Here is a 72,089-nt window from a genome sequence, read left to right on the forward strand (position 1 = left end):
GGATTACAGAAGATTGAACCAAGTGACGGTTCGGAACAAATACCCGTTGCTCAGAATCAATGATTTATTCGACTAATTGAGGGGTGCTCAATATTTCTCAAAGATCAATCTACAATCAGGGTACCATCAGCTACGAGTTAGGGACGAGGATATACAGAAAACGGCCTTCAAGACCTGTTTTGGCCATTATGAGTTCCTGGTTATGTCGTTCGGGGTCATCAATGCCCCAACGGTATTCATGGACCTCATGAATAGAATCTGTAGGCCATTCTGATACAGATTCGTCATCATGTTCATCAACGACATATTAATTTATTCAAAAAGCTGTGAAGAGCATGGAGAATATTTAAGGGCAATCTTCGAGACCCTAGAGAAAAATCAACTGTTTGCACAATTTAGGAAATGCGCCTTCTGGAAGGAGGAGGTCAAATTTTTGGGACTTGTAGTGTCCAAGGAAGGAATATCTGTGGATCTCACCAAGGTGGCTGCAGTACAAGATTAGAAGCAACCGAAGCGGTTATGGAAGTGTAAAGTTTTCTCGGTCTCGCCGGCTATTATCGAAGATTCATTAAAGACTTTTCGAAGATAGCCTGACCGCTATCCCAGCTTACGCGGAAGGATCTCAAATTTGCATGGAATGAGAAGGCGGAGGCGGCCTTCCAAGAGTTGAAGGACAAACTGACTTAGGCACCTATGCTTGTACTACCTGAGCAAGGGGTCAAGTACACAGTCTATACTGATGCTTCTTGTGTGGGTTTAAGATGTGTACTCATGCAAAAGGACAGGGCAATTGCTTATCCGTCTCGGCAGTTATGGAAACATGAGGATAACTACTCTACACATAACCTCGAGCTTGCGGCGGTAGTTTTTGTATTGAAGATATGGAGACATTATCTTTATGATGAGGAGTTTGAGCTCTTTTTTTATCATAAGAGTCTCAAATACATCTTCACCCAGAAGACATGAATATGAGATAGTATCGCATGATGGAAATGTTGAAGGACTTCAAGTTCAATGTCTCATATCACCCTGACAAGGCCAATTTGGTGGCAGACGCCTTGAGTCGCAAGAAGACAATCGACTTTACGGCCCCGCTAATGGTGAGAGAGTGGGATATGGTGGAATTCGTTCGAGACTTCAACATGAAGCTAACTGTGGAAGAACCGTATGAAGTCGTAGCCCACATTCAGGCCCAGCCGCTAATTAACGATAAAATCATTGAAGCCCACGAGAGCAATGAGTTATCGAAGAAGATGAGGAAAAGAGCAAGGAATGATGGGAAGTCTGAGTGGAGGATCAGTACCGATGGAGGGTTACGGTACCGAGGCCGCCTTTGTGTTTCAAACCTTCAGGGACTACGAGAAGGAGTCCTAAATAACGCTCACAACTCTAAGTTAGCGATACATCCTAGTAGTACCAATATGTAGCAGGACCGGAAGCGAAATTATTGGTGGGACAACATGAAGAAGGAAATAGCAGAGTATGTGTCCCGATGCCTTACGTGTCAATAAGTTAAGGCCGAGCACCGCTGACCCCCGGGCCTATTGCAGCCCATGCCTATTGCCGAGTGGAAGTGGGCCTTCATATCTATGGACTTCATTGTTGGCTTGCCCAAGACAAGAAAGGGGCATGACTCGATATGGGTGATTGTGGACAGGCTAACCAAATCAGCCCATTTTCTGCCGATTAAGACATCTAGCTTCACCGATGATTTGGCCAAGCTGTATATCAAGAAAATCGTGCGATTCCATGGCGTCCCATTAGAAATTGTGTCAGACTGGGACACACGATTCACGTCGATCTTCTGGACCTGCATCCAAGAGGCCATGGGAGTGAAGTTGAAGTTTAGCATTGCCTTCCACCCGCAGACAGATGGGCAAACCGAGCGGGTGAACCAGATTTTGGAAGACATGTTGCGGGCTTGTGTTTTGGACTTTCAGGAGAGTTGAGACGATTGTTTTCCATATGTCGAGTTCGCCTACAACAATAGTTTCCAGGCTAGCATCGGTATGGCACCTTACGAGGCTTTTGTATGGGCGTCCGTGCCGAGCCCCGCATTGTTGGGAGGAAATTGGCGAGAAGAGTTTACTAGGACAAGATTTGGTGTGGATCACGACCGAGAAGAATGGAATTATCCGGCGCCACCTCTTGATGGCTCAAAGCAGGCAGAAAAGCTATGCCGACACAAGGTGGAGAGACTTAGAATTTGAAGCTGGGGACCACGTGTTTCTCAAGATTTTCCCAATGAAGGGCGTTTTACGCTTCAGCAAGAAGGGAAAGCTCGCGCCACAGTTCATAGGGCCCTTCCAGATTTTGGACCATGTGGGTATGGTTGCCTATCGCTTGGTCCTACCCACGCCTCTCGCCGGAGTGCATAACGTCTTCCACGTATCGATGTTGAAGAAGTACGTCCCCGATCCTTCGCATATCATCAAGTGGGAGCACGTGGAGATTAAGGAAAATGCCACATACATTCTCCGACCCACTCGAATACTGGATAGGAAGGAGCAGGTCCTACGCAATAAGGTCATCCCATTAGTCAAGGTACTATGGACCCATCATGATGAAGAAGAGGCCACTTGGAAGACAAGCAGAAGTCCGCAAGCATTACCCAAGCCTGCTTTAGCAATACGAACAGGTACAAATTTTGATGATAAAATTTATTTATAAGGGGGATATTGTAACGTCCCGTCCAACCATCACAGTGTCATGGGGCATCCACGTAGGATTTGCTACAGGACCGTTCGTTTACATTACCCGTGATGAGGTACCGCAAGTAAATTAATCTAGGATTAACCGAACTGAGTGGACCAGACGGGTCATGATAGGACCTAATGCGGGTCGTCAAGCCAGATAGCTAGGTTGCACTCAACATCAGCCCGTACGGGGCGTATTGCGATGCAGGAAGGTCAGAAATTATAAAACTTTAGGGAACCATAAATCTCACTGGGCTTGTGGTCCATCATGGGCCATAGACCCATTGGACACCCAGAAGTTAAATATATGAGCCATTCCTACATCATTGGTCAACCCACCCAAGGCCAGAGTTAAAATCTGGCACCGGTAAATGAAACTGAGACTCTGGGCTTTTCAGTCATCGGATTTCTTCTAAATTTATGGTGAAGGTCTAAGGTATTGTCCTGCATCCGTCCACCAAATTTGGGACCCGATCGTGGCACGGTAACCGTCGATTACAAATCGGACCCGTGCGACCAAACCCTATATCCGATCGTTCCCAAATTTTGCATAGCCCTTCATCGGGCCATGGACCACCTACCCTATAAGTTTCATGGCCGGGGGCCATCAGAACTGCCCCAACAACAGAAATGGACCCGCAAAGCCATTTAAAGATCGGGAACATATGGTTAAACTCCATATTCGTTTATCTGTTTAATCCCAAACTTTGCATGAACCCTTGTTGGGCCATGAGACACTTACACACCCAATTTGGTGGCTAAAGGAGTGTTAGGGCTACCCCCAACACCAATGGGGAGTCCTAGGGGTCTATTTGGAAAAATTGTGGAAACTTAGGGCTAATGGGCCCAACTCTAGGAAATAAACCCTAGCCCTTTCCCTCATATCTCCCACCATTTCTCAACAACAACAAATCCCCCTTATAAACTCCCACCATCCACCAACAACCAACCTCTCTTATCTCATAACTCCCACCACATCTACCACCCCAAGAGAGTAAAGAGAGAGCAAGGAGAGAGAGAGAGAGAGAGAGTATGTGAAAGAGATCCAAGGTGGACCTTAGATCGAGGTGGGACCCTAGGGAATCAACCCTTTCAGCTCCCTACCTCTCCTATAAGAGGAAACTCTCCACCACAACCTCAACAATCGTCCGTGGGTCGTCTAGGTGAGATCCTTCACCCCTTATTCCTTGAAACCCTTGTATTAAGATAGGATTGGCTTGGAATTCTAACATGCAAGAGCTTGTTTTAGGGATTCCGGCCGGTCAACACCAAAACCCTCATTTCTAGGTCATCTTCCAAGCCTCCAACAATTCGAAGGTGCGGACTATTGTTCTTAGGTGGCCTAGCACCAATTTTAGTATGAGATTAATGATTTTGATTGCTTGGATGTCATATTTGGAGAATCTAGAGAAACCCTAGGAATTGTATGTTTGTTAAAATTGTATGGAATTGTAGGTTTGGCTCTTATGATGATTGTTCTTGCCTCTCACATGATTTTGTGTATGGATGATTACATGTTCATGCCTTGTTTGATTTTCCCATGTGTTGTTGCTTCTTAGGGTGTATGATTCATTACCCTTGTGCATATGATTTCTTAAGATGGAGGAAGTGCTTAACTTCCTCATAAACCCACACTCTCACACGCACTTTGTTTCTTGATAATGTTTGCTTGCTTGCAGGAGTATCCATTTTTGTATGGTTGAGATGCTTGAGAATATGATATTGTTATGCTTGTTGATAACCTGGATAGTTGACATGTTATGGATCACCCTCACCCTCTTGGGTTGGTCAGGAACATGAGCAGAGACGGTAGTCCCATCTGTAGGACTATGGTATGGCTAGACCCGTGGGTTTGGGTGGGTGTGTTCGGGTGGTTGTAGTTCGACTACATGGGTCCCTTATGCTCGATGTCACTCGTCTCCCACTCACCTAACTCGTGCGGTCTAGCCTACTGTCTGACCAACCTTGTTTGTTAACCTTGTTGCTCAGACATGTATGGAACCTGGGACATCCTACAACCGTAAGTGGCCCACTAATAACCGATTGTAATTGGTCCACAGCCTCGTAAGCCGGGCATGGTGGAATGAGACAATGTGTCCGATCTGTCGGCCTGCGCTGGGGTGCCGCGCCTCCCCGTAGTGACTGCGAGTGATCCCTTTCTCTCGACACTCCTCATGTGCTTGAAGTCGGGGATGAGGAACCCGACGGGATCACGGACCGCGGGGTCTCAGCCCCATGTGTTGGGGGGTCTTGGCCTCACAACCAGTTTAGGGCATTGATACATGAGGTGTATCAAATTCCCCAACCTGCTGGATGAATGGACTTAACTAATACTCGCTTAACATGATCACATCGCATTAGTTAGGGTGGCAACTCGGAAGTCAAGGTCGCTCTGAGGGAGTGTGGTCATACGCGATCGTTAGATAGAGTCGCTCAAGGGAGCGTTGTGGCGAGGGCATGCATCATATCACCCCGCATACATGCATTTTAATAAGTATTGCTAGGTGTTGATGATTGGCTGCTTTTCATTAAGTTCATATTATAATTGATGTCTGTTATAACTTGAGACTAATAGCACCCACTGAGTTGATCACTCACTCCCACTTTAGGACGATGTTTTAAAACACCAACCAGACTCTTCAATAGCTATAGGTAGTGATGAGTTCGAGGAGCCTAACGATGAGAGTCTTGATGAGGAGGATGAGCTGTCTTGCTTCCAGCTGATGGGCAACTCTCCGTCGGCTTGATAGGCAGGATTTAGATCGCTGAGCAGTGGGCTCAGTTCTATTCTTTTTGGGCATATCATTCTTTTTGTGGTTTTGTTGGGCAACGCCTTGTGCGACCCATTTATATTCTTTTGGACCTGTATATACATGATCTCTTTTATTTCAGTAGACATGTGTGGTTGTGCTTCATGTTCCAAGAAATTTCAGGCTGTGCATTTAAATCTGATTAATTGCATATTAATGAAGATCGATTATAAGTGACACTTAGGAACTCAGGAATCAGGTGTATGCACGACCCCCGATTTTCAGAGCGTTACAATGGTGTATAGTGCGAGCAGCAATGAAGAAGGATGAGTTTTTTTAGAACTCTTAATGAATCTATAGCCATATATTTGGTGGTGTAGACAGTTGTTGCGTACACTTGATGAAATTCACTTATATGGGTGTGGAGCTGGATGCCACTGCTTATAACAATCTAAGCGAATTCTTTAGAGCACTCATGAAATCCATGTAATTGTGTATAGCTGAAAAGCACCAAACTGCAAAATCACTTGCAGAGAAAGAGTTGTGTGAGTGGCATGTACTTATGATTTACACTAAAAGGATTCAGGTTCAATACTATGGTGTCACCCGATTCCTGTAGATTTGTCTTACTTACTCAAATGTCGGTTCAAGTCTATGGTGACACCTGCATCATTTCACAACCATTACACTTTAACCTGAAAGACTTTTTATTTTGAAACATATGGGGGATTGTTGTATTTTGTTTCAAAATTTATATTAAAAATGAAATTTCAAATATTTCAATTTCCCTCCACATTTAAAATTTATGGTGCTTTTGAGTTATGGGTTTGGTCCCACATCGGATTTAACAAAGAAAAACATCTTCTATATAAGATAGGCTTTTTGCCTTAGGGCTTGAGCCTCATTTTGGGGGCATGTGAATTTGGTCTTTAGGGCCAATAGCTCTAATCTATACTATTGATCACACACGCATACACGCCGAGCTGAGTCCAAGTCCGAGTTTGAGTCCGTGTCCGTGTCCGTGTCCGCATGCACATGCGTGTGTGCGTGCGTGACGGGCTGGGTTGGGCGCGGGTGCGAGTGCACTCGTGTGGGTGTGTATATGGGTACTCACGGAAATTTATTTGCGAGAGTGTACTCACACTTATGCCTTTTCGTTTTAAACCGGAGAGATGTGATTGTTCAGTTGGTCGCACCTATTGGGTTTAAACCCAACAGACCAAACCCTTTCAAAATGGTGCTTAATCCACCACTTCAGAGTTTATATAAGAACTTCTATTCCAGTTTTAAAAATACGAAAAAATAAATAAATTCTATTTTGAAAACTCTGTCTTCTGAATTACAAGTTTTGGTTGTTGAGTTTGTCGCTCAGTCAACTCTAGCACTTTCGGGTTAAACCGCAAGTGGTTCGAGCCCGCGTACAGTAAGTGCACTGCCGGAACCGGGTCATAGTCGTTGTATCCTAGAGGTTGATTGCTCTGGAAACCTGTTGTACTTGGGACGTTGTCTAAATGGAACAAATTCGATTTCAAGCCGAGTGACTCACGTCATGCATCAACTCAATTCAACAAGTCTTCTGTCTTAATTTTATTTTCTTTTTTGGTTCTCGGTTCTAATAGTCTATTTTATTTAACCAAATATTCCAACATCCATAACTTTGTGGGCCCACATCATATACAACATTTGAGAGTGGATGCACACCCATTAAAATCTATTGATTGTTTATAGGGCCCACTTAAATTTAGTTCAGGCATCCGGCTCATCCATTGTTTGTGTCCAACTCGGATGAGAAGTTGTATTAAATTTCTTGCCATTCCCAAACTTAGGTTGACCGCTTTAACAAGGTTTCAAATGAACGTATCCTACCCAAGTTCCACGAACGTCCCGTAACTCAACAAGAACCAATAAATAATGCAAATGTCGACAAGCTCGACCTTCATCAGGTCAACTTCACGTTACCCTTTCGATTGAGTAAGAGAACGGTGAACCACAAGATCCAAAAGACGCAACCCACCAGCCCAGCTCGGTACCGAAGTTTTCCTGAGGAATTTATTCCAAGGAAGTTTCTTGGAAGGTGCAGCAATCATGGGATGTTCTCCATCCTCAGCTTGTAGACCTTCCACGTGCCTTCATTTGACATGGATAAGTTCATGGATTCCCTATATTTACGATAGCCTGCCGCCTCGATGGTACCCTGTGGACTCGGATTACAGGTTAACTCCAGCACGACTCTGTATGTGCTTTATCCATGCCATTCATCTATTCTACCAACTCATTTCAGTGCGTGAACCTAAAATCTAAGGATATTCATAGCTCAAGTCGACCACACCAGAAGAATGAGTGTGGATAATGATATCCACCACTGAAATCTTTCTAAGGTTTATAGTGATATTTAGTTGTCATTTGGATGAAGGGAAGACATTATATTGGCTTGATCGAAAACTTTTGTGACCTTAAAGAAATTTTCAACCGTAGGGATTCAATCCACAATGTGGTGTGGATCATTTGAGCTTTTTATATACTTATATTTTAAGCTAATCCTCTAAAATGAGCTGGAGATAAAGCCCGTACATCACCGTAGGCTCATCAAAGAGTTCACCATCCAATCTGCGTCACTTTTTGTCGCCGTAGGAAACCCGGTCCAATTGGAAGAAAGTGGCGTGGAGCGCGGATTCCCTCGGACGCGTGTTTCCTGCGGAAGCCTTTGCAAGAAGTTCCTTTCAGGGATGTTAAGTGAGGCCTTGCTAATATCTTTGTGAGAAATTCATTTGTCCATACGTATTTTGAGCTCATTTTAGGATATGATGAAAAAAGATGTAAATCCAAAACTCAAGTGGGCCGAACGATGAAATATTAAATTTCCACCGTTGAAAACATTCATGGGGCTCATTAGTTTTGGATGAGGCTGATTTTAAATCATATTAATGGCATATTAACATCACGGCCGACATTAGAAAGGTTTCATCAGTTGGTATTTACCTATCCACGCAATTCGATTCCTATCCACGTTATGGTGACGTTTTGGTGTCTAATTGAGTTTTTGATTTGCATGTTTTAAAATAAGCTAAAAAAACACCGTTTAAAGCGGAAGCGGATTCGCTGATGTACCACACACCAGCGATATAGCTGATGTGGGTACCTGTCGTGCGAAGACGTTCAGCTCTGAGTTGTAAGAACGGTTCAGAGGAGATGATGTGTGTACCTGTCGTGCGAAGACGTCCAGCTCTGAGTTGTAAGAACGGTTCAGAGGAGATCAAAGTTACATGGCGTTAAAATGATGTACTTATTATATTTACGCGGTTCATCCATTTGTGGAGGTCATTTTAAAGCATCATTCAAAAAAAAAATATATGAATTATATTGAAATCTCAGCTGGACCACACCACAAATTGGGAATAATAGGGGCCAATCATAATGTTTATTTTTCTTCCAATCTGTTCATAGGGTCACAAAGACCTTGATGAAGAAGAAAAACAAATATCATATTGATCCAAAATTTCTTTAACATTCAAAAGGATTTTAATGGTAGACGTTCAATCCCCCACTACCTTTTTCAGTGTGGTCCATTTGATTTTAAATCTGTCTTATTTTTCAGTTTAAGACTTAAGACAAGCACACCAACTGGATGGACGGTTTGGATATAACACATACCTCATGAAGGGACCCACAAATTTTACCGACGTCAACGCACGAGCTATATCAACAGAAACCGCTTACAATTACCCGAATGATGTACCCGCGGAAGATAGTAGGACCCACTATAAAGTTTACGAAGAATATAGTACATCCATTTTTCCGGCTCATGTAACGACGAAAAGTGAAGAGGGCTATGTCTACCGTTGAAACATTTCTGACGTCTACCGTGATTTTTATATACCATCAAAACCGTTCACAAGGTAATAACCACTGGGATGAATTGAAAATACAAACCGTTCAAAAGGTAATAACCACTGGGATGAATTGAAAATACAAACCGTTCACAAGGTAATAACCACTGGGATGAATTGAAAATACAAATATTAGCATGATTCAAACCTTTATGACCCCGTAAATGTTTCAATGATGGGCATTCAATCCCCGTTGTTTTTGCTGTGCTGTTTACTTGAGTTTTGAATCTGCTTCATTTTTTGAAGTTCACTTTCTTTACAAGAGTTGGTAAATGGATGGACCGATGAATTTCTCAAAAACATCATAACGGGCCTTTAGATTAGGGTTTTGCAGTCGCCCACTTGTGTCCTCGCCTATGTTTATTGTATACACAAAATTGCGTATCACATTGAAGCTGGCTAATTGGATACGCCAATCTGTCAGTTGGCCACGTACAGAGCCGAAAAGAAATATACGGTTCCATTGGCACAGTTCATAAGGGACAGATTCCCCCGCAAGGGAGTGGATTAGGTACGAACCGGCCTCATCCCACAGGGTGCAGCCCTGACGACTAGGGTTCATTTTGATGCATGTATTGTATACCTATGCTATCTATCCGTTTTTCAGCTCAGTTTAGAACATGACCGTAAAACATGAAGTAGATCCAAATTCCAGGTGTACCACACCACATGAAACAGTGATGATTGGCCATTAAAAACTTCATTTGAGGTGCAAAAGTTTTAAATAAGGCTGTTATTTGTTTGTTTTTTTTTTTTTTTTTTTGTGTTTGTTTTTTTGCCTTCATCCACGCTTATGTGAGCTTACCAATATCTTGGATGAAAAATAAACATTATTGTGGGCTTTACGAATTTTTAAATGGTGGGTGTTCAATCACTGATTGTTTCCTATGGTGTAGTCTACTTGAGAACCACTTTAATTTTGGAGTCATGTCCGAAAATGATCCGGCAAAACGGATGGACAGCATGAATATACAATATATGCATCAAGGCGGCCCCATTGTCAAGGCTGCACCTATAGTGATAGATTTTAGGGGTTATTAATTGAAATGGCCTCAACTATGACGTAATAAAGGTGTTGGCATTGGAATTTGATTCCATATCTTTTTATGCTTCTATGCACTATTTGACCTTTTTCAAGATGAAAATGCCCCTATGCTAGGTGTCCTCTCATATTATATTGTAGTAGCTTTTTACAGAAGCCAAGATGATCTTTTGAGAATGGTGTGTGGGTCCCACTAAATCAATAACTGGGCCCAGCCCTTGGCCGATCTGATTCGTTCACTTTAATCAGGGTCATTAAAAAAATAATTAGAGTTGTCCGTGGCCCACAACTGCATTAATGTTGTGAGTTTATTTTAAAATATTTCCTCTGATATGATCCATTTGTGATGAGTTTTAGCCTCAAACTTGTACTAGTGGAATGAAGTTAAAATCTCTTTTAAGTCGATGGCTTGGATCTAGTACAAAATGATCTAGTGGGACTCACATAAGATGTGGGATGGGTTCAATATGTGGGCCCCTTAAATGGAAATGTCACTTAACATTTTCTTTCTCTTTCTTCTTCATTTTCTTTTCATGGAAGCAGACTATTTTGGACTTTAAGATCGTTGTCACCTCCGTGCACCAACTCCAACGAGTTTCTAAGTGTTTTTTTTTTTTTTTTTGAAGATTTCTGGTCACAGTGTCCGACGTAGAAGCCGTGATGACCAAATGTACATGTAGGTTATGATACTAGTGGCTTACACACACACACACACACACACACACACACACACACACACACCAGGAGCATGAGGTGACATGTTGGGTTGCCCAAAATGTTTTAAGTAGATGTTGTGAATACTGCCATATATCTCATCAATAGAAGTCCTTCAACACCATTGGATGGTGGGCTACTAGAAGAAACGCGGACTAGGAAAGAAGTGAACCTTACACATCTCAAAGTGTTTGGTTGCACTTCATATGTTTACATTGATGTAGAGCACAAAAATAAGCTAGATGAGAAGTCCAATAAGTGCACATTTATAAGCTATGAGCAACATAATTTTGGCTACCGGTTTTGGCATACAGAGAACTGAAAAATCATCAGAAGCAAAGATGTACTCTTCAATGAAAAAGTGATGCATAAAGACAGTGTACAGCAAAAACAAAATAAGGCTGATGCGAAAGAACTCGTAGAGTTGGAAGAGTTACCGGACACGGGTGTTATAGTGCCACAGGATGATCATGCACAGGAGCATAATGAGGCAGAGCTGCAGACAGTGGTTGTGAGGAGGTCTACTCGAGACAGGAGACCCAAGGTCCGATACTCACCGTTCTTACATTATTTACTGCTGACAGATAATGGTGAATCAGAGTGTTTTGAAGAGGCATTACAGTTAGATATACAGGTTAAGTGGGAGTAGGCCATGGATGATGAGATGGACTCTCTTGAGTCCAATCGAACATGGGAGCTAGTCACTCTACTTAAGGGTAAGAAAGCTCTTCATAACAAGCGGGTTTACAAACTAAAGGAGGAGCACGATGGTTTGAAACGGTATAAGTCCAGATTGGTTGTGAAAGGGTTCCAACAAAAGGCATGTATCGACTTCACTGAAATATTTTCACCAGTGGTGAAAATGTCTATGATTCGCATGGTTTTGAATATAGTGGCTACAGATGACTTACATTTATAGCAGTTAGATGTTAAGACAACCTTTCTTCATGGGGACCTTGAAGAAGAGATATACATGCGTCGCCGATAAGATACGTGGCACCAGAAAAGGAAAACAAAGTGTGTAAACTGAAAAAGAGTCTATATGGCCTGAAGAAGGTTCTGAGGCAATGGTACAAGAAGTTCGACAGTTTCATGTCAGGAAATAGTTTTAGGAGATATCATGCAGACTACTGTTACTATTTGAAGAAGTTTGATATGTCGTATATCATCCTTCTTCTGTATGTTGATGATATGCTTGTGATCGGATCAAGTATGAAGGATATCTCAGATCTCAAAAGACAACTGTCTAGAGAATTTTCCATGAAGGATTTAAGAGCTGCAAAACAAATTCTAGGCATGAGGATAAAGCGTGACAGGGAAAACAAGAAACTACTTTTATCACAGGTAGAGTACATAGCCAAGGTACTTGATCGATTCAGTATGGGAAGTGCTAAGCCGATTAGCACTCCATTAGCTAACCACTTCAAGTTTTCTAAGGAGCAAGATACAAAGATGCAGGAGGAATGGGACTACATGACTAAAGTCTCATACATGTCAAATATTGGGAGCCTCATGTATGTTATGGTGAGCACGAGGCCAGATATTGCTCAAGCAATGAGATTTATTAGCAGGTTCATGAATAACCTCGGGAAGGAACATTGAGAAGCTATGAAGTAGATTCTTAGACACCTAGTAGGTACTGTGGATGTAAGGTTGTGTTATGGATAGAGGTGGGCAAAATGGACCCGATCCGCCCCGATTCGAACAGAACCGAAGGCCTGAATCGTTTAGGTTCAGGTAGGATCGGTCAAATCCGAATGACAGTCGGATCGGATTCGGGTAAGTAACAAATCCGACCAACCAGAACCGAAATCCGATCCGTTTGGATCCGATCCGATTTGATCCAGACCGCATCGGGTGTGGTAATTATAAAATTATAAGTTTATCCCTCCCTACATCTCATATTAGTAGGTGGATCCTACAAATTTTTTAACGGTGAAAAAATCATTATCTCTGCTTCTATTTATGGTGTGGTCTAGATGATCTCTGGATATGACTCATTTTTTAGATAATGCTTTAAAATGATCTCTGGAAATAGATGAACGATGTAGATATAATAAATACATCACTATAAGGCCCATGTAACTTTGATCTCCTTTAAACCATTCGTACAACTCAGAGCTCGAGGAGGGTCAGTTCTTGTCTTCGAGTGACACGTACCAACTACAGCTGGTGTTAGCTGCAAGCGGATTGCGACAGATTGCGTACTGAGTAACTCAGTAGGCTAAGCGTACTGATTAAACTCTATGGGGTCCACCGTGATTTATGTATTTCATCCACTCCGTCCATCCATTTTAACAGATAATTTTAAGGTTTGAGCCTAAAAATTAAGTATATCCAAGCCTAAACTGGACCACACCATAGGAAACAGTGTGAATTGAACAAATACCGTTGAAATTTTCTTGGGGGCCACTGAAGTTTGGATCAAGCTTGTATTTGTGTTTTCCCTTCATCCATATCTGTGTGATCTTATAAACAGGTTGGATGAGAAATAAATATCACTATGGGCCTTAGAAAGGTTTCAACGGTGGAAGTCATTATTCCAACTGTTTCTAATGGTATGGTCCACTTGATCTTTGGGTATGCTTAAATTTTGGTCTCAACGTCTAAAATAAGATGGAAAAATGGATGGATGGTGTGGATAGACCAAATACGTTCACGATGGGCCCAACAGAGTTTAGTCATGATGACAACCTAGAGGCTAGAGAGTTTACAGCTGGGTTACTGTTAGCCTGTACTTGAAGCTTCTTCATGAAGCAACAGGCATAAGCTTCTTCAAGAAGCTATGTACGTCCAATGCCTAGCTTCGAAAGGGCAGTTCTGTGGGTGGGCCCACCGTTATGTATCTGTACATCTAAACCGTCCATCCCTTTTCTCAGATTATTTTAAGGTATGAACACAAAAATGAAGCATATCCAACGCTAAAGTGGACCACACAAAATAATAATCTTATTCTTGGTTGCATTAAAATGCACAAAGCATTGAAGGTCAGTTGAATTAAATGCAAGAGTCATCTTTGGTGTGGTCCATTTGATCGTTGGATCTGCCTCATTTTTTATTTTAATGCCTTAGAATAATATGAGAAAAGGGATAGATAGTTTGGATGTATAGATACATCATGGTGGGCCCGCCCACAGAACTGCCCATTTGGAGCTGGGGACTGGCGGGGGTAGTACACAATCCGCGTCCCTAAGCCTACAACTGTAGGCACGTGTCGTGCGAAGATGAGCACTGACGCTCCTCGAGCTCCGAGTTGTACGAACGGTTCAAAGGAGATCAAAGTTATATGGACCCCACAGTGATGTATTTATTATATCTAAACCGTTCATATAGTTTTAGAGATCATTATAGAGTATTATCTAAAAAATAAATCATATCCAAAGATCATATGGACCACACCACAAATAGCAGCTGAGAATGCTTTGTCAAGTGTGGTCCACTTAATAGTCAGATCTATCTTATTTTTCATCTCAAGCCTTAAAACAAGATTGCTAAATGGATGGATGGTTTGGATATAACAAATATCCTACTAAATGTACAGAACATGCTAACGTGAAAGCCATTTCACGTTGCAACTGTTGTGACTGTGACGTTCACAGGCACAGCTGTAACACCTCGAGTTGCGAGTTGTACGAACGGCTCAAATGATATCAATGTTACATGGGCCCACAATGATGTATTTTTTATATCCATACCGTTTATTCATTTTTCGTGATCATTTTAAATCATTTGGAAAAAAATAAATCATATCTAAAGCTCAAATGGACCACACTGAAAATAATAACGAGGATAATGATTTTCACTATTAAAAACAATTAATCCGAGTTGCACCCAATCCGATCCGACTCGGTTTCCCTGGCCGAGTCGGACTCGGTTCAGGTCAGGCCAACAGGGTGTCGGATTTGATCGGATCGCATGTCTCGGATTTGGCCCCGAATCGAATCGAGTTCGGGTTAGCGTATCAAGATTTCGGACAGGATTGGGTTAGGCCCAATCCGATCTGACTCAGTCCAATGCCCACCTCTAGTTATGGAGGATCGGAAATCAAGCTACAAGGCTACGTAGATTCAGATTTGGTAGGAGATATCAACAACAGAAGAAGTATTATAGGGTATGTCTTTACTCTGGGTAGTGCTAGAGTCAGTTGGGTCTCTCAGTTACAGAAGATAGTATCCATCGGTACAACAAAAGCAGAATATGTTGCAGCTACAGAGCGTGTAAGGAGATGGTGAGGATGTAAGGTTTCATGGAAGAGTTAGGAAAGAAGCAAGAAAATTGCAAACCATACAGTGATAGTCAGAGTGCAATACACTTAGCTAAGAATTTAGCTTTTTATTTAAGGACCAAGCATATTGACATCAGATATCACTTCATACGTTCATTACTGGAAGATCGATCGATTGCTCTGGACAAGATCCATATAAGTGAGAACCTTGCAGATATGTTGACCAAGGAGATCACACGGGAGAAGCTGAAGCTCTATTCAGCTTTGATTAGTCTTCAGGCTTGAAGACGGGGAGGTGGTGCACTCTGGATGTAGAAGACGAAAGATTATGGTGATGTGTCTCCAAGTGGGAGATTGTTGAGGTGTGAAGCGAGCACACCAATGCCATCATTGATGGGGTTTTCCTCCTCTGTTCAGAGGAAAGGTAGTGTAACCAGTTGTAAAAAGGATGTTTTTCACCACGCTGCTCGACTGGTCGAGTGGGCTTCTCGACCAGTCGAAGGGAGCTGCTTGACCAGTCGAGGCTCGCTTGACTCGAAGTCCAGCGAGCTGGATTTTTTGGGCTTGACCAGTCGAGGGCCTGGCTCGACCAGTCGAGGGTCCGCTCGACCAATCGAGGACTTGGCTCGACTAGTCGAGGGTTACGCAGATTGTGCGCGGATTTGATGCGGACTGCATAATTTTGAGGCAGTTTCGCAGAGGTACGAAACACGAGTTGCTTAAACTATAAATAGGGGTCCTTAGGGCTATTCTAGTGTAATTCTAATGTAATGGGATTAGGGTTTCTATGCGTCCAAGAGGAGAAAGAGAGAAGAGGTTAGAGAAAAGGGCTATCTCTGTGCATGGGAGCATTGGAGAAGGTGAGTATATTGATTGTAAGTTCGTTTTCTTCATAGTGGAAGTTTGCACCCGTGGTTTTTTACCCTTGTTGGGGTTTTTCCACGTAAATTCGTTCTTGTGGTCTGTTGGTATGCTTGGATTCTACTTCTAGATTATATTTCTTCCTGTTTATCGTTTGTGGGTGAGACTGGAGATTGGATCTTGGTTCACTTGCGTTGTTGGCGTGCTGCGCAACACAAGCTACATGAGGATACTTTGTTAGTCTAATGTGTGCCACACCACATAGACATTTATATTTCTTGTGGGGCTTGCCATTTAGGTCCTGCTCTCTCTCTCTATATATGATGTGTTAATTAATGCTGATTATCACCTGATATGTTTGATAACATGCTAGTGTACTTGGCTTGATAAGACACACTAATAACATGCTTAGCGTAGTGATATCGTGCCCAAGTATATGCCCATAAGCATCATTTATATGCCTGTTGTGGATGACGATTGTTCATAGCATATGTCATTTGACTTGAGACACTTAGGGGACATTATATGAGATAGGGTTACCTTACATGGTCGTGCGATATGCGCAATTTTGGTGCATGACTTGGATAGTATGACTCATGCATTTCGCATCCTATATGTCACAATCACTTTACACCTTAGCAACATCGGGGTTGTGGCTTCCACAGGTATACCATGGATAACCGGATTGAATACCAAAAATATGTATTCAAACACTTGGGCATTATGGATATCTTTGGGTGAAAGTCCCTAAATTCATATAGAACTAGTAGGATGCTTCAACGTCAAGATCGAGTGGATAACAAGAGTGCCCGAGTGTCAAATACCAGTAGGCCGCGTCTCCCATTGTATCGAGGTTGGTTAAAAAGGGGTGTGACCTTATCTACCTGAGAGTTAGGGGGTGTAAGCTAGGTTGAGTCTGACCAGCTCGTGAAATGGGTCCGTTATCGATGTGTGAGGTGGGCATTGGCATATCATTGGTAAGGAGGATAGTGAGGTCTTTTCCACTCACTTTGTCATGCGCACGACGGGGTGGAAGCCAGTTTTATTTTGTAGTAGACCCCGATGATGTTTCCAGTAAATGATCTGTTCTGATATGTGGACTAGTTGAGGATTGACATGTTTGCATTGCATCTCTAACATATGACATTCGGGCACCTAGGCCTTGCATTGCATAACTTTGGAATGGCTAACAACATTCATGGACTTGGTAGCTTCGCCCTCCGTTATCTTTCGCATACTCTGATATTTGTATTCTTGTTATATGTATTGTGCATGCACACACACACTCTACTAAGATTTATAGGAGGCTTATGCGCGTTTGTTTATGCTACAAGTGATGCTAAGGTTTATTAGCAACATTGAGTCCAAAGCATAAGCTTTTGAGTTCTTGTTTATATTTTGTATTTCTTTTTCCAGAAATGTATTCGAAGATTATATTAGGGCCTGTTTGGCCGGACCGATCCCACGGTATTAGGAGGGATGAGATCACGATATCCCGGGATATGCATGACGAGCCAAACAAACCCGGTGAACTTGTCCTGGGATATAAGTAATCCCATGGATCTGAAAACAATCCACTGACATCACCATCATTACCTTAAAATTGATCTCATCCCTTGGTTGGACGGATTAGAAGGTAAAATCCAGGGATATGCCGGGCGTGCAAAACAGATACAGTGAACTTATCCCTGGATATAGCAATCCCATAGATATTAAACCAATCCACTAACACCACCATCATTACCTTAAAATCCATCCCATCCCTCCTAATCCCACGGGATTCGCCCAGCCAAACAGGCCCTTAGTGGATATGTGATGGTGATGATGTTTTATGACCTTGTTACACTAATGGTTATTGTTGATGTAAAAATCTGGTCCACCCTTTTTAAACCTTCGAGTACCTACACAAGAGGAAGATAAAGGAGACCTTAGCTCGAGCAGGGGACCCTCTGATGCCAAAGTCAGCTTAGGAATCTGGGTCTAATAGTATCGAGGGGTTTTTGGGTGAGAGATTCTGCATACTTTTCACCATTAGGGATGCTCATATTTATAGGTAGGAGAGGGCGGTGGAGTAGGAGGCAGTCTCCTTATTTGATAGGTGTGTATTATAGAAGGATTTGGATCCCATACATATCGTAAGGATCTCTCGAGATCCTTGGCGAAAATCTCAGGATCCCGAGCGTATCGCGGATGTCCTCGGGAGAATCTCTCTTAGATAAGATCTAATTGTTCAGAATCATCAGAGATGTGCAGTAGGAGGCCAAGGCCGAGGTTGAGGTGGTCTTGGCCGACCTGACCTAGGGGTAGTATACTGTCACGCCCCAAACCCAGAAATCGAATTCTCAGGAATCCCGATTGTAGAATCCGGCGTCGATAGCCTCCATAGTACCCCATTCTTGGCTCCCAGTGCCCAAATGCCAGGTTTCGATCCTGAGATCTTACAAGGAGGATTTTTTTTTCCAACGTGCATTTATCTCGTAAGAGGCATAACTACAAGTTTACCCAAATCACAAAGGCAACATCATCATCACATATCCACTAATATAGTCATTTAAGTACAATACTGAAAAGGAAATACATGCATATAATAAGCTCTCCAGAAGCTCTGCCGCATGTTCCTGCCCTAGCTCGACTGCGTCCTATCATTACCTACATGCATCTATCGTGCATAAGCTTATAGAAAGCTTAGAGGGTGGTGTAAGTGTGTGCACAAGATAAGTGTCAAGCATTTAATACAATGCCTTAATCATACAATATCGAAATTACTGGCATGAATCATACGATATCAGAGTAAGTGAAAATACTGCAAGTCCATAAGAATATCATCAACCTCATCTACGATATGCGATGAAAAGACATAGCAAGTCAATATCATATACTGAGAAAGTAATGTATATCGGCTATGTAATGCGGAAACACAATGAATTAGATATCAAATATCGAGGATGTAATGAAATATGCAATTTGGGAGAGCTACGAATACCATCAGCCTTATCTAAGTCATATAAATGCAGACATAGAGTAACCCAAAATGCCATATGCTATGAATATAATGCAATATGCGGTGCAAATGGAATGACTTTGCTGGAGTGTAAACTCGGGATGATAGTATGTAGTATCGCAGGCTATCACTACCAAAAAAACGGGTAAAGGCTACGGACTTAATCCGTAGCCATAGACCTAAGGCTACGGATTAAGTCCGTAGCTAGTCCGTAACACGACCGTCGTCGTAGGTGCCATAACAATAGGTCTGGAACCTATGGCTACGGATTTAATCCGTAGCCATAGACCTAAGGCTACGGATTTAATCCGTAGCCATAGACCTAAGGCTACGGATTTAATCCATAGCCTTTTCCCCTGTAGCAAAAAAAAAAAAAAAACAGCTATAGATATATTTGTAGCTGAAAGTCCGTAGCAATAGGGCAAAATTTAAAAGGCTATACCTATCTGATTATTGGCTACGGATTTAATCCATAGCTATATTGTAAATAGCTACAGATATAATCCATAGCAATTATATCCGTAGCAAAAACTTCAAACAGCTACGGATATTATTTGTAGCTGAAAGTCCGTAGCAATATGCCAAAATTAAAAAGTCTCCACCTGTTTGACTAGTGGCTACGGTCAATATCCGTAGTTATTTTGTACATTGAAAAATTAAATCACCTGTTCATTCAATTACCACCTGTTCATTCAAATACCACCTGTACAATCATTCATTCATTCATCACCTGTTCATTCAATTACCACCTGTTCATTCAAATACCACCTGTACAATCATTCATTCATTCAATTACAATCATTCATTCATTCAATTACAATTACAATCCTTCATTCATTCAATTACAATTACAATCCTTCATTCAATTAATTACAATTACAATCCTTCATTCAATTAATTACAATTACAATCAAATACAGTTACAAATACAATAATGCTGAAAATACAAATCTTTAGCTTCATTAGAGAAATGTGCTCGACTTCACCGAATTTCAGCAGCTTCGTATATTCCATCATCCTACAAACAGTCATGTCATTCATAAATTAGAATGCCCATTAGAGAAAAGAAAGACAGTAAAAGAAGTGCATCACGTATAACCACTTTTTTTCTTAATGAATTAAAAAAAAAACTCAAAGAGGAATGAAATTGACACAAAAGAAATGGTCTCACCATATGATTATAGGTTTAGGTTTGGTTTAGGTTTAGGTTATAGGTTTAGGTTAAGGTTAGGCTATAGGTTATAATTAAGTTTAGGTTATAGGTTAAGGTTTAGGTTATAGATTTTGGTTTAGGTTTAGGTTATAGGTTATAGCTTTTGGGAACTTGATTACAGGTTAAGGTTTAGGTTTAGGAAATCGGGTTCGGGTTCGGGATCGGGTTTAGGTTTGGGCTTTCAAGTTTAGGTTTAGGTTAGGGAGTTGAGATTAGGATTACGTGTAGGTTTGGGTTTAAGAATTGAGAATACATTTAGGTTTTAAGTTTAGGTTTAAGTTAAAGGTTTTAGGAAAGGTTATAAGTTTAGGTTAGGTTTATGTTTAGGTTTAGGTTTAGGTTATAGGTTATAGCTTTAGGGAATTGAGAATGGGTTATGGTTTAGGGAAAGGTTAGGTTTAGGTAATAGGTTTTGGGATTTGGGAATAGTTTTAGGTTATAAGTATAGGTTTAGGTTAGGTTATAAGTTAAGGTTTAGGGATTTGAGTTTAGGTTTAGGTTTAGGATTAGGTCTAGGTTGAGGTTTAGGGAATTGAGTTTAGGCTATAGGTTTAGGGAATTGAGTTTAGGTCTAGGTTAAGGTTTAGGGAATTGAGTTTATGCTATAGGTTTAGGTTTAGGTTTAGGTTGAGGTTTAGGGAATTGAGTTTAGGCTATAGGTTTAGGTTTAGGTCTAGATCTAGGTTAAGGTTTAGGGAATTGAGTTTAGGTTTAGGTTTAGGATTAGGTCTAGGTTGAGGTTTAGGGAATTGAGTTTAGGTTATAGGTTTAGGTTTAGGTTTAGGTTGGGGTTTAGGGAATTGAGTTTAGGCTATAGGTTTAGGTTTAGGTCTAGGTCTAGGTTAAGGTTTAGCGAATTGAGTTTAGGCTATAGGTTTAGGTTTAGGTCTAGGTTGAGGTTAGGTTATAGGTTTAGGTTTAGGTTTAGGTTTAGGTGTCGGTTTGGGTTTTGGTTATAGGTTTAGGATTAGGTCTAGGTTGAGGTTTAGGGAATTGAGTTTAGGCTATAGGTTTAGGTTTAGGTCTAGGTCAGCGGTTAAGGTTTAGGAATTTGAGTTTAGGCTATAGGTTTAAGTTTAGGTGTAGGTTATAGGTTTAGGTTTAGGTTTAGGTTTAGGTGTCGGTTTGGGTTTTGGTTATAGATTTAGGTTAGGTTATAGGTTAAGGTTTAGGGATTTGAGTTTAGGTTTAGGTTTAGGTTTAGGATTAGGTCTAGGTTGAGGTTTAGGGAATTGAGTTTAGGTTATAGGTTTAGGTTTAGGTTTAGGTTGAGGTTTAGGGAATTGAGTTTAGGCTATAGGTTTAGGTTTAGGTCTAGGTCTAGGTTAAGGTTTAGGGATTTGAGTTTAGGTTTAGGTTTAGGATTAGGTCTAGGTTGAAGATTAGGGAATTGAGTTTAGGTCATAGGTTTAGGTTTAGGTTTAGGTTGAGGTTTAGGGAATTGAGTTTAGGCTATATGTTTAGGTTTAAGTCTAGGTCTAGGTTAAGGTTTAGGGATTTGAGTTTAGGCTATATGTTTAGGTTTAGCTTTAGGTTGAGGTTTAGGGAATTGAGTTTAGGCTATAGGTTTAAGTTTAGGTTTAGGTTGAGGTTTAGGGAATTGAGTTTAGGCTATAGGTTTAGGTTTAGGTCTAGGTCTAGGTTAAGGTTTACGGATTTGAGTTTAGGCTATAGGTTTAAGTTTAGGTCTAGGTTGAGGTTAGGTTATAGGTTTAGGTTTAGGTTTAGGTTTAGGTGTCGGTTTGGGTTTTGGTTATAGGTTTAGGATTAGGTCTAGGTTGAGGTTTAGGGAATTGAGTTTAGGTTTTAGGTTTAGGTTTAGGTTTAGGTTGAGGTTTAGGGAATTGAGTTTAGGCTATAGGTTTAGGTTTAGGTCTAGGTCTAGGTTAAGGTTTAGGGATTTGAGTTTAGGCTATAGGTTTAGGTTTAGGTCTAGGTCTAGGTTAAGGTTTAGGGATTTGAGTTTAGGCTATAGGTTTAAGTTTAAGTCTAGGTCTAAGTTAAGGTTTAGGGAATTGAGTTTAGGCTATAGGTTTAGGTTTAGGTTTAGGTTGAGGTTTAGGGAATTGAGTTTAGGCTATAGGTTTAGGTTTAAGTCTAGGTCTAGGTTTAGGTTTAGGGATTTGAGTTTAGGCTATAGGTTTAAGCTTAGGTCTAGGTTGAGGTTAGGTTATAGGTTTAGGTTTAGGTTTAGGTTTAGGAGTCGGTTTGGGTTTTGGTTATAGGTTTAGGATTAGGTCTAGGTTGAGGTTTAGGGAATTGAGTTTAGGTTATAGGTTTAGGTTTAGGTTTAGGTTGAGGTTTAGGGAATTGAGTTTAGGCTATAGGTTTAGGTTTAGGTCTAGGTCTAGGTCTAGGTTAAGGTTTAGGGAATTGAGTTTGGGCTATAGGTTTAGGTTTAGGTTTAGGTCTAGGTCTAGGTTAAGGTTTAGGGATTTGAGTTTAGGCTATAGGTTTAAGTTTAGGTCTAGGTTGAGGTTAGGTTATAGGTTTAGGTTTAGGTTTAGGCTTAGGTGTCGGTTTGGGTTTTAGTTATAGGTTTAGGTTAGGTTATAGGTTAAGGTTTAGGGATTTGAGTTTAGGTTTAGGTTTAGGATTAGGTCTACGTTAAGGTTTAGGGAATTGAGTTTAGGCTATAGGTTTAGGTTTAAGTCTAGGTCTAGGTTAAGGTTTTGGGAATTGAGTTTAGGCTATAGGTTTAGGTTTAGGTCTAGGTCTAGGTTAAGGTTTAGGGAATTGAGTTTGGGCTATAGGTTTAGGTTTAGGTTTAGGTCTAGGTCTAGGTTAAGGTTTAGGGATTTGAGTTTAGGCTATAGGTTTAAGTTTAGGTTTAGGTTGAGGTTTAGGGAATTGAGTTTAGGTATAGGTTTAAGTTTAAGTCTAGGTCTAGGTTAAGGTTTAGGGATTTGAGTTTAGGCTATAGGTTTAAGCTTAGGTCTAGGTTGAGGTTAGGTTATAGGTTTAGGTTTAGGTTTAGGTTTAGGTGTCGGTATGGGTTTTGGTTATAGGTTTAGGATTAGGTCTAGGTTGAGGTTTAGGGAATTGAGTTTAGGTTATAGGTTTAGGTTTAGGTTTAGGTTGAGGTTTAGGGAATTGAGTTTAGGCTATAGGTTTAGGTTTAGGTCTAGGTCTAGGTTAAGGTTTAGGGAATTGAGTTTGGGCTATAGGTTTAGGTTTAGGTTTAGGTCTAGATCTAGGTTAAGGTTTAGGGATTTGAGTTTAGGCTATAGGTTTTAGTTTAGGTCTAGGTTGAGGTTAGGTTATAGGTTTAGGTTTAGGTTTAGGCTTAGGTGTCGGTTTGGGTTTTAGTTATAGGTTTAGGTTAGGTTATAGGTTAAGGTTTAGGGATTTGAGTTTAGGTTTAGGTTTAGGATTAGCTCTAGGTTGAGGTTTAGGGAATTGAGTTTAGGCTATAGGTTTAGGTTTAAGTCTAGGTCTAGGTTAAGGTTTGGGGAATTGAGTTTAGGCTATAGGTTTAGGTTTAGGTCTAGGTCTAGGTTAAGGTTTAGGGAATTGAGTTTGGGCTATAGGTTTAGGTTTAGGTTTAGGTCTAGGTCTAGGTTAAGGTTTAGGGATTTGAGTTTAGGCTATAGGTTTAAGTTTAGGTTTAGGCTGAGGTTTAGGGAATTGAGTTTAGGTATAGGTTTAAGTTTAAGTCTAGGTCTTGGTTAAGGTTTAGGGATTTGAGTTTAGGCTATAGGTTTAAGCTTAGGTCTAGGTTGAGGTTAGGTTATAGGTTTAGGTTTAGGTTTAGGTTTAGGTGTCGGTTTCGGTTTTGGTTATAGGTTTAGGATTAGGTCTAGGTTGAGGTTTAGGGAATTGAGTTTAGGTTATAGGTTTAGGTTTAGGTTTAGGTTGAGGTTTAGGGAATTGAGTTTAGGCTGTAGGTTTAGTTTAGGTCTAGGTCTAGGTTAAGGTTTAAGGAATTGAGTTTGGGCTATAGGTTTAGGTTTAGGTTTAGGTCTAGGTCTAGGTTGAGGTTTAGGGAATTGAGTTTAGGTTATAGGTTTAGGTTTAGGTTTAGGTTGAGGTTTAGGGAATTGAGTTTAGGCTATAGGTTTAGGTTTAGGTCTAGGTCTAGGTTAAGGTTTAGGGATTTGAGTTTAGGTTTAGGTTTAGGATTAGGTCTAGGTTGAAGATTAGGGAATTGAGTTTAGGTTATAGGTTTAGGTTTAGGTTTAGGTTGAGGTTTAGGGAATTGAGTTTAGGCTATATGTTTAGGTTTAAGTCTAGGTCTAGGTTAAGGTTTAGGGATTTGAGTTTAGGCTATATGTTTAGGTTTAGCTTTAGGTTGAGGTTTAGGGAATTGAGTTTAGGCTATAGGTTTAAGTTTAGGTTTAGGTTGAGGTTTAGGGAATTGAGTTTAGGCTATAGGTTTAGGTTTAGGTCTAGGTCTAGGTTAAGGTTTACGGATTTGAGTTTAGGCTATATGTTTAAGTTTAGGTCTAGGTTGAGGTTAGGTTATAGGTTTAGGTTTAGGTTTAGGTTTCGGTGTCGGTTTGGGTTTTGGTTATAGGTTTAGGATTAGGTCTAGGTTGAGGTTTAGGGAATTGAGTTTAGGTTTTAGGTTTAGGTTTAGGTTTAGGTTGAGGTTTAGGGAATGGAGTTTAGGCTATAGGTTTAGGTTTAGGTCTAGGTCTAGGTTAAGGTTTAGGGATTTGAGTTTAGGCTATAGGTTTAGGTTTAGGTCTAGGTCTAGGTTAAGGTTTAGGGATTTGAGTTTAGGCTATAGGTTTAGGTTTAAGTCTAGGTCTAAGTTAAGGTTTAGGGAATTGAGTTTAGGCTATAGGTTTAGGTTTAGGTTTAAGTTGAGGTTTAGGGAATTGAGTTTAGGCTATAGGTTTAGGTTTAAGTCTAGGTCTAGGTTAAGGTTTAGGGATTTGAGTTTAGGCTATAGGTTTAAGCTTAGGTCTAGGTTGAGGTTAGGTTATAGGTTTAGGTTTAGGTTTAGGTTTAGGAGTCGGTTTGGGTTTTGGTTATAGGTTTAGGATTAGGTCTAGGTTGAGGTTTAGGGAATTGAGTTTAGGTTATAGGTTTAGGTTTAGGTTTAGGTTGAGGTTTAGGGAATTGAGTTTAGGCTATAGGTTTAGGTTTAGGTCTAGGTCTAGGTTAAGGTTTAGGGAATTGAGTTTGGGCTATAGGTTTAGGTTTAGGTTTAAGTCTAGGTCTAGGTTAAGGTTTAGGGATTTGAGTTTAGGCTATAGGTTTAAGTTTAGGTCTAGGTTGAGGTTAGGTTATAGGTTTAGGTTTAGGTTTAGGCTTAGGTGTCGGTTTGGGTTTTAGTTATAGGTTTAGGTTAGGTTATAGGTTAAGGTTTAGGGATTTGAGTTTAGGTTTAGGTTTAGGATTAGGTCTAGGTTAAGGTTTAGGGAATTGAGTTTAGGCTATTGGTTTAGGTTTAAGTCTAGGTCTAGGTTAAGGTTTAGGGAATTGAGTTTAGGCTATAGGTTTAGGTTTAGGTCTAGGTCTAGGTTAAGGTTTAGGGAATTGAGTTTGGGCTATAGGTTTAGGTTTAGGTTTAGGTCTAGGTCTAGGTTAAGGTTTAGGGATTTGAGTTTAGGCTATAGGTTTAAGTTTAGGTTTAGGTTGAGGTTTAGGGAATTGAGTTTAGGTATAGGTTTAAGTTTAAGTCTAGGTCTAGGTTAAGGTTTAGGGATTTGAGTTTAGGCTATAGGTTTAAGCTTAGGTCTAGGTTGAGGTTAGGTTATAGGTTTAGGTTTAGGTTTAGGTTTAGGTGTCGGTATGGGTTTTGGTTATAGGTTTAGGATTAGGTCTAGGTTGAGGTTTAGGGAATTGAGTTTTGGTTATAGGTTTAGGTTTAGGTTTAGGTTGAGGTTTAGGGAATTGAGTTTAGGCTATAGGTTTAGGTTTAGGTCTAGGTCTAGGTTAAGGTTTAGGGAATTGAGTTTGGGCTATAGGTTTAGGTTTAGGTTTAGGTCTAGATCTAGGTTAAGGTTTAGGGATTTGAGTTTAGGCTATAGGTTTTAGTTTAGGTCTAGGTTGAGGTTAGGTTATAGGTTTAGGTTTAGGTTTAGGCTTAGGTGTCGGTTTGGGTTTTAGTTATAGGTTTAGGTTAGGTTATAGGTTAAGGTTTAGGGATTTGAGTTTAGGTTTAGGTTTAGGATTAGCTCTAGGTTGAGGTTTAGGGAATTGAGTTTAGGCTATAGGTTTAGGTTTAAGTCTAGGTCTAGGTTAATGTTTAGGGAATTGAGTTTAGGCTATAGGTTTAGGTTTAGGTCTAGGTCTAGGTTAAGGTTTAGGGAATTGAGTTTGGGCTATAGGTTTAGGTTTAGGTTTAGGTCTAGGTCTAGGTTAAGGTTTAGGGATTTGAGTTTAGGCTATAGGTTTAAGTTTAGGTTTAGGCTGAGGTTTAGGGAATTGAGTTTAGGTATAGGTTTAAGTTTAAGTCTAGGTCTTGGTTAAGGTTTAGGGATTTGAGTTTAGGCTATAGGTTTAAGCTTAGGTCTAGGTTGAGGTTAGGTTATAGGTTTAGGTTTAGGTTTAGGTTTAGGTGTCGGTTTGGGTTTTGGTTATAGGTTTAGGATTAGGTCTAGGTTGAGGTTTAGGAAATTGAGTTTAGGTTATAGGTTTAGGTTTAGGTTTAGGTTGAGGTTTAGGGAATTGAGTTTAGGCTGTAGGTTTAGGTTTAGGTCTAGGTCTAGGTTAAGGTTTAAGGAATAGAGTTTGGGCTATAGGTTTAGGTTTAGGTTTAGGTCTAGGTCTAGGTTAAGGTTTAGGGATTTGAGTTTAGGCTATAGGTTTAAGTTTATGTCTAGGTTGAGGTTAGTTTATAGGTTTAGGTTTAGGTTTAGGTTTAGGTGTCGGTTTGGGTTTTGGTTATAGGTTTAGGATTAGGTATAGGTTGAGGTTTAGGGAATTGAGTGTAGGTTTTAGGTTTAGGTTTAGGTTTAGGTTGAGGTTTAGGGAATTGAGTTTAGGCTATAGGTTTAGGTTTAGGTCTAGGTCAGCGGTTAAGGTTTAGGGATTTGAGTTTAGGCTATAGGTTTAAGTTTAGGTGTAGGTTATAGGTTTAGGTTTCGGTTTAGGTTTAGGTGTCGGTTTGGGTTTTGGTTATAGATTTAGGTTAGGTTATATGTTAAGGTTTAGAGATTTGAGTTTAGCTTTAGGTTTATGTTTAGATTAGGTCTAGGTTGAGGTTTAGGGAATTGAGTTTAGGTTATAGGTTTAGGTTTAGGTTTACGTTGAGGTTTAGGGAATTGAGTTTAGGCTATAGGTTTAGGTTTAGGTCTAGGTCTAGGTTAAGGTTTAGGGATTTGAGTTTAGGTTTAGGTTTAGGATTAGGTCTAGGTTGAGGATTAGGGAATTGAGTTTAGGTTATAGGTTTAGGTTTAGGTTTAGGTTGAGGTTTAGGGAATTGAGTTTAGGCTATATGTTTAGGTTTAAGTCTAGGTCTAGAAAAAGGTTTAGGGATTTGAGTTTAGGCTATATGTTTAGGTTTAGGTTTAGGTTGAGGTTTAGGGAATTGAGTTTAGGCTATAGGTTTAAGTTTAGGTTTTGGTTGAGGTTTAGGGAATTGAGTTTAGGCTATAGGTTTAGGTTTAGGTCTAGGTCTAGGTTAAGGTTTACGGATTTGAGTTTAGGCTATAGGTTTAAGTTTAGGTCTAGGTTGAGGTTAGGTTATAGGTTTAGGTTTAGGTTTAGGTTTAGGTGTCGGTTTGGGTTTTGGTTATAGGTTTAGGATTAGGTCTAGGTTGAGATTTAGGGAATTGAGTTTAGGTTTTAGGTTTAGGTTTAGGTTTAGGTTGAGGTTTTGGGAATTGAGTTTAGGCTATAGGTTTAGGTTTTGGGCTAGGTCTAGGTTAAGGTTTAGGGATTTGAGTTTAGGCTATAGGTTTAGGTTTAGGTCTAGGTCTAGGTTAAGGTTTAGGGATTTGAGTTTAGGCTATAGGTTTAGGTTTAAGTCTAGGTCTAAGTTAAGGTTTAGGGAATTGAGTTTAGGCTATAGGTTTAGGTTTAGGTTTAGGTTAAGGTTTAGGGAATTGAGTTTAGGCTATAGGTTTAGGTTTAAGTCTAGGTCTAGGTTAAGGTTTAGGGATTTGAGTTTAGGCTATAGGTTTAAGCTTAGGTCTAGGTTGAGGTTAGGTTATAGGTTTAGGTTTAGGTTTAGGTTTAGGTGTCGGTTTGGGTTTTGGTTATAGGTTTTGGATTAGGTCTAGGTTGAGGTTTAGGGAATTGAGTTTAGGTTATAGGTTTAGGCTTAGGTTTAGGTTGAGGTTTAGGGAATTGAGTTTAGGCTATAGGTTTAGGTTATGAGACATAGGTTTAGGTTTAGGTTAAGGTTTAGGTTATAGGTTATAGCTTTTGGGAACTTGATTACAGGTTAAGGTTTAGGTTTAGGAAATCAGGTTCGGGTTCGGGTTCGGGTTTAGGTTTGGGCTTTCAAGTTTAAGTTTAGGTTAGGGAGTTGAGATTAGGATTAGGTGTAGGTTTGGGTTTAAAAATTTGAGAATAAATTTAGGTTTTAAGTTTATGTTTAAGTTAAAGGTTTTAGGAAAGGTTATAAGTTTAGGTTAGGTTTATGTTTATGTTTAGGTTTAGGTTTAGGTTATAGGTTATAGCTTTAGGGAATTGAGAATGGGTTATGGTTTAGGGAAAGGTTAGGTTTAGGTAATAGGTTTTGGGATTTGGGAATAGTTTTAGGTTATAAGTATAGGTTTAGGTTAGGTTATAGGTTAAGGTTTAGGGATTTGAGTTTAGGTTTAGGTTTAGGATTAGGTCTAGGTTGAGGTTTAGGGAATTGAGTTTAGGCTATAGGTTTAGGGAATTGAGTTTAGGTCTAGGTTAAGGTTTAGGGAATTGAGTTTATGCTATTGGTTTAGGTTTAGGTTTAGGTTGAGGTTTAGGGAATTGAGTTTAGGCTATAGGTTTAGGTTTAGGTCTAGGTCTAGGTTAAGGTTTAGGGAATTGAGTTTAGGTTTAGGTTTAGGATTAGGTCTAGGTTGAGGTTTAGGGAATTGAGTTTAGGTTATAGGTTTAGGTTTAGGTTTAGGTTGAGGTTTAGGGAATTGAGTTTAGGCTATAGGTTTAGGTTTAGGTCTAGGTCTAGGTTAAGGTTTAGCGAATTGAGTTTAGGCTATAGGTTTAAGTTTAGGTCTAGGTTGAGGTTAGGTTATAGGTTTAGGTTTAGGTTTAGGTTTAGGTGTCGGTTTGGGTTTTGGTTATAGGTTTAGGATTAGGTCTAGGTTGAGGTTTAGGGAATTGAGTTTAGGCTATAGGTTTAGGTTTAGGTCTATGTCAGAGGTTAAGGTTTAGGGATTTGAGTTTAGGCTATAGGTTTAAGTTTAGGTGTAGGTTATAGGTTTAGGTTTAGGTTTAGGTTTAGGTGTCGGTTTGGGTTTTGGTTATAGATTTAGGTTAGGTTATAGGTTAAGGTTTAGGGATTTGAGTTTAGGTTTAGGTTTAGGTTTAGGATTAGGTCTAGGTTGAGGTTTAGGGAATTGAGTTTAGGTTATAGGTTTAGGTTTAGGTTTAGGTTGAGGTTTAGGGAATTGAGTTTACGCTACAGGTTTAGGTTTAGGTCTAGGTCTAGGTTAAGGTTTAGGGATTTGAGTTTAGGTTTAGGTTTAGGATTAGGTCTAGGTTGAGGTTTAGGGAATTGAGTTTAGGCTATAGGTTTAGGGAATTGAGTTTAGGTCTAGGTTAAGGTTTAGGGAATTGAGTTTATGCTATAGGTTTAGGTTTAGGTTTAGGTTGAGGTTTAGGGAATTGAGTTTAGGCTATAGGTTTAGGTTTAGGTGTAGGTCTAGGTTAACGTTTAGGGAATTGAGTTTAGGTTTAGGTTTAGGATTAGGTCTAGGTTGAGGTTTGGGGAATTGAGTTTAGGTTATAGGTTTAGGTTTAGGTTTAGGTTGAGGTTTAGGGAATTGAGTTTAGGCTATAGGTTTAGGTTTAGGTCTAGGTCTAGGTTAAGGTTTAGCGAATTGAGTTTAGGCTATAGGTTTAAGTTTAGGTCTAGGTTGAGTTTAGGTTATAGGTTTAGGTTTAGGTTTAGGTTTAGGTGTCGGTTTGGGTTTTGGTTATAGGTTTAGGATTAGGTCTAGGTTGAGGTTTAGGGAATTGAGTTTAGGTTATAGGTTTAGGTTTAGGTCTAGGTCAGCGGTTAAGGTTTAGGGATTTGAGTTTAGGCTATAGGTTTAAGTTTAGGTGTAGGTTATAGGTTTAGGTTTAGGTTTAGGTTTAGGTGTCGGTTTGGGTTTTGGTTATAGATTTAGGTTAGGTTATAGGTTAAGGTTTAGGGATTTGAGTTTAGGTTTAGGTTTAGGTTTAGGATTAGGTTTAGGTTGAGGTTTATGGAATTGAGTTTAGGTTATAGGTTTAGGTTTAGGTTTAGGTTGAGGTTTAGGGAATTGAGTTTAGGCTACAGGTTTTGGTTTAGGTCTAGGTCTAGGTTAAGGTTTAGGGATTTGAGTTTAGGTTTAGGTTTAGGATTAGGTCTAGGTTGAGGATTAGGGAATTGAGTTTAGGTTATAGGTTTAGGTTTAGGTTTAGGTTGAGGTTTAGGGAATTGAGTTTAGGCTATAGGTTTAGGTTTAAGTCTAGGTCTAGGTTAAGGTTTAGGGATTTGAGTTTAGGCTATAGGTTTAAGCTTAGGTCTAGGTTGAGGTTAGGTTATATGTTTAGGTTTAGGTTTAGGTTTAGGTGTCGGTTTGGGTTTTGGTTATAGGTTTAGGATTAGGTCTAGGTTGAGGTTTAGGGAATTGAGTTTAGGTTATAGGTTTAGGTTTAGGTTTAGGTTGAGGTTTAGGGAATTGAGTTTAGGCTATGGGTTTTGGTTATAAGAGATAGGTTTAGGTTTAGGTTAAGGTTTAGGTTATAGGTTATAGCTTTTGGGAACTTGATTACAGGTTAAGGTTTAGGTTTAGGAAATCGGGTTCGGGTTCGGGTTCGGGTTTAGGTTTGGGCTTTCAAGTTTAGGTTTATGTTAGGGAGTTGAGATTAGGATTAGGTGTAGGTTTGGGTTTAAGAATTTGAGAATACATTTAGGTTTTAAGTTTAGGTTTAAGTTAAAGGTTTTAGGAAAGGTTATAAGTTTAGGGAAGGTTTATGTTTAGGTTTAGGTTTAGGTTATAGGTTATAGCTTTAGGGAATTGAGAATGGGTTATGGTTTAGGGAAAGGTTAGGTTTAGGTAGGTTTAGGTTAGGTTATAGGTTAAGGTTTAGGGATTTGAGTTTAGGTTTAGGTTTAGGATTAGGTCTAGGTTGAGGTTTAGGGAATTGAGTTTAGGCTATAGGTTTAGGGAATTGAGTTTAGGTCTAGGTTAAGGTTTAGGGAATTGAGTTTATGCTATAGGTTTAGGTTTAGGTTTAGGTTGAGGTTTAGGGAATTGAGTTTAGGCTATAGGTTTAGGTTTAGGTCTAGGTCTAGGTTAAGGTTTAGGGAATTGAGTTTAGGTTTAGGTTTAGGATTAGGTCTAGGTTGAGGTTTAGGGAATTGAGTTTAGGCTATAGGTTTAGGTTTAGGTCTAGGTCTAGGTTAAGGTTTAGGGATTTGAGTTTAGGTTTAGGTTTAGGATTAGGTCTAGGTTGAGGATTAGGGAATTGAGTTTAGGTTATAGGTTTAGGTTTAGGTTTAGGTTGAGGTTTAAGGAATTGAGTTTAGGCTATATGTTTAGGTTTAAGTCTAGGTCTAGGTTAAGGTTTAGGGATTTGAGTTTAGGCTATATGTTTAGGTTTAGGTTTAGGTTGAGGTTTAGGGAATTGAGTTTAGGCTATAGGTTTAAGTTTAGGTTTAGGTTGAGGTTTAGGGAATTGAGTTTAGGCTATAGGTTTAGGTTTAGGTCTAGGTCTAGGTTAAGGTTTAGGGAGTTGAGTTTAGGCTATAAGTTTAAGTTTAGGTCTAGGTTGAGGTTAGGTTATAGGTTTAGGTTTAGGTTTAGGTTTAGGTGTCGGTTTGGGTTTTGGTTATAGGTTTAGGATTAGGTCTAGGTTGAGGTTTAGGGAATTGAGTTTAGGTTATAGGTTTAGGTTGAGGTTAAGGGAATTGAGTTTAGGCTATAGGTTTAGGTTTAGGTCTAGGTCTAGGTTAAGGTTTAGGGATTTGAGTTTAGGCTATAGGTTTAGGTTTAGGTCTAGGTCTAGGTTAAGATTTAGGGATTTGAGTTTAGGCTATAGGTTTAGGTTTAAGTCTAGGTCTAAGTTAAGGTTTAGGGAATTGAGTTTAGGCTATAGGTTTAGGTTTAGGTTTAGGTTGAGGTTTAGGGAATTGAGTTTAGGCTATAGGTTTAGGTTTAAGTCTAGGTCTAGGTTAAGGTTTAGGGATTTGAGTTTAGGCTATAGGTTTAAGCTTAGGTCTAGGTTGAGGTTAGGTTATAGGTTTAGTTTTAGGTTTAGGTTTAGGTGTCGGTTTGGGTTTTGGTTATAGGTTTAGGATTAGGTCTAGGTTGAGGTTTAGGGAATTGAGTTTAGGTTATAGGTTTAGGTTTAGGTTATAAGACATAGGTTTAGGGAATTGAGAATAGGTTAACGTTTAGGTTTAGGAAATCGGGTTTGGGTTCGGGGTTGGGTTTTTGTTTGGGTTTTCAAGTTTAAAGATAGGTTTAGGTTAGGGAGTTACGATTAGGATTAGGTGTAGGTTAAGTTTAGGGAATTAAGAATACATTTGGGTTATAGGTTTAGGTTTAGGTTTTAGGTTTTAGGTTAAGGTTATATGTTCAGGTTTAGGTTATAGGTTTAAGTTAAGGTTGAGGTTTAGGTTATAGGTTAAGATTTTAGGTCATGGGTTTTGGTTTAGGATATAGGTTATAGGTTTAGGTTTAGGTTTAGGTTTAGGTTATAAGACATAGGTTTAGGGAATTGAGAATAGGTTAAGGTTTAGGTTTAGGAAATCGGGTTTGGGTTCGGGGTCGGGTTTATGTTTGGGTTTTCAAGTTTAAAGATAGGTTTAGGTTAGGGAGTTACGATTAGGATTAGGTGTAGGTTTAAGTTTAGGGAATTGAGAAAGGTTAAGGGTATGGTCCCTGCAAAGCAAATACAGATATAAACAAGGCCATCCGATGCAAATGCCAGGCCCCTTCCAATGCTGTCCATAAAAAATGGACAGCTTCATCATGGTCATAATAGCGGTTCCCTCTTTCCAGGGAACCCCGCTCTTCCGAATAGCTCCGACGCACATCCGGATCGCTCCATTAATTTCGATCAAATACATAAACATGGCCTATCCAAATGGACAGCCAAGTGGGCCTCACCCACATGGACAGCTTCATCATGGTCATAACAGCGGTTCCCACCTTCCAGGGACCCCCGCTCATCCGGATAGCTCCGACGCACATCCGGATCTGCTCCATTAATTTCGAGCAAATTTAATGGAGCAAAGACGTAACCACTTGGTCCCAAATACTTACTTTATAAAAGAAAATCTCCCCTGTTTTCTCAAATTTTCTATTTCGATCTTTTTTAGCTCAAATCCATGTCAATGCATGAGAATCATACATAAACATGGATTTTAAGCAAAATACATGAGGGAAATTACAACATAGATATCATGCACATGATATCACATAATGTACTGTTTAATGAACTATACATGTGCATTCTTGACAAGAGACGTACCAGATGCTTGAATCTGAAATATGCAGCTCCAACCCTCCCACATGCAACATCCACCTGAAAGAATGCGCATAACCGTCATGCTTGAGTAATCAATATAGGAATGTACAAGTAAAACTATAAAACCAGAGATACTCACTGCATTTTCAAGATCTCCTCCATAGTTGACGATTCATTCTAAAGCCCTTCTCCCTCCTCCTTTACCCGGGCTTGGGACCGGCAATGCAAGGAGTTGCATTGGCGGAGTTAAAAAAGAGCTTAGGCTCCATTTGGTTTTCAAAAAAAAATATTTTTATAAATACTAATGTGATGACCAAATGGAGCCTAAGACTATAAATACGTTCAAATATAGAGTACAAAATTCATTCAATATTAAAAGAAATAAAAAAACAAGTGCCAAATTAGTTCAAAATGCACACAACAAGTTCAAAATTAGTTCAAAATGCACACAACAAGTTTAAATTGAGTTCAAAATGCACACAACACATGTTCAATTATACAATACCAAATTTGTTCAAATTATTGAATTCTCAAAGCCTCTTTCCCCATTGCACAAATGATCTTGGACCAGCCTCTCCAAGTGTAGATGCGAACCCATCTTGTTTCCACAAAGGAGAGTGAGGTTGTATAACCTCTGTCAGGACAACAACAAAAGCTCCATCCTCCAACGGCTGGCAATGGACAGTTGCATTTGGATTAACTTCGTGTACTTCACCACGAGCAACTACACCACGTTTTCCAAAACCAAGCAAGTCGCATCTCTTACCGATATATATAATATCCGGCTACATTTACACATAAAATGGCATTGGTATTGTTAGCGTTTATAATATAATTGTAAGCTCATTATAGTAAAAAATTTATACTTGCATACCGACGACGCCTGAGTAGATTTAGCGACTGTTGGTGATGAGAGATTTTGAGTATACTGTCTATCTTTCTGCATATAAACTAATGTTTTCTTCATCTCAACTATATCTTGGGTCATACCATCCAATTTTTTCTTCACCTGAGATAACTCTTGAGTTACACTCTCTTTTTCTTTTGTCACATTCTCTACCTTTGAACGAGCAGGGACTGACTTCTTCAGTCCGACCTTGCTTATTGAGCAACCTAGACCCCGCATTCGCCCTCTATTTTCAGACCCAACCAACTGTAAAACATTGTAAATTAAGTTATTAGGATATTCATAATTACCATAAAACTCTACTAATTTTTAAATTTTATTACTACCTCTGTAAGGGCATCATCCATGCCGGTCATCCTAGAAGCAGGATTGCTACTATAGAGCTCATCTAGTTTTTCCTGTGAAAAAATACAAATGAATGCAATATAATTCAAAGTTATACTTAGGCTTTTCACAAGGGTACTAGTTAGTAGTACGAGGGATACACTTACAACAAGTTCAGGATATTGGACAACTTTGTCCTTTCTTGTATGGGCTCTTAAGAAGACTTCACATCTACCTATCTCGACATCAGAGGTAAGATTCTTCTCCATCGCCTTTGGCACATTATATATCATTGAAATACCCATCATTAATAGATTTAGATGAATGATAATTCAAATTTAAATTCAATTTTAAACTATAATATCTATTTTTAAATACATACCATCTTATGGCGAGTAACAGCCATGCTGTGCCTCCCAAGACACGCAGGTCCTTTTAGCTTGGCCCAATTGACTTTATTCCTTGCGCTTACCCTCTTGAATTCCTCGGTGGTACGTTGATCCACGAAGGCCTTCCAATCCTCCATAGGGATACCTGGGGGGGCAGGACCATCTCTTACAGCAATAGGATCCTTGTTTGTAATATATTTTGCAGTCAATCTTCTCTTGTAATTCCTCCACGCTTCATTGATGCGTTTTGTAACGTAATCAAGACTTGCAGCCCAACTTTGACCCTCAAACTCATAAAACTGTGACAATCTTTCTGTGACCATATGAATTTGTTCATGAGGCACTTGGCGAAAGTCCGGGTATATGATCGGGATATGAGAACGGGTGAGGACACCGACATGCGATGCAAAGTCCCTATGATCGGAACAGTCCTCATTCTCGCCATAACTTTTGCAGTTCATCAATCAATGGCTGTAAATAAACATCAATATCCTTTCCTGGTTGTCGCGGTCCCTCAATGAGCAAAGTCAACATAGTAAACTGAGGTTTCATGCAAAGCTTTGGTGGAAGGTTGTACGTCACACACATAACGGGCCATGAACTATGCGACATACTGAAAGTGCCAAACGGGTTAAACCCATCTGTAGCCAAACCCAATCGAACATTGCGAGGCTCAGCTGAAAAATCTGTATACTTGTCATCAAGATTCTTCCATGCAATAGAATCAGCCGGATGCTCCATCTTTTCATGCTGAAATTTTCTAGTTGAGTGCCAAGACATTTCTTTCGCCAACCATGGCACACTGAACATTCTTTGTAGCCTTGGTGTTAATGGAAAATACCTTAACACCTTCCTAGGTATTGTAGATTCTTTTTTCTCAGAACCCATTTCAGTCTTGTACCTAGAAGTTTTACAATTTGGACAAATGGTTTTCATCTCGTTCTCTCTCCAGTATAAGATGCAGTCATTTGGACAAGCATGGATTTTCACATAATCAAGACCCAACTTTGTAATGATCTTCTTCGCTTGGTAGGTATTAGTTGGGGCCTTGTTATCGGAAGGTAACACCTTCTTTAGTAGTTGAAGGAGCTCTGTAAAGCTTTTTTCACTCCATCCATGATTCACCTTTAATTTGAAAAGCTGTACAATGAAAGTCAGCACGGTGAAATCTTGGGCCCCAGGGTATAGCTCAGTCATTGCGTCTCGTAGATTTGCTTCAAACTCATTAGTTTCATTTTCTCCGAAGACGCCTTCAACTATAGGGGTCACGTTGGGCTCATCCTGTACAACTTCATCTAGGTTATTACCACCAAGTTCTTGAACGATCGCGTTGTGAACCTCATTTAAGTTCGAGACACTATGATATTGTTGGGAACTTGATTCACGTACAGTACACTTAGGTGATACATGTTCCCCATGCATGTTCCAAACCCTATAGCTTGGGTCGAATCCATTTTTCATTAGATGTATTTCCATATCATCATAAGAAACCGGAAAACGTGCACATCTGCAAGTGGTGCATGGACAAGGAACAAATTCTCTACCAGGAAGGTTTTCTTGTGCAAACTTTGAAAAACTTCTGATTCCAGAAAGAAAACATGGGTCTTGGAAACTTAGTGTCATCCACTCCCTATTCATTACAGCCAAATCTCGATTAACCAATGGGTCCATTTTCAACCTGCACCTTACCAAAAATTAAAGTTGGAAATTAACCCAATGCACCATCCTCCTCAAAAGTTGAAAATGAAGAAAGTTCTATCAGATGATTGGACCCATACAGATATTATCTACCAAATACAATGTATTAAGGAGTTTGCCATCATTGTATTTTTACAAAAAATTAATAATGCAATTAATAAGTATAATATTAAACCACTTGCATAGATGAAAAGTCTCGCATGCAATTCTAATATATCAAGCTAAATGATGGATCGTACCAGTCAAAGACTTCACCACACAAGGGCAATGGAATGCTTACAAAGACCTAGGATGAAGAAACCACACAAATATCAGCTCTATCCAAAATTTCTTCAACCCACATTAAGTTTTAATGGTGAATTACCACTGTTTCCTGTGCATCCAATCCATTCATATAGTATTGGCTCATCATGATGAAAAAAACTACCCAAAAATTGTATTATTCCGAGACTGAAGTGGACCATATGATGTATATTTACAATTTTTAGGTATAATTTTATAAGTGGCCAGACTAGGAGTTAAAACAGCCTGAGTTTTTAAATAAAAGCCAAAAATGTTTACCCCCAAGCTTGATTCCTGATGAATGCAATGCAGTGGATTAACATGTTTTATGACACATGTGGTGGATGAGTTACCAACATTTTAAAAAATGGTGTAAATGCATATGTTAGTCCAACACTTCAATCATATTTCTCAATATATATATGAATGCCTATGCCAGTAACATAAAAGACATTGTAAATAAAAAAATTTTAAAAAAATAAAAAACATAGAAATTCAAATTGATGTCACAATCTGACAAACCCATAAAAAAATAATTCCCATGGATCTTAAGACAATCCACTGACATCACCATCATTACCTTTAAATCCCATCCAATCCACCCTAATCCCTTTAAAATTACTTGGGACGTGTTTGGTTCAAGGGATTAAAAGGGATTGGAAAGTTTAATCCTGAGATTGGCCAGGCGTCCCAAACAGACCAGAAATAGCAATCCCAGGATATAGCAATCCCATAGATCTTGCACCAATCTATTGACGCAACTATCATTACCTTGAAATTTGTACAATCTACTCTAATACCATCCAAATCCATCCAATCTGCCCGGCCAAACAGGCCCTAATGGTGGGCATTCAATCACCACAGTTTCCTATGGTGTGGTCCACCTGAGATTTGGCCCTAAAATGAAGTTGAAAAAATGAAATAACTCATGTTTGAAGTCATCATCCCAATTTTTTAAAAAATAGGGGCATGATAACTTTCTTTAACTTAGTTTCAAATGGGGCCACCATATTCTCTTCGTCAAATCCACTCCGTCCATCGGGATTATCCTGCAATGTTAGGTACCGGGACAAAAACTAACCCGATCTAAAATTTAGGTGGGCCACACCACAAGAAACTATAGGGGCAAGATGAACATGATCAGTTTATGTCTAGTACGTTCCATCTAAACTGTTCATCAGATACCCTTCGCCCCTCCAATAAATATTTCCATATTACAAAGGAAATATTAATTGTTAATTCCATACATCCTACTGCTGGATACATAGGCACCACATGGTACCAAAATAATTTCTCAAGAGAATTTTATTTTGCCAAATATATGATTTGGAAACAAACCTCGATTTTCTTAAGAAAATGTTTTTTATTTTTTTTATTTTTTATTTTTTTATTTTTTTTATTTTTATTTTTTACACGCGCGCACACCCCCACACAAACCTCAATTTTCTTAAGAAAATGTTGGTGATGATAAACAAACATGATAAACACTATTTCCTTTCCCACATTTTCTTGAAAACAAGGTTTCTTTGGAAATACAATTTCTTTTCTCACGCTTTTCACAAATCCAAATTAACGGGCCCTTAGTTCATTGTGGATTACTCTTTCTTTCTCGGCATCATGGTACCACTTTTACTGTTGTTTTAGTTTATGTGGACAACGTCCTTGTCATTGGCGGCAACGACAAAGTCATCTCTGTTTTAAAGACCTTACAACATCAATTTCATATTAAAGACCTTAGACCGTTTAAGTACTACTTGAAAATTGAAGTTTCTCACTCCCATCGACCATTTACCTAAGCCTATGAAAATACACTCTTGATATCTCATCCTATGTTGGTTTACTTGGTGTCCGTCCTACAAACTTGCCTATGGATCAAACTTCAAACTCATGGATGTAGAAGGGGATCTTCTCACCGTTTCGATTCCATATTGTCGATTGGTTGGATGTCTTATCTATCTTACTATTACTCGGCTGGATATTGTATATTCTGTAAAATCCTAGTCAATTCACCTGAGATGTATTGTGGTGCCGCACTTTGTGTTCTCTGATTTATGAAAGGATCTCCGAGCCAAGGTTTACTTATGTCATTTTCCAGTTCTCTTATGTCGAGAGGCTATTGTGATTTTGATTGGGCTAGTTGTCCTATTACCAGCTGCTCTCTAACTGGTTATTACACTTTTCTTGGCAATTCTCCTTTCTGGTGGACAATAAAGGAGTAAACCATTGTTTCTTGATCCTCGGCCAAAGTAAAATATGGCCCCATGGCTACTACCAGTTGTGAACTAACTTGGCATATCTATTTCCTTCACAATCTTCAAGTTTGCAATTTTCAGCCAACTTCTATTTTTTGTGACAATCAAGTCGGTCTTCACATTACTAACAATCAAGTCTTTCATGAATGTACAAACCACATTGAGCTTGATTGTCACATGTTTGTAAAAAGATCAAATCCAGTTTTATTCATCAACTGTCTTATGTTCCATCAAGATTCCAAATCCCCGATTTATTTACCAAAATGATGGTGATGGAATATTTCCAACAGTTGAGCTCCAAGTTGAGTGTTCTTAATACTCACTCTCCAACTTGAGGGGGGTTTCACATTGTAAATATATAAAATTTATAAATTGATCTTAATTACATTATAGGATTTGTAACTAGCCTTGTACAACTAATCTTAAATTAAGAGATTGATGAATGTACGTTTTGTTTCTTTTATAAGAGGACATTTCCTCTTTCGATGCAAGAAATAAGGGAAATTTCCCAACTTAACAGTGGTGCGTCAAGGTGCCCCCTGTATGGATGGTCCCAAATATGGAACCGTTCAATTCATTCAAAGAAACCACACAAATATCAGCTCTATCCAAAATTTCTTCAACCCACATTAAGTTTTAATGGTGAATTACCACTGTTTCCTGTGCATCCAATCCATTCATATAGTATTGGCTCATCATGATGAAAAAAACTACCCAAAAATTGTATTATTCCGAGACTGAAGTGGACCATATGATGTATATTTACAATTTTTAGGTATAATTTTATAAGTGGCCAGACTAGGAGTTAAAACAGCCTAATTTTTTGAATAAAAGCCAAAGATGTCATATCGAAAAAATTAGAAGGATATAAATATCAGGTGGTCCACACCCCATGAAAACAATACTGATTGGATATCCACCATTAAAATCCTCCTAGGGCCCACTGTTTATTTGACATCCAATCTGTTGATTTGGTCAGACAGACCTAGATGAAGGGAAAACACAAAAATCAGCTTGATCCAAAACTTTTATGGCCACCAAAAATTTTTTAATGGTCGACGCTCATTCAACACTGTCTCCTGTAATGTGGTCCACTTGAGATTTGGATATATCTCATTTTTTGTCTCAAATATTACAATTATCTGTAAAAATAGATGGACGGCATGGATGAAACACATACATCATGGTGGGGCCCACAGAGCACCGACCAGCAGCCTAAAGCTGGTGTCAGGGGGAGTAGCCAGTCCGTTCCCCCGTTTGGCTGGGTGGATTGAAAGGGATTGAAAGGTATTATGGTGGATGGCCTGGATTTCTAGGTATTGATGGTGTTGACAGTGGATTGTCTTCAGATACATGGGATTGCTATATCCCTGGATTGATATATCCAGTCTGTTTGGCACACCCGGCCAATACTGGGATTAAACCTTACCATCCCTTCCAATCCCTCGAGCCAAACGCGTCTCAGGCATTGGCTGTTGATCACCGACTCTGTTTGGTACGCCCGACCAATCCCAGGATTTAACTTCCAATCCCTTCTAATAACATCCAATCCCTTCCAATCAGACCGGCCAAACGGCCCTTAGATTTCAGAAACAGAAGGGGCAAATCCTTCCAATCCCTTCCAATAACATCCAATCCCTTCCAATCCGACCGGCCAAACGGCCCTTACATTTCAGAAACAGAGAGAGGGGAATGCGGATTGAACCTCTGAAAGATTTGAGAAAGAGATAAAGAGGGAAAAAGAAATATACTCACCGTACGATGCTTCTTCTTCTTCTACTTCATGCAGCGAAATGGGTTTCGGGAGATGCGGAATGCGGCCTTGAGACAGTGAGAGAGGGTGAGGGAGATCGGGAGATGAAGAGAGGGCAAGGGAACGAGAGAGACTGAGTGCGAGAGAGAGAGAGAGAGAGAGAGAGATGGAGACGGAGATGGAGAACGGGTTTCGGTTTTGAAGGGCGGGAGAAAATGGAGATGGGTTTCAGTTTTGGAGGGAGACGGGGTTTTGGACCGGCGCGTGACGGACGGCCGTGAGTTGTTTTAAAATTTTAGTTACGTGGGGCCCACTGTGATGTATTTCATATATCCACTCCATCCAATAAATTTAAATTATTATTTTAAGGATGATAAAAAATTCATTTAGATTAAATCTTTAAGGTGACCACACAACAAATTAACAGTACACATTTAATTTACATTATTTCTTATGGTGTGGTCCACCTAGATATTCAATCCACATAATTTTTGGGCTCATGCAACAACATTATATATCCGAATTTTTGGACGGCTTAGATCAAATACATATATTCCAGTGGACCTCATGGACCCCCCTAAGCACCATATAGGTCATAGGTTGAAAGGTACGTTTTAGCTACAGAGAACCTAGGCTATAGCTACGGATTAAATCCGTAGCTATTTTGCTACGGATTTAATCCGTAGCTAAAAGCTTTCAACTTCCATAGCCTTTACTCGATTTTTTGGTAGTGTATGGGGTCCATCACAAGGGACTTCTATCTAAACTAGTCCCATACCTAATTTGGATAGTCAGACTCAATGTGGTAAACTCCTAATCTCAGGTTAGTCGTGTGCCCCAACCGAAATCCTGGCCATTGCGAATGTACACGTAATAAATAGTTGTGCATCACCAGCCTGAGTGGATAATGAATGAATGAATGAATGAATGAATATGCAACTCCTGCTCAATAAGTGTATATATCAGTATTGTTCATCTCTGGGATCATCACCGGGGTCTAGTATACTCTACACCAGCCTGCTGCCCCATCAAGCGCACAATTGAGTAAGTGGAAAAGACCTCACTATCCGCTTGGCCAGTAGTCAGCCAATATCTACCCGGCACGTCGATAGCGGACCCATTCACGAGCTGGTCAAACTCAGCCTAGCTATGCGTACTCTCTCTAACGGGTAAGGCTATACCCCCTCCCAACCAACCACGACATAATGGGAGACGCGGCTTATTGATATACGGCCCTCATGCGCTCATATATAACCACTCGGTCTCGACGTTGGGGCGTCCTCTGGTATCAAGAGGGTTTAGGAATTTTCACTCAGGATCATCTATGTAGCCTGATGCTAATAACATATTTCCGGTGTCCCATCTGGCCATCCACGATATGCCTGTGGAGGCTATGGCCCTGATGTTGCTAGGATGTACAGTAATCACAACACACAATGTTAGATGCATGAGTCTTACAATCTAGTCATGCATCAATTCTGCGTATACCATGCACTCATGTGAGACAATCTCTGCCTATCAGGGAGTCTCATAACAACCTTCCTAATGACATATGCAATAGTCAACCACATCTCATAACAAACATGCAAATGATGCGTATGGGCATGTATCATGATACTATGCTGTCACATACTCATAATTGGTATCGATAATCTATATTGATAACTGGCACTAATAATTGGCCTCGACAATCGGCCTTGATAATCAGAATCGGCTAAACAAGGCCTAAGGGAAGGTCACAATGTGGACATTAAACCATCATTGCCCAACAATGTGGCCATTTAACCATCATTTCTCCTAAGGAGTGGCCTACATAGAGCCAAACATAAAGAGGACCCATGGCCTCACACAAAGGCCTAGTATACAACAAATGGACCACGCGACATGGGCCTAATATCTATCACAATGGGCCCTGCCCATAGGCCACGAATATATCACAATGGGCCTTACCCATGGGCCTCGAATATGTTACAATGGGCCTCGACACATGGGCCATAAATACTCATAATGGGCCGAAAGTATATCACAATGGGTCACAACATATGGGCCGAAAATACATCACAATGGGCTACGACTTATGAGCCAGAAACACATCACAATGGTCCACGACTTATGAGCCGAAAACACATCGCAATGGGCCACGACCCAGGGGCTTCAAATACGCAACAGGTGGGACTTGCTCATAGGTCAAAGATACATTCTGATGGGCCACATGTATATTAAAGTGGGCCCCTCGAATGGGCCACCAAATATATCGAGATGGGTTGCATCACCTAGTCTGGCATAGATATATAATACATGCATCATGATAGACCGCACAAATAGACGGCATAGATATACAATACATACAACACGGCGATGATAAAACAGATACGCCATGGTGCATTCCATGGATGGATAGCAGGGATAAGACATACATCATGGTGGTCCCCACCACTATCAAAGGCATGGATGGTGTGAATATACATATGCCATCGAGGTGGGCCCTACTCAGCACCGTCCAAATGAACGGTGGGGATACAAGACATATCAATATGGGCCCCACTCGTCTAGGACGGACGAACTACTTGAATAAAACACATATATAATGGTGGGGTCCCACAGCATGTCCATGCATGGACGGTGTGGATATAAAATAAATACATCAAGTTGGGTCCCACTCCCACACGTGCCACACGTGTGGGGTGAGCCACGCCCTAAACAGATGGATGGGGGTGGATGTAGAACACATACATCAAGATGGGCCTAATCACATGGGCCTATATATATATATATAAAGGTGGGCCTCAACAACGGGCCATAAATATGGCAAGTGGGCCACATTACATGGGCCATATGTATATCAAATGGGCCACACCCAAATATAAGTGGTGATAAGGATTTCCACCATTAAAATTCCCAAGGGTTTAATGGTGGACATTCAAACTCACTATTTTCTACAATGTGGTCCACTTGATCCTAGATTTGTCTTATTTTTAGCCTCAAGCCTTAAGACGAGCTTGCCAAAGGGTTGGACAGTTTGGATGCAACACATGCATCATGGTGGGTCCCATAGGAATGGTCAACATAGATAAAGCACATACCTCAAGGTGGGGGTCCACACTATTGGAAGGAGTGGATACAATACATACATCAGCGGGTCCCACGTGGGGCCCACCATAATGTTTATCTACCGTCTAATCTGTTAATAAGGTCACAGGGACCTGAATAAAGTGGAAAATAAATTTCATAGTAATCCAAAACTTCTATGAAAACCCAAATGGGTTTCAATGATAGACACTCAATCCCCACTACTTCTGTGGCGTGGATCACCTGAGCCACGGATACGGCTGATTTGAGGGGTGGGGGGATTGCCCTAAGGGGCCCATCAAAATGCATGGTGTTGATGTTCCCACGCATTAGGGTGGGGCCCACGGCTGGGACCTGTGGTCCCTGTCCCTTCACGCCACAATGTAGCAGGCGCTACTGTGCGTCCTCTAGCAGCAGCAGCGTACTGCTGCATATATATAATTTTTTTTTGATTTATCTCGGGTTTTTCCTAGGCGGGGCTCGCATCAGAAGAATCCACCCCACCCATTAGATTCTACAGCCCATAATAGATCCAACAAGCCCAATATTGAGCATGTTTCGGTGTATAGAAACATCAGGGTGGATTTTAACAGTAAAAATGTTATTTTCTATGCTATGGCCTACCAGATAGTTGGATTGACTTCATTTTTTGGCTCAACGCCTAAAATAATCTGGGAAACAGGATGGACGGCGTGGATTGAATTCATACATCAAGGTGGGGCCTGCATGAGTGGCCCACCCAAAAGGCTTTTAAAGCTAGCTTATATTATTATTATTATTATTATTATTATTATTATTATTATTATTTCTTTTTCTTTCACGTCCAGACGCTGTTACCACACCCCATTGTCTGTTCACACTTTACTAACCAAGTCCAGGGTCCCTGGACGCTGGACGGATGACTCTATTCATGGGGTCCATTTGATGGACGGTTTGGACATCACATATACTCATTAAATGGGCCACAAAATAAAGGAAGGAGAGAGAGAGAGAGAGAGAGAGAGAGAGTGATGGAGGGACCCCGACACTATGGGCCCTCCCTTCCATGATTTACAACATACATCAAGTGGGTCCCATTACATGTGGGCCCACCGATCAAAATCAACGATGGAGATCCTTTCTCCACCAAAATACAGGGTCTAGATGACCCTATTCATGCAAGAAAAATAAACATCATGATGGGGTCCATAGAAAATGGCCCCCATCATGGAATGATCATGAGAATCAAGGTGGGTCATCGGCCACACCTAGGGTCCAAAGTGATATCCATACCATCAATCGGTAGGCCTCACTTAGCCCATCATCAAAATATGAAAATCTAGCATATAAAGCACCCACCTTTAATCTTCTTAGACTTCTTCTTCCATCAATGCATCCTAGAGCTCCGGGGGATGTATTTCAATGGTGGAGATGATCTTTGGATGGTGGGATTAGGTGGTAGGGAGGTGGGCCACACCTAGTTCTCTCCTCTCCCTTAGACGTTGGATTTTCATGGGGTTAGCTTGAAATGAATGAATGAGAGAGAGATGAGAGAGGGTGATGTAGAGAGAGAGGGATGGGGTGTGAGGTATGGTGGTGTAATGAAGGGATGGGTGGAGAGAGGTAGAGTTGACTTTGGGGAAAGGGAGAGAGATGGGTTGCTTGTACTTGACTAGTACTTGTAATAGAATGTGTACTTTGATTGATTGATGGGACATGTTGTAGAGATTTTCTCAAAATTTACAGCGTGCGGCGTTTCTTGGGAATAAACGCGGGTCCGCATCTCCTGGCCCGGGTATCGGATCGGTGCGCGAGTCATGGCGTTGGAACCACGGCGACGGCGCGTTCGCTAGAGTACAAGTTTTGAGTTGAGTCAACTCTGATATGCAGGACTCGACTTAGGATCACGCGCAAATGTCGAATACAGATTGAGGGTTGCCGAAATTCGACCGGAATGACCGCAGAAGCCTGCGGAATAGTACGGACTATGATACGGGCCTCACATATACTGATCTGACCTGGGGGTAGTATGCCAATATGACCTAGGGGTAGTATGCCAACCTGGATTCTCTGGCTAGTCTTGACCCTTCTCTATGCCGTGTATATTGCCAACCTGCCGACCTGCCTGCCCTCATACTTCGTGTTAGGGTAGTATGGTCGAGCTCCTTTCCTTAGTAGAATTCAGAGGACATGTTTTTGTGTGTGTGTGGAGGGGGGGGGGGGGGGTTGAGCTCAAAAGTCTAAGGTGGTGTTGATCGACCTGGATACTCGGATTAGCTTTGAGCGTCCCCTTATTATTAGGCAGATGGTGGAGCTGCCGACCTCCCTTCATATGTAGTAAGTAACCGACCTCTCTTCCTTAGCCATTGAGGAGCTCATTGGTCATGATTAACACTAGTTGATCTCATGGCCTGCAAAGATGTCCACGCTGACCTCTTCTATTTAACTAGTCCATTTTTACCCATAACTGTAAATCCCCCTATTTTCGAGCTCGCACAGCAGGCTTGGGAAGTAAGTTGGTTTTGGTGAGGTCGAACATTTTAGCTGAATAGGAGCGTTGGGGTGAGCTCTTGAGCTCTTCCTTTTATTAGGGGAGTTTTACTTTTGTTGAACAGATGGGTTAGCTGCAATGATCCCTTCATGAGGGCTTAAGCAGTTTAGTTAGGAAGATTATTTTTCCTTACACTAAGAGATCCTTAAATCATGTAATCCGAGTGGCATTATAATTAGTAGTCTGATATCTTCTTTAAAGGTCGTATGATTAGAGAAGATTGTTTTTTCCTTACACTAAGGGAAGTCCTCAGTAGTTCGTGTAACTTAGATTGTAGAAAAAGGAGATTTTCTTCCTGCTCTAGGGAAGCTCTTCCATAATATAATTCATGGTAGAGGACTTTTTTCCTAGCATTAAGGAAAGTCCTCGTAGTCGATTTTACATGTCGAATAGTTGAGATTTGAAAGAAGTTCTCTTCCCCTGAAATAGGGAAGTTCTTTTATTATAGAAATTGTCAGACAATATAAAGTACATCGGTAGTATTGTGAGCACCTTTTTCCCTTTTAGAAATGGAGGTCATTCTTGTCAAGTAGGTCGGTCAGTCGACACACTCCTGGTCGAAGGACTTCTTGAGTCCCAAGGAGTAGTAGATCTTCAAGTAGTCAATATTCTATGGGCAAGGTAAGAGCTCCCTCATGTCTTCTAATTGATACGCTTCTCAGTATTTGATGTCAAGGTCGGAGTTGGTTGATGAGCCTTATTATCGAGCTTGGTTAATTAGTTCAGCTTGGTCTTCAGGTTTCCTTACTCAACTCGGCTTATTTCAGTACATGCTCCGACTTGGTGTTTTAGAGAGTGTACTGATGGAAGCGAGTTTTTGGATGTAGGTTAATATGTTGGCCTCAGTCTTAGTCGTCCGCTTTTTCTTTTTCTTTTTTTTTTGGCGTTAATGATAAAATGCTCCCATTTTTCCCTTTGTCTCCCATCCTCTGTTGAGTTATTTCCTCTTTAAGCTGCTCTTCGTGAACTAAGGAGTTCCTCGACATTAGAATATTTTTGAGCTTGGTTAAGTAGGTTGGCGATGGTAGTCAGGGGTTCTTACCAATAGAGAAGAGGAACTTTCCTTATTTGAGGCCGGGTACCATGGCAATTAGATTTATCTGGTTGGAATAATCGTCAACCTAGACAGCTTCAATGTTGAAACGGATAAGGTAATCTCTTAAAAGTTCGTCCTTTCTCTGCTTGATCGTGAGAAGATGAGTTCTTCTGTCTCTCTCACTGATGAACTGTGTGAGGAAGGCTTCACTAAGTTGTTAGAAGAAACTGATGAACCTTTACTTTAACTGCTCGAACCACTACAGAGAAGTTTCTGATAAGGTCAGGGAGAATGCTCGGCATATTATGGGGCCCGAGGCATCATGAAGCTCCATCCAGGCTTTGAAGGACTCGAGGTGCTCGGCCGGATCCACGATTCCAGAGTAGGGGGTCATATGCGGCATCTGGAACCTAAGCGGAAGCAGAGATGCCATAATGTTGTTGGTGAATGGTGGTTCAGTTTCTCCTAACATGCCCTCTACTAAGGTCGGCACTTAAGCACGGTAGGCTTGTTTGATGTCGATAATTTACCCTCAAATTTTTCTGAGCTTTGCCTCCCAAGGGCCCTCGTTCTTAGCCACTACTTCGGAGGCTTTTCCACAGCTCTTTCTCTCTAGCGCAGGGTGCAGGACAGAGTCTATGAGTGTAGATGCTCCCGAAGTATGGGAAAGAGCATGGGCTGACAGCTCTGGAGGTTGCTTGTTTCTCTGCGAATTGACCGATGCTTGAGATGGTTCAGTGGTAGCACCCTCCTATGCATCATGACTGAGTGGTGGATTTTGTCTCTCCATGAGTTGCATGAGTCGATCCATGTTTTTATTCAGTGCTTCGATCCGGTTCTCCAAGGAGACTAATCGACTGCCCTAAGTGCGGGATCGAGGAGCAGGCGCTGCGGGAATAGAGTCGGCTCGCTACTGGTAGGGCTGGGCACCTTAGTTGATGATTTAGGAAGAGCTGGGATAGTTGCAGTAGATGATTCAGGAAGAACTAGGATGACTACAGCAGATGATTCAGGAAGAGCTAGGATGACTATAACAACGACAGCTAGAGTCTTCTTCTTTCCTTTCGCCATTGTGGTTTTTTGGTAAAGAATGAATGACTTTGATGTCGTTCTCACAGATGGTGCTAAACTGTTGATGCAAAAATCTGGTCCACCCTTTTTAGACCTTCAAGTACCTGCACATGAAGAAGACAAAAGAGACCTCGGCTAGAGCAGGGGACCCTCCGATGCTAAAGTCAGGATAGGAATTTAGGTCTAGTAGTATTGAGGGGTTTTTGGGTGAGAGATTCTACGTACCTTTCATCATTAGGGATGCTCATATTTATAAGTAGGAGAGGGTGGTGGGGTAGGAAGTAGTCTCCTTGTTTGGTAGGTGCATATTATAGAGGGATTCGAATCCCATACGTATTTATAGGATCTCCTGAGATCCTTGGTGGAGATCTCGAGATCCCGAGTATGTTGTGGATGTCCTCTGAGATCTTTGGAGAAGATCTTGGGTGGATCTCTCTTAGATAAGATATGATTATTCGGAATTAGCAGAGATGTGTAATAGGATACCAAGGCCGAGGCCGAGGTGGTCTTGGCCAACCTGACTTAGGGGTATTATGCTGACCTGGATTTTCTGGCTAGCCTTAACCCTTCTCTCGGTGATGTGTAGATTGCCAACCTGCTCTCATACTTCGTGTTAGGGCAGTGAGGCCAAGCTCTTTTCTTTAGTAGAATTCAGATGGCATATGTTTTTTTGGGGGGGGGGCTGAGTTCGTTCGAGCTCAAGAGTCCGAGGTGGTCTTGGTTGACGTGGATACTTAGATGAGCTTTGAGCCTCCTCTTATCATTGGGTAGATCGGCAGGGACCTGCCAATCTCCCTTCATATGTCTTCCTTAGCCATTAAGGAGCTCATTGGTTATGACCGGCGCTAGCCGATCTCCTGTTCTGTAGATATGTCTGAGCTGACTTCTTTTCTTTAGCCAGTCCATTTTTACCCATAATAGTTATGCTCCTCTAAAAAAATAAAAATAAAAACAAAAAAAAAACCCTTAAAATCCGCATTGTAAGATCTTAGAATAGGAATCTAACATATGATAGCTGAGAGCCGAGAATAGGGTACTACGAAGGTTGTCAGCACTGAATTCGACAGTCGAGAATTTAGTAAGCCCAGTTCTCAAGTTTGGGGCGTGATAGGAAATAATACAGGATGCACACTGAAAGCTTAGCAGAGTGGGTGCCAAGGAGGGGGCAACAGTCCTAACGGCCAAAATGGTCCCCTCCCATGATTTAAAAAAAAATGAAGAAGAAAAAAGAAAGAAAATACTAAATGACCTTCTCACGTAAGGGACTCAACTATTGAATCCATCCCACAAATTGTGTAGGCCCCATTGGATCTTTTTTAGGTGATCCAAGCCATCCACATAAAAGGGATTTTAATTTCATGGCATTTGCCCAATTTTGATGGCAAAACTCATCATGAATGGATCACAACGGAGGAAATATTTCGAAATTAACTCACGACGTTAATGCAATCATGGACAAAAGATAATTTCAAATGTTTTTATTTATTTGAATGATCCTACTATAGATTCATAGTTGCCCGATTAAAGTGAATGTATTAGATTGGTTGAGGGGTGGCTCCAATTGTTGATTTAGTGCGGCCCATACCCTCTTCTCAAAAGGCTTTCTCAACTTCCGTGAAAATATACCGCCGTACAAGGGGACAGTCGAAAGATGGGCATTTTTATTCGAAAAAAGCTAAAAGATGATCAAAGGGCTAAAAGCGATATAGCTTGAAATTATGATATTAGTGCCTATATTACATCCTAATTTGAGGCTATTTTATTTAATAACCCAATTTTAGTCTATTGCGGCCTGCCTCACTTAAGATGGTGTGGGCCACCTTGATGTATACATTCTGTATCCACTCAGTCCATTCATTTTTCTAGATCATTTAAAAAAATTATTCCAAAAATGAAGCTGATACAATTATCAGGTGGACCATACCATAGCTAATAGTGGTGATTGAATGCCCTACCATTAAAAACTTCTCAAGGCACACTGTAATGTTTCCTTAGTGTTTATTTTTCATCCAATCTGTTGATAAGCTTTCGTAAACCTGGATGAAGGGAAAAAACAAATTTCAGCTTCATCCATAACTTTTGTGGCCTATTTATGGCCAATCAATACTGTTTCTATGGTACGATCCATCTAATAATTAATTTTTAAGATAATGCATTAAAATAATCTGAAAAAATGGATGGACAGCGTGGATACAGAATACACTTATCATGATGGGCTCCACGGTAAGGGCACAGTCTTGGGTGAGTACGAGGTCTCACCTAATCCACTCCCTGAACAACTAGGCCAGTAGACTTATCAGGTGGGTTAGTCTCATGCGTAGGACAAAAATGGGGGATCAAGAAAAGAAATCATGAACAACGTTATTCAGTGTATATACGTGACTCCCATGATGGGCCCGGCTGTTTTTTTTTCATATCCATGAGGATCGCTGTCTGATGGTTGGTTTAGATTTTATACACGTGCCAACATTGTCACCCCTACTGGATTTCCATTTCATATGTATGTCCAGTCTTTAGTATTAGTCGAGTGAATCTAATAGTGGTAGCAGAAGACGCGTATGACCATGATTTTAATACTGGGTAATGTCCATGAAAGTTCTTTGAGTTGACTTGGACTCAGTCACCCAAACTGATTAATTTGAACCGTCAGTCACCCAAAAGATCTGAAAATTAATGTAAGTACTGAAAAAACATTTTAAAAAAACAACTTATCAGTGCTTGTTGTAATTTTGAAAGCACTGAAAATTTTGAAGTGTTGAATTGTAATTTTAAAATAATTTTAGAAAGTTTTAATCAAAAGGAAAAAGAAATTTTAATATACGGTCACTTTCAGCATTTAGCTTTTAGCATTAAGGGGAGCTGAAAAATAATTGAATTGTGTCTTGCCCCTGCCGTGACGGAAACGGTCCAGCAGAGGCTATGTGGGGCCTACCATGATGCATTAGTTTTATGCATTAGTCATTTTAGGGCTTCTATTGGATACACAATGGGGATTAAACGCCCACCATTAAAAACTTCTTGAGGGCCATAAAAGTTTTAGATTGATCTGACATATGTTTTCTTCTCCCTTCAGCCGAGTTTATGTGACATTATTAGCAGGTTAGATGGAAAATAAACATCACAACGGCTCTAGGGAGGGTTTCAACAGTAGCATCGCTACTGTTTCTTGCAGTGTGGTTGGTCCATATGAACCTGGGATCTGCCTCAATTTGGGCTCATATCCAAAAACAATTTGAAAGAAAATGGATGAACAGTGTGGATAAAATCCATACACCATGGTAGGTGCCGGAGAGCACTTGCTTGGACTGATTTGCATCCAAGTGGGGCAGGACACAAGCCACTTTCAAAAAATAGACCCATATTTTCGGTGAAAATTAATTTAAGCATTTAATAAGTTGGATTTGTCAAATGATATGATTCAGTGAATATCATTAAAAATAATAAGTGCTGGGTCTCGCGGAAGCACATAGAGATGAATCAAACAAACTAATCATAATTGCACAAGCAAATCCAATAGAGAACACTCTGAATTTATGCGGAAAAATCTCGTACAGAAAAAAAATAAAATAAAATAAAATAAAAATTGTGGCACAAAGCAATAATACACTATGAATAACAAAGTTACAAGAGAGAACTTTACCGATTCAAAGCCCCAAGAGAAAAACCTAAGCTTTTTCTCTCTCTCTCTCCAAAACCCTTAAGAACATCTAGCCTTAATCATAATTCGGATTACATCCATATATTTAAGGTAAAACGGAAATAGAACAATTTGTACAAAAACACATAAAACTACACAACACGTCGACCTGTTAAGTCATCCAGTCGAGATTCTTCGATCGATTGAGTCAACTTGTAAACCAGAGTTTTCGACCTGTTGAGTCGACCAGTCGAGATTCTTCGATCGATTGAGTCAACTTGTAAACTAGAGTTTTCGACCTGTCAAAAACCTCAAAAACTATTCAGAGTTTTTTTGCCAAAAATACTAAATATTTTTGATATGCTTCAACCTGTCGACAACTGTGGACCGGTTGATGACCCCTGTTTTAGCATAGATTTGAGGTACCTGATTCTCAACAATAAGCACTGAAAATAAGTTTTATCAAATTACACCTGAATGAGCTGTCACGCATACTTTTGGGAGCCATTGGGATGCACCTCCAAAGGGGCATTTGAGGTGTAAGTCCTCTTTTGAGCCAAATTCTATCATCTAATGTGTTTGGATGCACTTTGCCATACCATATGCTCCACAAAATTGGTGCCAAATTGCAAGTATGGTTTTTATTTAGTCACCATAAAGTATGCTTAAAACACAATGTTTTGAGCCAAAATTGCACACACACACACAGATATATATATATATATATATATATCAGATGGATCTATGTATTGGTGATCCAGACCGTTGATCTGATAAACACCCTTGAGTTGGTGGATGCCCGGGAAATCTCACCAGATGGGAGATCCTAAGTCTTTGATTCCTTTGTATTCTTAGGCAACTGCCCTTTCTAAGTAATAAAATCCTGCTCATCTTTCAAAACAGGTGAAAAAAGGCTAAAAGGAAACCCTCAGTCTACCATAGGGCTGATAAGATCAACAGACAATGGCCCCTCCACGCCCAACAGGTCCTCTTAATAAAAAAACCTTGGAATCTTAATTGGCTGGAAGCCTCGTGTAGGGACACTACCTCCTATTAAAGAACCATGGAATCAGCCTAACTAGTAACTTTCCCTACATTGGATAATGATCAATAACAAACGGTTGCCTAGCTTGCTTTTTCATGGAATTCGTTGATCTAAACCCTAGAAAGATTCTACACAGCTAATTGGATACTATACTACTTCAGCTCATGGAGTCATGAACTAAACGCACATGGAATTTTGGAATAAAAACAGTGATATACAGCCAAGAAGCTATCTATATCAAACAAATTAAAAATCTCTCTGGACAGATGGCGACATAAATCATAACTTGCAGACTGGGACTCGGTCAGTCCGCGGTTCTAGCTTGACCCATGACTTGGTGAGTTGACTAGGCAGACAGAATACCCCCTTTTTTTTTTTCCCATAAATGCTCCAGCTCACGAGCAGTATAAGTTATAGTGCTCATAATTGCATCTGTCATTTGGACAGCCTGAGTGATCGATTTTAACCATCTATTAAGTCCAGAACACATTGTATAAGCTACCATACAAAAATCACGTTGATTGGAAGATCCAGTCCACCCCTAATTTGTCTTTATTTTTTTAGCCATCCTTTTTCCGAGCCATGGAGGGGATGGTTAGGATTGCCTGATAAAAGTGATTCTTTATATCTATTGAACCCTATTTTTGACCATATGGGAAAGCCAATAAGAGTGTACCATGTGGCATTACACGAGAAATAAGAGGTAGATGAAAAGATCTTCAAGATACTGGCATAGATCCTAACCAAGTGCCACGAGCGCTTTTTGTGGAATCATAGTCAATATAAATCCAATTTATCAGTTTGTCGAATTCAGCTCGTTTATCCATTTTGTCAGCTCATTTTAGGGCATGACTTAAAAATGAATCAGATCCTTAATTAGACCACACCATAGAAAACAATGTTGATTAAACGTCCACCATTAAAAACTTTATGGGGCCTGCTATAATGTGTATTTGCCATTTAACCCATTGATAAGGTTCACATGTACCCGGATAAAGGGATAACACAAATATCAGCTTGATCCCAAACTTCTATAGCCCTTGGATGAAGGGAAAACACAAATATTAGCTTGATCCAAAACTTCCTTAGCCCCAAGAAGTTTTCAATGGTAAGCCTTCAATTCTCATTGTTTCTCATGATATGGTTTCTTGTGTTATGGTCCACCTGTGATTTGGATTTTCCTCATTTTTGGACCACACGCTACAATGAGTTGGCAAAAAAAATTTACCTGGATAAAACACATACATCATGGTGGGGCCTACAGATCCTTAACATATGTCATCTGTATGGTTTTGGGGTCACTAGCCAAATCTAGTACGAGGTTGAGGCGCCTAGTTTCCAAACTATCACATGCATAAAAGTTTGAATGAACCAAGTCATCTAGTGTCACTAGATGACTTGGTTCATCCATATAAAAACTGTTGTCTTACCACTCCTTCGTTGAGAAATAATCACGTGAGCTCAATCTATGGAAACTTATGTCATAAGTGTTTACACCCATTTTTGGTGCCTCGACATGGACCAATTATAAGTCACCATGTGTCAACATCACGTAATTACAACAATAGAAAAACATAATTTCAGGAAATGGCTATCATACGTCTCCATTGAAATTCCCTACATCCATTAGCTCGGGAAACTAATTTTAGGATAAAGGCCCAATAATAAGGGAAGAAGGCATCGAGGATGGACTACACATGAGGAAACGACCATAAGAGGAAGGTCATCGTTCTTTCTATTAGAAGCTAGATAGGCCTCAAATGAATATGTAATCCATGCCCTTCGATGTCCCAATATACCTCGAACGGAATGAACATATTAGATCTCCCAAGTAATGGGTTCATTTGTGGCTTCGTGGGAACCACAATTTCTTCTTTAAAAAGATGTTTATAGGCTACCAGCAATTTTGACCAAAATAAATGTAAAAACTCATCTTAGATATAAAAAAGTTGAGCCTACGGGAACTTGGTCATTTTCTCACTTAGGTCGTTCACAGGGTTAGTATAATAAAAATCTTACCGTAAGCTAGGCTTATTCCAAGCCGTCAATAGCGAACGAATTAGGTGAGATCCCAGCCTCACCGAACATGGTCCGACCCTTATCATGGGGCCACCTTGATATATGTATTCTGTATCCACTCCATCCATCCATTTTTCTAAATCATTTTAGAAAATAATCTAAAAAATGAAGAATATATAATTAACAGGTGGACCATATCATAGGAAACAGTGGTGATTGAATGCGCTACCATTAAAAGCTTCTTGGGTCACACCGTAATGTTTCCTTAGTATTTATTTTCCATCCAATCTGTTGATAAGATTACGTAAGTCTGGATGAAGGGGAAAAAAAAACAAAAAACAAATTTCAGCCTGATTCAGAATTTTTGTGGCCCATTAATGGCTAATCACCACTGTTTCTATGGTATAGTTCACCTGATCTTTGGATCTGCTTTGTGTTTTTTTTTTTTTTTTTTTTTTTTTTTTTGGGATAATGCCCTGAAATGATCTGAAAAAACAGATGGATGGCATGGATACAGAATACGCCTATCAAGGTGGGCCCCACTGTATTGGGTGAGTAGAGGGTCTCACCTACTCTGCTCCCGGATCAACGCCAGTAGACTTATCACGTGGGTTAGTCTCATGTGTAGGACAAAGAAAAAAATAATAATAATTAAAAATCATGAACAACGTTATTCAGTGTACACACATGCCTCCATGATGAGAGCCTGACTGTTCTTTGTCATATCCATGAGGGTCCCTGTCTGATGGTTGGTCTAGATTCTATACACGGTGCCAACGTTGTCACCCTGCCTGGATTTCCATTTCATATGTCCAGTCTTTAGTATTGGTAGAGTGAATCTAAAATAGTGGGAGCAGAAGACGCGTATGACCATGATTGTAAGACTAGGAAATGTCCATGAAACTTGTTTGAGTGGACTCTGACTCGGTCAACCAACGTGGGCTGGGATGATTCACCCTCATATGAGCTAGTGCCTACTAGAACAGGGATGGAACAATAAGCTCTGAATATTAATGAAGTATTGAAAACTTAAAATGCTGAATTGTAATTTTAAAATAATTTTAAATTTTTTAATAAAAAATGAATTTTTTTTTTTTTTTTAATGCATTATCACTTTCAGTGTTTAGCCTTTAACAGTAGTGATGGGAGCTGAAAATTAGGAAAGTAGATTATGTCCTGCCCCTGCCTTGATGGAAATCAACCCGGGCAACGTCTCTCTGGCGCCACCATGATGTATGGGTTTTATTTACGCAGTTCATCCATTTTTCAGATCGTTCTAGTCTTTGAAGTGTGTTTGGATGCACTTTGCAATACCATCCGCTCCATAAATTAGGTGCTAAATTGCAGAGTATGGTTTTCATTTAGTCACCATGAAAGTAGGCTTAAACACCTTGTTGGGTGTTTGTGTACACACACACACACACACACATATATATATATATTGGGTGTTTGTGTACACACACACATATATATATGCTCTCACACTAGTTGGACGTCCAACTGGTTGGTGTGTGGGGCTTACCATGGTGTTTGTATGACATCTTGTCCCTTCAACATAGTTGTCCCACCATGAAAATGGGACATTTCAAAAATAACGTCAATCTAACTATTAAATGGGTGCACATTATAGAAAACCATGAACAACCACCCAAAAAAACTTCATATTTATGTGTGATGTATCTAATGGTTAGATCAACCTGATTTTTAAGGCATCTCATTTTTATGGTTGAACAACCATTCTAAACAGACAAGATGTCATACAAACACCATGGTGGACCCCACATCCCAACTAAATATATATTTGCGAGTGTGTCCAGATGGCAGTTAACCATGTGTATATCCCTGTCCAAGAACACAATTCTTAGGCTACTGCCCTTACCAAGTAATAAAATCCTTCTCATCTTCCAAAACATGTGAAAAAAAAAAAAAAAAAAAACCAGATTTGATGCTGATAAGATCAACAGACCATGGCCCCTCCACAGCTAACATATCCTCTTATTAAACAACCGTGGAATCTTAATTGGCTGGAAACCTCGTGTAAGGACACCACCTCCTGTTAAAGAACCATGGAATCAGACAATCTAATGGCTTTCCCTACATTGGATAATGATCGATAACAAATGGTTGTCTAGCTTGCTTTTCATGGAATTCGTTGATCCAAACCGTTCCTTAGAAAGATTCCACACAACTAATTGGACACTATACTACTTCGTCTCATGGAGTCATGGACTAAATGCACATGGAATTTTGGAATCAAGACAGTGATATACAGCCAAGATGCTATTTGCTTCCGACCAATTGAAAATCTTTCTGAACCGACAGCGACATATATCATTACTCGCCGACCGGGATCGGTCAGTCATCGGGTCTAGCTTGACCCATGAGCACTTGGTGAGTTGACGAGGCAGGCAGAAGACTTCTATTTTATTTTATTTTCATTATCAGAAATGCTCCAGCGCCGATAGTTGCTCTAGTGCTCATAGTTGCATCTGTCATTTGGACAGCCTGATTGATCGATCCGAACCATCTATTAAGTCTAGAACACATTTTATAGGATACCATACAACTATCACTCTGATTGGATGATCCAGTCCACCCCTAATTTGTCTTTAGTTTTATAGCCATTTTTTTTTCCTAGCCATGGAGGAGATGGTTAGGATTGCCTGATAAAAGTGATTTTTTATATCTGTTGTACTGTATTTCTAGCCATCACGGAGAAAGCCAATATGAGGGCAACATGTGGCATTGCAAGAGAAATAAAATGTGAATGAAAAGATCTTCAAGATATTTAAAGCGCTTTTTGTGGAATCATAGCTAGCGTAAATATAATTTTACACATTAGTGGATGATCAACGGGATGATGTGGTTGAGTTATCCAAAAGTTTAATGAGTAAAGAGAGAAATGTGGTCGAAGCAGTTCGAGATATAGAAGGCAACTGAGAGGAACAAAGTTTAGCCGAAAGAAGTAGAGATCGAAGAGGAACAATCATAAAAGAAAAACTTAACAAAAGAAGAATATAGAGAAAGTCTTTTCAAGTACTATAACCATTGCAATAATGGAAGAAGGATCTGAAAGAATAAGCAATGCAACAGAACTCAATAAATAAAAGAGGAAATCTACACAGCAAAACCCCAATATCTAATCCAATAACAATCAATCATTTACAAATCAAATAAGTTTATCTTTTACCTCAGCTTATCCTAAGAGTAGCGGTAATCAAGTAGCAATAATTCTTATCTATAATATTTAGTTGCAATTCAAATCTATGCTCATATGCTAGATTTGATGTCTATTCAATATCACGCAATTCTTTCAAGAGATGCATTCTTGTATGTTGATCCTAGTGACTGATTGTGAGTTTTTCCTCTTGTTTGATTGCATTAGTATTTTGAAAGTCCTTTCTTGTGGAAGGCACAAAGCAACCTTATCTTCAGAGGAAGAACCCCATCCTCTAATTATCGTCTGATCATTATAAAATTTTATAAGTGGCCGAGTAAGCGAACGATCTTCTCAGAATCTAATCATATAGGTTTATTGTAACGCCCTGAAATTCGGGGGTCAAGCACAACTCAGCTCCTGAGTTTCAAAACATCACTTATGCAACATATTTAATGATGGATGAATATTGTCTGTATGAGTGCATAAAACATGGAATAGATTAAGCCAAATTGTAAACATAATCCAGGGATAAGTGAAAGACGCAAGCGGAAGACTAAAGAAATATGTGTGTACATGTGCAAGTCCCTGAAATACGTATACATGCCAGGTCATAATTACAAGTGTTGCTTTCAAAAATACAAGTATCAAAATAACATTATCTATTCAAAAGAAAACCCAGAATCCCCGCACATCAAGACATGGCTCACATGAACCCACTTGAGAACTGCATAAAAGAAAACGCGTCCTCATCATCCTCGAAATCCGGCTCTGCCTCAGAGATCACGTCAACATCTGCAGCTAAGATAGGGTCTGGTTGGTGTTGAAACACCGCCCCAGAACGTGGGAGTGAGTGATCAACTCAATAGAACTATACAGTAAAAGTTAACATGTTATCAAATCAATCAAGCAGTAATGATAAGGCAATACAATCAAACACATCCTAACTACTCTTGTTAATGCAAGGATGTATGTAGGAATGATGCATGCCCTCGCTTGCACTCCCTCAGCGTCTTCATCTTACGATACGCATGACAACCTCCCGCAGTGCCAACAACTCCTACGCACATGCAATGCGGTGCATGAACATGATTACGCAGTTGTTATTAGTTATTTTCATATAGCAAGATTGGGAAGTTAAGGTATCTTCCTCATATAAATTTTCAAACAGTGATCCATTCTAGGGTCATCAGTCCTAGACAATCTCATACGATCATATGGTTTTAGGTCACTGCAAAGGGCTCGTCACCAATCAATGCATGCCTATCATACCTTAATTACTACCCTAAGGCTCGTCGCCTTAACGCAGTAGCAAGGTATGCTCGAGGTCACTACAAAGGGCTCATCACCAATCAATGTAGGCCGACAGCACGAATATAGTGTCCCATACCACCATAATCGGTTCACAAGTCTGGTGTGCTCACTGGTCACTACGGGGAGGCTCGTCACCCCAGCGTAGGCCAACAGCTCGACCACGGTGTCCCATACCACCATGTCCGGCTCATGAGTCTTAGCGGATCAAGGTACAACGGCTAATGGAATTACATCGGTGAGTTTGGTACCTTAGATTCAAACAATAGCGGCCATACATGGTGAACATACATCGGACAATCGGGTTACTGGATGAACTCGACTAGCACGAGCGCACGTTAAGTTGAATGACATAGAGTGCGCAAATACTCTGTGTGGCCAAACCATTGCCGAAAACCCTAGTACGACTCGGTTTTGTCAAACACGTCTTGCGTGGCGAAAACAACCTCGGCCACGAACTCAAAGATTGTTACCAATTTCCTGGACTATTCCATAGTCCCAAACATCTTCAATTATAATAGATATTCATAACAACAATTTAAAATAGCAATGGAACATCAATTCTAATCATACAATATAGAAGCATGTGATGAATATCAACTTAGCATGAATTACACCTAAGTAGTGCTTGAAGTTAAATAACAAAGAATGTAAATTACATGTAGAAAATCATACACACCACTAGGATAGTTAAGAATCTCTTCTCAACTCCCATAATAGGTTAATATATTACACACTTAACCATTTAGACATTTCTACAAACACTTAGACTACATATGTCAACATATATGACGTATGTTGGTGAAAACACACATTTGGACAATTCCTTTCGCCAAGGAGTTGACACACATACAACTAGTACAAGTGCACGACAATTAATTATGGTAAACACATGTTCATATTTTATACGTATACGATACTTCCTACATATACACAGAATACATAATTCTCAATATATCACATACATAACAGGAACGCAAAATAAATATCACCGTTGGCATGTGAAATTGCATCCATAACAATAATAAACCATTACCCAATATTGAAAGCCTTGAAAACCATAACCTATACGAATATAGTCTGCACCTTAAACCAGAAAAACCACAATAGATCTAATTCATACGATAAGTCTTCGTCAACGGCAACTAGATAACCTAAGGCAAGAGTAGAAATGAGCTACATCAACATTTAGACAAGTCTAAGCTCTAAATCAGGTTAGGGTTTGATTCATTTACCCAAGAAGGAACTTAGAATCGCCGGAATAACGATTCAAAAGTGATGTTTTAGGTATGCAGAATCACAGGAAAGAATCTTAAGATGATTCACCAGCTTCTCTCTTCCTTTCTCTCTCTTTTCCCCTCTCTTTCTTAGCTAGGGTTAGGAAATTCGTATGGAAAAGAGAGTGAGGGTTTTAAGGTCTTTATATAGGCCTAACATTGATGAAAATAGCCCCAGGGCCAAGGTATACTTAGGTTATAACCAAATCAGGCCTATTCCGATCCAACGGAATACTTCTGGTGGTCCTTTCTCCACATGCGGTTGGACTTAAGCTCATTGACCATGGATCTAGGTTATGTTGAGTTTTCGTACCGATCGGATTTACAGATCATCTGTGGCGGACCACTCTCAATTCAACGGTCACCGAAACTCGATCAGGTCCACCGGCAATTGAACATGTCAGGGCCATCTTCCCTGATTCGAGGGTGAAATTGGGTCAGAATCCAACGGTCAGAGTGCTTAAAATTGTCGCGCAAGCGACACGACTCAAATTTCATAAATTATATTTAATTTCTCAACTTTCTCATACTCTTTACTCCGGACTCAAACAAATCGACCTAGGACATCATCTGGACTTGATTTTTGAGGTGATGGTCAAGCCCAACAAGATGACCAAAATTGTCTAAGATCAACGCTATCGGACTTTCGACGCGCGGTCCAGGTCCGATACAAAGTTTTCCAATACTCTCGAGAGCAACTGGCTTTAGCGTTGAATCCTAGATTTCGGGGTAACATAGCGTTAACGATTCTTCAGGTTTTGAGTCCTGCAGATTGAATTTAAAGTGATTGGTGCAAATTTCACAAGCAATTGAGTTTAACGCTAATTAACCCACACATAACTTCTAAGGAAGCATAGAGGTGGTACTCGAGTCTTGGCACAAAATTTTCTAGGTCATTACATTCATATTAGATGTATCTGCTTATTTTGGAGCTTGGGGTCGAAGTTGATCGGTTTCTATCGAGCCACTTTATTGATTCTGGCACGCCCGCATACATTACACGTGATAGAAAACAAACCAGACTGCCCACATTTTTGGCATGCTCAATGGGACTAAAAAAATTACTTAGTTGTCATCGATAATCATTTTGCACCGACTGTACAAAAGAAAAAAAGAACACCTTTGACATAAATATACTTACCGGTGCAGTAATCTCTTACAATCATAAGACAAAGGGGTGGTTATAATGCGTTAACAGTCGTTGCCAATGTTGTTATATCCAATGAGCCTCCTAGTCACAGGAAGGAATTGTAAGTTCAATTGGTGCTTGAGCAAGAAAATCCACCACATAGTCTAGTGCTTGTTCCACTGAATCCAAATAGGCCATCGATATCTCGGGTTAAAACCTTTTGAAATTATGCCAGTCGGGATAGTCGATATGCAAAAGGGGATTCAGCATATCATAGAATTTTCACGAGTTCAGGATGAACACTCTCGAGCTTAGATTAAGGCCTTTAATAGGTAGATGGTGACATACCGAGAGCATAAATCAGTTGGTGGCTTTGTTTGCTGAAAGAACATCTGTTGTATCTCAGTAACAGTTTGACACTAGTTCTATTAGAAATCTGGCACCTGTACCACCAGCCCTACCAGTGCCACAGACACTTCCTTTACGAAAAAATACACCACCTATTCCTATTCCTGGTCCAAATAGGATGTGCAAAATTCACTAATACCGGGAGATTTTAGATGTCCTGAGCGTCTTCTTGTCTAGGATGTGTGAAATTTACCACCACGAGTAGATTTCAAGCATCCTGAATGTGAGAATAGAAACTTAATCATTGAAGCCATGAACCAAGGGATACCTAAGAGAAAATATTTCCCTAGAAATCAATCGTATAATGAAGAACAATATCAAGTTTTTCTAAAAGTATCGCCAGTTGCTGCATAATAATACTGAGAGTGTAATCAAATTATTCAATTAGTTTAAGAAGTAGCAGACAAAGTTCTCGGACGAACTACTACTCTAGCTTATCAAAATCCATATCCTGATTGGATCGACTGGCAATATCCATTGCCGAGGAATTATCGACCTGACTTTATATTGTTTACATGTGATACAAGTCAATTGATTGTAAAACACATAGGTTGACTTACCATATAATGTAGAGAGTTGGCCAGTAATGAGTACTATAAATTACAATTGTCTGGTCATTCACTTACTAGGGTATCTTTCACTTGGTATTCCAATTTGCTACCAAATTTCATATAGAATTGGCAAGAGATGATAGAAAAGTTCCATGCTCAGTTCTTTTATAAGGATAAAGAAATTTTCATGACTTTTGCTTGTTTTTGACAATTTTCAGGAGAATTAGTTGAAAATTATATTGTTCGGTTAAGAAAGTAAAAAATCTGATGCAGGGTAGTCACGGCTGAAGTAAAATTTATCCATTTTTCTCAAGATGGGCTAGAATTCAAGCTTCAAAAGAAATTTATTAGAACGGAATTCACAGATCTTTATGATTTGACTAGAAATGTGTCTCGATATGAGGCCCTACTTCAGGAGTTAATGAGACAAAGGAATTCATCAGTAAGAACATATTATTATGATCATAATTATGATGTTGTAGTAACTAAAGTAGTGGGTAAAGAGATATTCACATGTTCGGCCTTAGTTAAAACAGAGGCAACGACATTGTTTAGTTAGAAAGTTTAAAGAATGTACACATTTCTATTTCTCGCATTAATGAAATCTTTAATATCATGTTAGCTAACAAATTTATCAAAATTTCTGTTAACCATAAGATTCCAACAATCGAATAATTAAAGAAAATTAATTTCTGTAAATTACATGAAACTCAGTCGCATTCCACTAAAAAATGTATTGTTTTCAGGAATGTTATTCAATACAACATCGATAAAGAGTTGTTGAAGTTTCCTGAAAAAGAAAAAGAAGCAATGTTAATCGATACTGATCCGTTTTCATCCAATATGGAGATTAATATGGCCACCATTAACCCTCAAAGGTTGGTTCAGCCATGACAAAAAAATGATCTTGGAGTGCAAATGGGTCAAGCCAAGGAGTAAAAAGATCATAAGAGGAGTATGAGCCACAAGCCTACGGTCTATAGGATCAAAACACATCTGGAGGCAATAATTTCAAACTATCAATGCCTTTGTGATAGATGTACAAGGCTAACTCGATCGAACGGGAGATTTTATCGATTGAAATATCATGCAAGACAATCGGTCAATCGAAACTATGAAAAAGGAACTTCCGTTTACCGACAAAAGGTCAAACACACCAGCGACCACCTTGGGCTCATCTAAGGGCAAAGGATGGTTAAACATTGACCTATTCGAGGAGTGTGGAAAAGGCTCAATCATCTAAAATTTCCAACAATACCATAAGGGATTACTCATACTCAGAATCGATGTTAACAAAGGCAACAGGTAGTAAAGAGAGGCAGTTGGCCACTGCATGTGATGAATCTCAGATGAAGCACCCACAACCCGATCGAGCTTAACAATACCAAAGGTTGAAGGAAAAGAATAGATATTGTTCAATATGACCAAGATTTATGTAGGGCTTAACTCGGTCGAAAACTAGAATTATGATAAGGCAAGAATGGAACGGAAGGATCGACCGAATACTAAAGCGATAAAGAGTTTTCGAATGATCTTCTAATTAAAGAATTGCATACTAAAGAAAGAATATTAGAACCATATTCTTCTAAATCGAATGAAGGAATTGAGAATAAAGTTGTAAATTAAACGAATTTGAAGACACCTGGGATGCAATGCCCAAATTTGGTCATACAGTTTGGCTTGTTCCCACCAATTACATTTGATTGTAATATGGTGCCGACACTGCCATTGAATTTTCATGCTAAACCATCTCAACCAAAAAGGATGGAAGGAGATGTAGAAGAGTTAGGCCCTCTTATAATAATATAACATGGTTTCTCTGATTTCGAGGAAGAAGCAAAAAAGTTATTGACCGTGACGATCGAGCCAGGATCCCATTCTAAAAAAATAATTATTGAAAAACTAACTCTTAAAATGACTCAATATTTGAAGCCATTATATATCTCAGATTCTGGTGAATAATGAAGTTGTTGTTAACATTCTCCTAGTCAGAATGATTGCTAAATTGGGAAAGACTCAAGATAACCTTATTTCGACAATGTCACAATGAGTAATTTTGCTAGAGCTATAACACAAACACATAGTGTTTTACTAGTCAAACTAATGGTGGGAACCAAGAAGGTGTTGGTTGCTTTCTTTGAAGTCGACACTTCATCAAATTACAATACTTTGCTTGGATGAGATTGGATTCATTCGTTCTTATGCATTCCATCATTACTACACCAATTCATCGACACTTCATCAAATTAGAACGCTTTGCTTGGTCGAGAGTAGATTCATTTGTTCTAATACATTCTATCATCACTATACCAATTTGTGATCTTTTGGAATTAAGACAGTAGAATTTATTTTGGGTGATAATAAACCGTTTTTAGCTATGTTTAACGTGGCCAATGCTTATTTATATGGAAATGAGATTGCACCAATATGATTTACACAACAAGATAAGAATGGCAAACCAACTGGAATTAATGTCAGACTCAACCCTAATAATGTTGTACATGATATTTCTATCATTATTCAACAAAATGAAGAGTTACCAAAGACTATAATTCCTTTTTGTGTGACTACAAGATATATAATTGAAGAAATCCTATAATGGGCCGATCGTTGGTCAAGGCTGAGTTCACGGCTAGAGTGCGGTAGCTCGAAGAGAGACTACGAAATCATGATAATGGATGTTTGTTTGATATAGCTAAGATAACAGTACTCGCCGATTGTAATGCCCGTATCCTAGTTCGTACCATTCCTTAGACTCTCGCGATCCTCCCCGTCGAATTCTGGTGACCCACGACTTGTAATTGGCATTTAAGCGCTATCCTAAGTCGCATCCCGTATATTTGAGTCTACTCGAGTTGAGACTTGTACCCTTGCAACTGCGCTGTCGCCGCGGTTCCAACGCCGCATCTTGTGTGTCGATGCGATACCCAAGCCATGAGTTGTGGGCCTGCGTTTATTTTAAGAAAAACGCCACACGTTGCGAATCCTTAGAGAATCTCCACAACTCATCACGTCAATCAATCAATCACAAGTCATATACCAACCCATTCCTGTCTCACCCAAAAGTCAACAACACCCATACCTATCCCATCCCTTTCTTACAAAAAAGTCAAGGCAACCCATACCCTCCATGTCACCTCCTCTTACAACACTCTCTCTTCTCTCATTTCTCTCTTCACTCCTTACAACCAAGAGAGAGTAACCGTCCAAGCTTCCGAAAGAGAAGCTAGGTGTGGCCCACTTCCCACCCCCTAATCTCCCATCTCCACCCTTCAATCTTCATCTTCCACCATCAAAGAGAAAGCTTAGGAGCTTAACATTTCAAGGAGTCAAGAAGGAACGAAATCAGTGGGTGATCATAGTGCTAGATCTTGATTTTGATTTAAGGCCCGCATTTAATGGGACCGATTTGATGTATACATGGTAACAAAGGGAGGGCCCATAGTAGCGGGGTCCCTCCCCTCCATCACATTTCTCCCTCTCTCTCTCTCTCTCTCTTTCATTTTTATAGTGATGATAAGGTGTGTGGCCCACCTAATGTGTTCAGTCAAAATCCAAGTTGTCCAAATTTTTCTGGGCATCCAGTTGGTGGAGCCCACCTTGTTGTCCATTGCTGGACAGGTCTGAATGAAGGAACCACAAAATATCAACTTTTCCTAAAGCTAGTGGGTCCCACACATGTGGACCCACCTCATGCATGTATTCTATATCTAGGACGTCCATCTACTGGACGGCCAGTAGCTTGCTACTGCTGTATCACGTCAGAAGTTCTGTGGGCCACCATGATGCACGTGTTTCTCTAGACCGTCCATCTGTTTTGGACGTGGGGCCCACCCCACACGTGTGGCATGTGTGCGGGTGGGATCCACCTTGATGCATATATTCTATATCTGCATCGTCCATCTAGTTGGTGCTGTGTGGCATGCACCATGATGTATGTGTTTCTCCAGCCATCCATCTGTTTGGATGATGGGGCCTGCTTGATGATGGGTAGTGTCCACATCATTCACACCATCCAGATCGTGGAACCCCAACTTGATGCTATGTATCATCCAGACCGTCCAAGACGGTGGGGCCTACCATGACACATGTGCTGTATTTGCACCGTCCAGCAGCACTCGCTGCTGGAGGGACTGCAAATATCATCTTGATTCAAAACTAGGTGGGCCACACTAACGTGGACCCACCTAGACTTATGTGCCTTACATCTACACCATCCATCCATTCATCCCACGTCATGGGCCTGGGAATGAAGCAGATTTAAATTTCAGGTGGAGCTTACCGTGTTGTACCCAGCACGTGGGATCACCACGATGTATGTGTTTCATTCACACTGTCCAGCTGAGGATGGTGTGGCCCACTTGATGAGAGTGTTTTATCCATACTGTGGTACCCACCTTGCTGACGTGCTGCATTTAGCAGCTTCCATTGTCTAGCAAGACATGGGATTCCCTGTAATGTATGTGTTTACCATGCCATCCATCTGTTTTAGCAGTGGGTGTGGCCCACCTTAATGTATGTACTCTGTATCCGCACCGTCCATCTCTGGATGGTTCTATGTGGGACCAACCGTGATGTATGGGTCTCCTCCATGCCGTCCATTTGCTGGATGGGTGGGGCCCACCTTGATGTTTTGTATATTCACACCGTCCATCGGGCTGGACATGGGCCCACCATGTTGTACGTATTTTATCTATGTCATCCATCCCTGGACATGGCCCCGCCATGATGTATATCCGTACCGTCTATGGAGCATGGTGCCACCGCGATATACGTGTTGTGTATTCGCACCGTCCAGGGCAGCCGCCCACCTGATGAATCCGTTGTATATCCAGGCTGCCCATCAGGCCCATGTGATGCGGCCCATTGTGATGTGTATGAGGCCCATGTGATGCGACCCATTGTGATGTGTAAGGCACATGTGATACGACCCATTGTGATACATTTGAGGGCCAGGTGATGAGGCCCATTGTGATGTATATTAAGCCCATGTGAGCGGCCTATTGTGATGTATATTAGGCCCGTGTGAGAGGCCCATTGCGACGAATATGAGGCCCGTGTAATGCGGCCCATTGTAATGTGTATTAATCCCATGAGCTATGGCCCATTGTGATGTGTAAGGCCCATGCGATGCAACCCATTGTAATGTATAAGTGGCCCATGTGATGCGGCCCACTTGATGTATATAAGGCCCATGTGATGCAACTCATTGTGATATGTGAGGCCCATTATGTTGTATGTGAGGCCCTTATGTGAGGCCATGGGCCCTACTATATGTTTGGCCCTATGAGGGCCACTCCTTGGGAGTAATGTTGGTTAAATGTCCACATTGATGGGTAATAATGGTTAAATGTCCACATTATGACCTTCCCTTAGGCCTCGTTAGGCCCATTCTTGATATGAGTAGGCCGTCTAGGCCCATCCTTGACATGAGGAGAGTACATTATTATCATATAACATGCTTAGTATAATTCCATGATCCATGCCCATATGCATCATATGTATGCTTGTTATGAGGAGTGATTGATCATAGCACATGCCATTAGGCTGATTATTGTATAACTGGATGATATGATTCATGCATCTCATATTTTGTGATATGACCACCGTACGCCCTAGCGACATCAGGGCCGTAGCCTCCACAGGCATGTCGTGGATGGTTAGATGGGACACCAGAAATCTTTTTTTTACATGGGGTGCCATAAATGTCCCTAGGTGAAAGTACTTAAACCCTCATGGTACCAGAGGACACCCCAACATCTAGACCAAGTGGATATATATGAGCGCATGAAGGCCGTACACCAGTAGGTCGCGTCCCCATTATGTCGTGGTCAGTTGGGAGGGGGTGTAGCCTTACCCATCTGAGGGAGTAGGCAATGTTAGGCTGAGTCTGATTAGCTCATAAATGGGTCCGCTATCGACGAGCCGGGCCAATATTGGTAAGCGGATAGTGAGGTCTCTTCCACTTACCCAGTTGTGCGCTTGATAGGGCGATAGGTGGCATAGAGTATACTAGACCTCGGTGATGATCCCAGAGATGTACGGTACTGATATATGGACTTATTGAGTAAGAGTTGCATACTCAACATTTTACTCATTCATTCATTCATTCACTATCCACTTGGGCTGGTGGTGCACAACTAATTATTATGTACACATTCACAATGGTCAGGATTTTGGTCAGGGCAGGCGACCAACCTGAGATCAGGAGTCTACCACATTGAGTCTGGCTATCCAAATTTAGGTATGGGACTGGTTTGGATAGAAGTTCCTTATGATGGACCCCATAGCCTGCGATACTACGTACTATCATCCCGACTTCACACTCCAGCCTGATCATTTCATTCACACCGCATATTGCATTACATCCGCAGCATATGGCATTTTGGGTTGCTATGTTTCTTCATTTATATGGCCTAGATGAGGTTGTCGATATTCATGGACTTGTCAGGTTTTGCATATTACATTGTATACTCAGTATATGATATTTAGCTCACCATGCCTCTGCATTGTATAGCTGTTCTATATTGCTTCCTCAGTATATGATATTAACTTATTATATTTTTGCATCGCATAGCCTGAATAAGGCTAATGGTATTTATGGACTTACCGGCATGTTTTTACATTACTCTGATATTGCATACTTAATACTTACCTTACGCACACAATTACACCACCCTCTAAGCTTTCTATAAGCTTATACACAATAGATGTATGCAGGTGGCGTTAGGTCATAGCAGCGTTGAGCTTGGAGCACGCAACTATCTTTTAGAGCTTTGATTATCGATATATGTATTTCCCCTTTCAACACTCTATTCAACTGTTTATATTTGTGGATATTTAATGATAATGTTACCTTTGTGATTTGGGTAAACTTGTGGTTATGCTTCTTACGAGATAAATGTACGTTGAAAAATCCTTCTTTTAGGATCCTAGGATCGGAATCTAGCGTATGGGTGCTGGGAGCCGAGAATGGGGTACTACGGAGGCTGTCGGCACCGAATTCGGTAATTAAGAATTTTCTGAGCCCGGTTTCCAAGTTTGGGGCGTAACACCGATTAAATAGTTGAAGAAGGTATTAAAATGACAGAATTGAAACCATCTCTAGAAGAATTGGATAATTCTTAAGCTCAGGTTCAAGATCCTCTAATAGAGGCATATTCGAGGACAAAACAACATCCCAAGCCTATTTTATAAGTAGGTTATTAGATTCCCAAATATAGATCAAAATTATTCACTTAAAAAGTTTGTTGATTGCTTTACTTGGGATTATCATGAGTTTCCAGGATTAGAATGAAATCTGGTTGAATAGAGGTTACCCATGAAGGAAGGTTATCAGCCACATAAACAGACCTAGGCGGATGATGAGCGTAATGACGCATAAGATAAATGAAGAACTCGAGCGGCTTTTAAAAGAAGGTTTTATTAAACCCATCAAATATGTCAAATGGATTTCAAACATAATGCCTTCTGTCAAGAAGAATGGTAAGCTCAGAGTATGCATTGACTTTCATAATTTAAATCAACCCACACCAAAAGATGAGTATCCTATGCCTATGGCCGATTAGCTATTCGATCGGGTTGTTAGATATCAAATGGTATTCTTTATGGATGGTCATTCAAGATATAATCAAATAAACATTATAGTTTGTATCCCATAGGATCCACAATCCTCCTATAGATCCTTAAGAATGACAACAAACATTACTTCCCTTGAAACCTAATGGATGATAGTTATACCGGACATGGACAACGTATATGACAGGCTAAATTCTTCTTTTTCTTTTGGAGTGACGAGTTGATAAAAAATCTTACTTTTTAGCTGACAAATGTATGTGACACAACCTCCCTCTCGGTGGGACAACTGGTAGTATGATTCTCCAAAGACAACCTTCAAATGCCTTAAAGCTTTATGTATGTTTTTTTAGGTCGCAATGCTATTTGGGCTTTAAAATGTAGGAGCTACTTATCAACGAGACATGAACGTAATTTTCCATGACATGATTAGTCGATTCATGAAAATCTATATCAATGACGTGGTGGTCAAAATGACCAATTTGACCGAACATCTTGACCACTCACAAAAGTCATTTGAAAGAATGAGGATTCATAAATTAAAAATGAACCCTCTCAAATGTGCTTTTAGTGTATCGGTTGATTTTTTTATAGAATTTATGGTACATCAAAGAGAAATTTAAATAGATTAGCATAAGGCATGAATAATAATAGAAGCTCAGCTGTTAATTACCAAAACTGAGTTACAAAGATCTCTTGGCAATGTTAACTTTA

General features: G+C 40.1%; 1 protein-coding gene across 1 annotated transcript; it reads left to right on the top strand.

Moving 5' to 3' along the window:
* The first annotated feature begins 986 nt into the window (after positions 1 to 986).
* On the top strand, positions 987 to 1,427 carry LOC131238866 (uncharacterized). The gene has a single exon (XM_058236458.1). The coding sequence runs from the start codon at positions 987 to 989 to the stop codon at positions 1,425 to 1,427; it is 441 nt and encodes a 146-aa protein (XP_058092441.1).
* Positions 1,428 to 72,089: the final 70,662 nt, after the last annotated feature.

The sequence above is a fragment of the Magnolia sinica genome, chromosome 3 (assembly GCF_029962835.1).
Source record: "Magnolia sinica isolate HGM2019 chromosome 3, MsV1, whole genome shotgun sequence".
NCBI lineage: Eukaryota > Viridiplantae > Streptophyta > Magnoliopsida > Magnoliales > Magnoliaceae > Magnolia > Magnolia sinica.

Coding starts and splice junctions, on each gene's coding strand:
- LOC131238866 (XM_058236458.1), top strand. CDS start 987: ATGGAAATGTTGAAGGACTTCAAGTTCAATGTCTCATATCACCCTGAC.